Source organism: Bidens hawaiensis, unplaced genomic scaffold, assembly GCF_021521415.1.
Source record: "Bidens hawaiensis isolate Kalapana, Puna unplaced genomic scaffold, B.hawaiensis_p1.1 tig00024294_1, whole genome shotgun sequence".
In the NCBI taxonomy this organism is placed as follows: domain Eukaryota; kingdom Viridiplantae; phylum Streptophyta; class Magnoliopsida; order Asterales; family Asteraceae; genus Bidens; species Bidens hawaiensis.
This window is the reverse complement of record NW_027493831.1, coordinates 55,208-127,296: the sequence shown is the minus strand read 5'-3', so window position 1 is coordinate 127,296 and position 72,089 is coordinate 55,208. Positions and strand designations below refer to the sequence as shown.

Sequence of the window (72,089 nt, the reverse complement as noted above, 5' to 3'; positions counted from 1 at the left end):
AGACCAATTGGTCTTGGATCTATACATCCCGTACTTCTGCTTTCCAAAGTTAGCATTTGGATAATTCCTGTCAGTCCTATTAGGAAATCTCCTTGGAAATTGAGTGTGAGGCCTTCCAAACCTATGTGTATTGACAGTATTATATCTTACGGTTTGGTTATTAGCATTGTAAAACTGAGGTTTGTTTCTGTAAAAACCTGAATTAGTTACATTTCTGAACTTTGAAAGGTTTTCATTTTTAGCAGTATTAAAGTTACCATTAGCCTTATGCTCAGTTTTGATAGGCCGCACGCCTCTGAATTTCGGCGTCAGAGGACAATCTGCAACAAGATGTCCTAACTTATTACACCTAAAACAACACCTATACTCCATTTTCTTTTCAAAGGTTGTTTTGGATGTCGAGGCAGTGTTACCAGCCGTTCGTCTCACATAAGGTGGGACGTACGGGTTGAGTGGAGTACTCTTTTTAGAAGTTTTATCTTTTTCTCCACCAGTGGGTAACACTACCTTCTCTTTTGTCTTACTCGATTCGGATAACTTATCCGAATCCGATGAGACTGGACTCGTAACAGAAATTTTCTCACTTGAAACAGGCGAACTCGTTTCGCCACTACTAACACTTGGTTCTTTACTCGTAACCTTGATTGGAATTGTCTGAGGAACTTCAAAATCAACAGATTTCTGAACACTAGGGTTAAAAGTGTAATTGTGGTTATACGGTGGTGGAACCTCGTGATAACCAATTCCTCCTCTCTTTGTAGAGGTACCTTGATCACTAACAAGGTGATCAAGAATAGCTGAGGAATTTCGGAACTGCTCAAGTTTTCGGTTCAGTTCCACCACTTTCACCTGGTGGTCAGCAATCTGCTTTTCTCGTTCAGCAATCAGTTTAGTCTTTTCTTCTAAAACCTCATAACTTAGATCAATTACTTCAATTTTTTCAGCAAGTTTTGTTTTTAAGCTTTTAACATCTTTTTCACATGCTTTTATTTTAACTTTGTAACTGTTTTCTCTTGCTTTCGTAAAGTGATGATCTTCTTTAAGAGTTTTAAATTCAGCATCTAAACGAACATACTGATCAGTTATGGTAGCAAGTTGCTCAGACAAATTCTCACATTTAGTACAAATAGATTTAGAACTTACCTCGGAGATTTGATCATTGTTATCTGCCATGAAAGCTTTTTCCTTACCAGTAGCTTTCTCTTCTCCGGTAGTCTTCTCACGTTCTTCATTCTCAACCTTAGCCATATTTGCCTGTTCACTAGTTTCATTCGAATGCAGGTTCCAGTTGTATTCACCTGCTTCTCTGGACAGCATGGCATTGACTTCTTTAGTACTCCCAGTGTGCTGTGCAGACTGGCCCTGACCACGTTCAACTCGCTCGTTTCTGCAATCTTTGGCAAAGTGCCCGTTTTGTTGACAGTTATAGCACCTCACCTTAGACTTGTCGAACCCTGGCCTGCCACCAACAAACTTTCTCCCCGTCTTTCTCATAAACTTCTTCACTCTCCTCACTATCATGGCCATCTGCCATTGTAAATCCATTTCCTCCAGATCATCAGCATCGATCTGGTCATAGTCTTCATCTAGCATCGCTGGATCAACCACCTTTCCTTGGATATAGTTTTCATATGAAGCAATAAATGAAGCATAGAGGCCAAACTGCTCTTCAGCAGATTTGACGCTCATTGGCATCTTAGAGTAATTATTGCTTGAGGAACTTGAAGATCCACTACTCTTGCTTGCTGTCTGTTGAGTACCACTTGATCCACCCGCAACAAAGCAAACATCCCCATTTGAGTTTACTGACACATGCCCCTCCTGTGAAGAATTGGCTCCCGACTCACCCTTCGAGTAGTAGGCGGCAGAATCAGTCTTTGAACTTGTATTGGAGTTTACTTTCGCACCGTACATGCCTGGATCTTGAACCTGATCCATAGATGTTTCTTTTCTTACCATATTAAGCTCAAAAGTTCTGAGCTTGTTGACAGCGGTTTCAAGATCATAAGTAGGGAAGTCCTTGTCTTCCCTCATCAGCACAGTATACATCTCCCATTTTGGTGGGAGGGCATCGAGAAGCTTTTCCACAATCTCTTCTTCTCAGTAGGAAATGGAGTAGTTACTCAATTCAGTCATTAGATGATAATATCGAGTGATAATGTCATCCAGAGATTCGTTCTTTAAGTACTTAAAGACTGAAAATTGAGTCTTGAGCAACTTTATCTTTGACGCTCGAATACCTACATTCCCCTCAAATCTGCTTTCAAGAGCTTCCCAAAGCTCTCTAGCTGATGTATACTTTCTGAATGTATGGAGGATCTCCTGTGGAAGAGCCATTGTGATTGCAGCATGAGCCTTGCTTTCGGCTTCATACATCTTCTTCTCCTCCTCCTCCATTTTACTGTATTTCTTGATTTGGTCTCGACCCTCATACTCCATGATTGGTGGAATATATCCATCTTGGATGCATACCCACATTTTCGCATCCTGGTACTTAACGTATTGTATGAACCGATCCTTCCACGCGACAAAATCGGTTCCCTTCAGCAACCCTGGGGCCTTTGTAGCTGACCCCGCTTCAACTTCCATCTTTACAAGCTCCGAAATGTTGATCGACGACATCCTTCTTGAAGACTAAGAAACCCGAAAAATTCTGAGTAGGCGAAGTTAAAAAAATTTCTTCGAAACAGTACTATAGGCGAAGTTAAGGATAACTTCGCTTAAGTAATAACTTCGCTGGATTCTTCTTAAATTCGCGTGACTGGGCGAAGTTGAGAATAACTTCGCTTAGGGTAAGCGAACTTAGAAAGTAGGCGAACTTGATTAGAACTTCGCTGAGCTAGGCGAACTTGAGGATAACTTCGCTGAGTTAGGCGAAGTTAAGGAGGTAGGCGAAGTTGTGAATAACTTCGCTTCTCCTTATATCTTCGCTGAAACCCTACGTATCCTGACGGCAACTTCGCCTGATGAACAGCAACTTCGCCTGACGAACTTGAACTTTCTGCAGATCTGAAAAACGGATTTTAACGACGTTTCTGACGGTTTAATGGCTTGAACACACTGGTAGGAGGCTAGAATGAGCAAAAACACCACAAACTCGTCCCGGTAATACCCGAAATGGAACGAATTCTACACCCGCGTGAATATCCCGAACCACACAATCGAGCAAAAGCTCTGATACCAATTGTAGGTTCCCTGGACGGATCACACGAGATATCCCGATATACACAGGTGCGGAATCCCTGTGTAGATCGTTACGGACGTAGAATATAATCACACGAACACACGAACACGATACGAACAAACTCACGTTATATTAATAACTCGAACCGTGTTACTTACAAACTCTCGACCTCACGTCAATAGACTTACTGAATTACACGTAAATAACCAACTCGATCAACCAAAACTCTAACACGTAAACAGTAAGCCGTACACTATATAAATACACGACAACTTCGCCTCAGGCGAAGTTGTCCTTAACTTCGCTCGTTCAACAAGTTCGCCTAGGCGAACTTGTCAACAACTTCGCTTGGTTAACAAGTTCGCCTAAGCGAACTTGTCAACAACTTCGCTTGTTCAAACAAATACACAAACAATATTACAGACTCGATTACAGACATTAGACATATGAACTACTGACATCTATGCACCAACAATTTATTATATTATTTTATTTACATAATCACAGTTATATTTGTCACGAGATTAGGCAAATTTTTAGTCGGGTGTCACAGTAATCACTTCAGGGACTACTTCAATTCGATCAGGGCGTTTGATGTTGGTATAAGTGACTATCAATCTATTTATGTCTGTGAATGCATCTGGTAATTCATTTGCTATTCTTTGCAAATATATAATATTTTGTACTTCAGATTTTCATTAACCACTTCAGGGTCGAATTTGATAGTTAAGATGCATTCCATGTTATTTCTTATATTACTAGTCTTTTATTAGTAATATCTCCCCCTAAGAACGGGAATATTGTCTCATCAAAATGACAGTCAGCATATCTTGGCGTGAACATGTCTCTGGTTGATGGTTTTAAAAATTTGATAATAGCTGGGGGAGTTAAACCCAACATAAATTCTCAGTCTTCTTTGTGGTACCATTTTGGTTCGTTGAGGAGGCGAATTGGTACATAGATCGTGCAACCAAAAAATTTTAGGTGGGGCAAACTTGGTTCTTTTTCGGAAACTAGTTGAAGTGGAGAGAATTTGTTATCAGCAGTTGGTCTTAATCTAATTAGTGCAGCAGCATGTAAAATGGCATGCCCCCTAGCATAAGATGGTAATTTGCATCTCATTAGGAGTGGTTTAGCGATTAACTGTAATCGCATAATCAAATATTAAGCTAAACCATTTTGTGTGTGAACATAAGCTACTGGATGTTCAGCATTTGTCCAAGTCGACATAGAAAGCTTGGGATGTAAATTATCCTACATTATCCATCCGGATGTTTTTAATTTGATTGTCAGAAAAATTTGCTCTTAATTGTGTAATTTGGTATAATAGTCGGGAAAATGCGACATTTAGGGTGCTAAAAGACTCACGTGTGACCACCGCGATGATGCATCAATTAGAACTAAGAAATAGCGGAAAGGGCCACACAGAGGATGTAAGCGGTCCAAGATAATAGTTCTTCAAGTCTCCAAATCAACCAAGTAATAAACTTGTAACATTGCATAAAATAAACTTTGTCAACACGAATGTTGGTGAGCAATTTTCATAGTTTTGAACCATAAGTATATGATAGATGAAATCCACAACTCGTATATGGAACAATAAATAATAGCAACAATTTAGACATGCAAATAGTAAATAGTTTGAGACACCTTTCTATATGGTAACAACCAAATATACTCGGATAATAGTTGCCCTATGCTACTAGCAATTAAGCTAAAGTAGTTAGGGGAGCGTATGATCATACTTAATAGTTTCATAGAGGCCAACCCGCCAAAAGCAATAAACATATATCATGTAATCATGTAAAGCATATAACACCAAATCAAGCATTTATTTAAGTAACATATACTAAAGATTTTGTGGTTTGAGACACAAGTACAAATCATTTGAATTTGAATAAGTATGCAATGCCACACCCAAAACGTAAGATGGAAAACGGGGGATGAAAAAGTACTCACGTTAATTTAGTAACTTGAAATATTGATTCATGAATAATCGAAGATCGGTTTATCGAGCAAGACCTAGATTAAACGGGTCTTGAGTTAGTAGGTAGTCTTGGAAGGGTTTAAAGTAAAATATATGACAAGTAAAGTAAAGTAAATAAATAAAGTTTAGGTTTAAAATGTAAATATTTGAGAAATTAAAGAAATGTTTCTTGAAAAATAAGTTTACCTGAAACCGGGCCTTGGTATTCTATTCCTTAGAATTACTCAACCTATGTAAAATAATTATGTGGGTTATAATGCACTATTGCAAGACCCTTGGTTATATAAATACCAAAACGAGGTTTTAAACGAGTGTTCGGATTTTTCGGTTCGAGTCTTGATAATTAACCAAACTCAAAGTCAACTTTACAAAGTGATAAATGTTATGAGATAACTCAATAAAAATCAAAATTACTTAACCAAGTATATAGTTCTATTGTGAAAAACCTTAACGTCCGTTAAGCGATTATTTGGTTTTACCGGGCCAAACTTGTTATAAGATCAAGTTGGATTCCGACATGCCAAGTATTTTGATAAAATAATTTAAAATTAGTTCAAAAATATATTCTTGAAGAAAAGATGAGTTTCGGTGGCTCAAAACACACTTGTGTGTCTTAAGCGAGTGAACTCGGTTTAGTTCAGTTTTGGTTGGGTCCTTGACTCGGAATAATACCGAGGATGGTTACCACATACCCAAAGACCATAGAACTATAAAAACGATTTCAGAAGTTATAATATTCAAATCTTACATATAACATGTTTATTTAACTATTTAAACAAAACTTGTAAACAAGAGTTCAGTTTTGGTTTGGTTCTCAACTCGGGATAAAAACTGAGGCTAGTGACTACATACCCAATACCATGGAACTCATTTAACATGAATTAGAAACTAAACTACTAATAATTTAAACAAGACTGGTAAGCATTAAAAGAAATATAGTATAATCAAGGACTGTAATGAGCCCTCCATGTAGCCTTGCCTTGTAGCGTATCACCTCAACCGACCATGGTCGGAGAAGGTGAAAGCCGAAGGAAAACAAGGGGTGCATATTATATATATGTTGTACAACAAGACTCAATCACTGTGCAACAAATTAACTTAAAGAATGGTTCTTGTTTGACTTCAAATAGTTAAACTAGTAAGAACCTTGAAGAGATGAAGTTATGATCTTTATTTGAGAGAGAAAGAAGTGAATGAACAAGTTGTATATGAAGGAGATGAGCTTGTTTATATAGGGTAATGGTCAAGGTTTATTTCTATATTTTATTTCCAAGCTTGCATGTGTTTTAATTGGTTAAATAAGTCAAACAATGTAACAAAAGAACAAAAATCGTCCAAGTTGCTGCATACATCAGAAGGCGTCGCGCGACCAGCCTGGCCTCCCTGGCCGTGCGGCGCGGCGTGGTAGGTGGGTCAGGTTTGGTTGTTTGGCAGATTTGGTCCCTGCAGTTCGTTTCGAAGCGTTTTCGATGCGTTTTAAGCGTTTTAAAAGTGTTTTAAGAGCCGTAAAAGGTGTTTTTTGAAATTCGACAAGTGTGAGGTGATTATGTAACATAAAAACCCATTATTTTTTATTATCGAAAGTCCGGGTTCCAAATCGGGTCGGTTTACCGTTCAATCGTACAAATAAGTTAACCCAAAATTGAAGAATGTCACACACACATATCCCCGTATTAGATTCTTTCAAAAATGAGGGTTTATGTTCAATTTTTTTTTTGATGGTCGAGTAATGAGTTTTCCAAAAGAGCATGTTGCGCATGCTAAATCTTGTGGCAGCAAGATCTTTAAATTTCAAATAGGGTGCGCGTTTGCACTTTTAATTATTCATCTCATTATACTTCCAAAGTGACCTAATCTGTAACATTTCGGGGTTTCCAATTTTTCATTTGTAACCGTTAACCGACCCATTTACGGGTCCGGGCTTCATCATTAATAAACTTCCCGCATTTATCGAGTTACAAATTGTTATTATATTTATATTTAAACTATTTAATTATCACACTTTTAACCCAATGTATAAGTTACAACCGTTTATGTGTCCATCACCAAACTTGAAGGGCCTGTTTGTAAGTTCTGTTATAATACTTTTTGTTTAGTGGATATCCATCACCAAACCCGACCCACCTTCATGTTTTCTTGGACCCAAATTAAAAAAATCAATCACATAGCTGTCCAACTTTGTTTATGATCAAGTTGTATTATTGGAAAACGTTGAATTAACCTTTTCGCGGCTTAACCGACAATCTATATATGCTAATTGCATCTTTTTGTTCCCTTATTCCTTTTACATTGAGCCGACAGTAATTGACAGTCGACGAACGCGTAAACGTTGATTATTTTGCAATTAATTGTGAGGATTCATTCGTTGTTTGATCGCCAACAAAACCCCTATAAATAATTTAGTCCATTGCACCTGTTAATACTCGTTCATCACCATCCTAGCGCTGGCCTGTTCTTCTTCATTTCTCCGTTTCTGTTCATCATATCAGGTAATTAAGGGTAGGGTTGGGATCGCGCCTGCATGGGGAACAAAACCCCTAAACCTGTATTGATCAATTTTAACGTATTGGATCAATTCGCAATTAGGGTTTGTATGCTCAATTTGGGGGTAAACAGCTTGTGTTTAATAATTATTTTGAACCAGTGTTATTACATGTTGTCTGGGCTGGTCTACTGGTTAACTCATGGGTGTTTGGGGGTGGAGGTCACGGGTTCGACCCTCCCACATCCCCCTATTTTTGGAAAAAGATCTTTTAAATCTTTTTAATGTATAAATTCATCTTAATAATAATTAATAATGGTTAAACAGAGTTGTTTAACTAAAAACCGACCTTTTAATGTTCATTTTTCGTTCACATATACTTTTAAGACTCGTTTTCATATATATATATATATATATATATTCATATATATGTATAGATATAAATAAAGATACTTAAAAACTAACGTTTAATAAATACATATCAAGTAACTTTATAAAACTAAAAATAGTATTTTATATTTTCTTAAATCAAAGTAATAGCTTAAAAATATTAAATCCCTAAATAAATATAATATTGGTTATCGTTTAACTAGCGTCGTAATTAAGATCCTTATTTTAATCACATCATTTACTCTCTTAGGCGTTAACGTTCGCCCGTGATCCTTTTTCCTCATTCTCATCATCTTAACCATCCTCGTTCATCTTTGATGTGAGTACCACATTCCCCATTTTTACTCGTTTTCATACTGTTTTGGGGACATTTGCGTAACTTATTATATTTTCACACTTTATCTATACACAAAACTGCAATCGTTGTCTTATGTGTTAACTAATCTCATGCCATACTTGCTATATGTTTATGTGCTCAATGTGAACCGCATTCGGAGAGGTCCAGCATAATTTCAGAAAATATTATGATCATACGCTAGTCGATTTAGCTTTGTGCTTTTCGACATCTCATTTTATTTGCTCATTGGTTGATTTGTTAATCTCATTTGACTCGTTGCAGCTACGTATTTTATTATATATGTAAACTGAACTGGTGTGTTGCTCACTCAACCTCGTGTTGACAAAATATATTATTTTCACGCATATGCAGGTTACCGTTTGATGTGAATTGTGGATTTAGAAGATTTGTTTAAGGACTTATGTTATAAGAGTTTATTTTGAGACTTTAAATGTTCATTTGAATTATTGGATGTTTTGTTTGTTTTGGATTCCTTTTTGTAATGAATAATGGTGTTATTTGAATGAAATAAATAGATATTTGAATTTTATATAATTGCCTGATAGTAACCTTGCCAGCTGTGACAATCAGTCCGCCCCGGCATTTCCGCCGTAGGTTAGGGTGTGACATAATCGATCATGCCACATGGTGAACTTTTTTGTGTCTAGTAACTTCTAGTGACTCACCATGTATGATTCAATAGGATTAATATTAATTAGTACAAAATAATCCAGAAAACAGAGCTTTCAATTTTTCTATGTTAGTTTTGTAACCATTTTGTTGGAAGTTTTAAGTAAAGTGTGTGAATGAAGTCTTAATAAGGAAGTGGTAAACGTCGTGCGTGCCCGCACGTCCCGCGAACACGAATGCAGCTCCAAAATCCCGAGCCCGAGTGAGATAATTTTTGGAATTCGTTTTGAAATTCAAATTATGTTGGCATGGTCAAGATCATTCATTATAATAATGATTATTATTTTCGGTTTTCAATTCTGCACTAATGGCCATTATTTGAATATTATTATTCTTTAATGGTCAGCAATTAGAATTGATTATGTTTAATGGCCATTATTTGAATATTATTATTCTTCAGTGGTCATCAATTGTATATTGATTATGGTTATGATTCATTGGCTATAAAACCATGATGAGTGCATCATTTTGATACACACCAACATACACACATCATCTTTTTCCTCTTTGCTGCAACAATATTATTTACGGTTTCGTTTCCGGCAAGTGATCGAGTCCGGCAGTGCTACGCTTCTGCTTCGAACCAGAGTAACCTAGGAACAGACCGTGAATCTATTTAAGGGAATTGTGTTAAACACAAGCCCGGTTCACTGTTTCGTGTTTAATTCTGTTTTTCTTTTTGCTTTCTGATTTTATTATACAAGATTTCTAACAAACTTAAACAGATTACTTATTATTCTTGTATTTCGTTTCAGAATGGAATCCCAACCCATAAGTATTGCCGTTTCTTCAATCGTGACTTCCGTTGTTGCTGCCACAACCGGTCTGGTTGCTCCGCTGCCTACTGCAGTCACGTCTCATGCTAAGAAACCGGAAAAGTTCACCGGTGTGAATTTCAAACAGTGGCAACAAAAGATGTTCTTTTATTTAACCACTTTGAACCTCACGAGGTTCTTGACTAAAACCGTTCCCCAAGTTAATGAAGGGGCAATAGATGTGCAATCGTTGAGCGCAGTTCAGGCTTGGAATCATTCGGATTTCTTGTGCCGGAATATGTCTTGAATGGCATGGTGGATGCACTCTATAATGTGTATTGTAAGGCCAAGAATGCCAAAGAATTAATGGAGTCGTTGGACCGCAAATACAAAACAGAAGATGCCGGTACTAAGAAGTTCGTGGTGGCTAAGTTCTTGAACTTTAAAATGATAGACTCAAAAACTGTTATGAGTCAAGTACAAGATTTGCAAGTTATTCTTCATGATATTCATACAGAAGGAATGTCGCTTAGCGAGACATTCCAAGTTGCTTGTACTATTGAAAAGATACCATGATTGCAAGAATTATCTCAAGCATAAGGAAAGGAGATGACCATTGAATATCTTGTTGTTCATCTTCGTATTGAAGTAGATAATAAAATTGCACTAAAAAGAATTGACGCCCCGGTAACAACAAAGCCCAATGTTGTTGAACATGGCCAATCTTCAAAGGGTACTAAAAACGGTTGAAAGAAAAATCGAGGGAAAAGCTTCAACCTTGGTCCTAAGGGGGGAGTTGGGAAGAAAAATAAGTTCCATGGAACATGCTATAATTGTGGAAAGCAAGGCCATATGGCCAATGAATGCAAGCTTCCAAAGAAAGAAAATGCTCGACAAGTGAACATGGTTCGTGAGATTGAGAACCTTGTTGTTGTGGTCACGGACCACTCGATAATGGTCACCGAAGGTAACTTGGTTGGGCAAAATAACAAAGATTGGTGGGTCGATACGGAGGATATCCGTCATGTGTGCTTTGACAAAAGTCTCTTTAGCACCTTCAAGGAGGTGACTAATGGAGAAAAGGTGTTTATGGGAAACTCCGCTACGGCCGAAGTTAAAGGTGAGGGGAATGTGGTTTTGAAGATGACTTCGGGAAAGGAACTCACTTTGTCAAATGTGTTGTATGTTCCCGAAATTTGTAAGAATCTTGTGTCAGTGTGGCAGTTGAACAAGTTTGGTTTCAAAATGGTGATTGAATCCGATAAGGTCGTGTTGACCAAAAATGAAGTTGCTGCTATTGGTAAGGGCTATGCCCTTAATGGTATGTTCAAATTGAATGTAAACGTGTTTAATGAAATGAATGAAAACACTACTATATCTGTTTATATGCTTGAGTCTTCTGATGTTTGCATGGTAGACTAGGTCATGTTAATTTTAATTCCATTCGGCTTTGATTAAACTTAATTGTATACCAACATTCGATATCGACTCAAATAATAAATGTGAAAGTTGCGTCGAAGCAAAACAAACGAGATCGTCATTCAAAAAGATTGAACGATTCACCAAACCCCTCGAGATGATTCACACTTATGTGTGTAATCTAAAAGCAATTCCTACTCGTGGTGGGAACAAGTACTTCATCACGTTCATTGATGATAGTGCAAGGTATTGCTATGTTTACTAACTTAAGAGTAAGGACGAGGCTATTGATAAGTTTATCTTATTTAAAGCCGAAGTTGAGAATCAACTAAATCGGAAAATCAAAAGAGTAAGGAGTGACCGAGGAGGTGAATATGCTTCACCTTATGTGACTTGTGTGAAAAAAAAAAAGGAATCATACATGAATTCACGCCTACTTACTCCCCTCAATCAAATGGCATAGCGGAATGTAAAAACCGAACCTTGAAATAAATGATGAATGCCATGATGATAAGTTCTGGGGTAAGCCCGGACATGTGGGGGAAGCAATCTTATCGGCGAATTATGTCTTGAACATGATACCCAATAAGAAGAAATATTTAACGCCATGTGAATTATGGACGGGAAATAAACCATCATATAAATACTTGTGAGTGTGGGGGTGCCTAGCCAAGGTAGTGGTGACTCCACCAAAATGCCTACTAATAGGACCCGAACCGTAGATTATGTATTTATAGGATATGCCCGTCCTTGTGGTGCATTTCGATTTCTTGTGCATGATTCCAAGAACCCTGGAATAAACAATGGCACCATAATAGAATCAAAGGATGCATCATGGTTTGAACATATGTTCCCATGTTTGGATAAAGGAAAATCGAGCTATTCTAGACCGGTTGAGGAAAGTATTCAAGACGAGGGTACTAGAGATGAATCTCGGGAACAATCTGAGACAGAGAAGGTTGAAATCCGAAAGAGTAAACGGCAAAGGACTGAAAAATCCTTCGGCCCTGATTTCCTTACCTACATGGTAGACGAGGAACCTCAAATATACCAACAAGCGGTGAATTCCGCAGAAGGACCTCAGTGGAGGGAGACCATCAAATGTGAGATGGACTTTATCTTATAAAATCATATGTGGGAACTAGTGGATCTTCCTCAAGGGTGTAAACCACTAGGATATCGATGGATCTTCAAGATGAAGATGAAACCTGATGGCACAATCGATAAGTATAAGGCAAGGTTAGTGATCAAAGGATATAAAAAACGAGAAGGTTTATATTACTTTGATACGTATTCGCCAGTTACGCGAATAACCTCTATCAGGTTGGTGCTTGCCATTGCCGCCATTAGAAACTTGGAAGTTCATCAAATGGATGTAAAAACAGCTTTCTTGAATGGAAATCTGGAAGAAGAGATTTACATGGAACAACCTGAAGGCTTCATAGCCATTGGGCAAGAAAAGAAAGTGTGTAAATTGTGAAATCCTTGTATGGATTGAAACAAGCTCCCAAACAATGGCACCAAAAGTTTGATCATGTCATGCTTGTTGATGGGTTCAAAATCAATGAATGTGACAAATGTGTATACGTGAAGGACACATCTGATGGATATGTCATCTTGTGTCTATACGTGGATGATATGCTCATTGCTGGAAGTGATGACAAAATCATAACATCCACAAAGAACATGTTAAAAGCAAGATTTGTCCTGAAGGACATGGGTTTTGCGGATGTGATTCTGGAAGTTAAAATCACACAAACCCAAAATGGACTTGTTTTAAGTCAATCCCACTACATGAGCAAAATTCTTGAGAAGTTTAATGCGAATGACTCTAATGTAGATAGAACTCCCATTGACACAAGTCAACATCTAGCTAAGAATAGAGGTGAACCCGTTAAACAGTTGGAATACTCAAGAATTATTGGCAAGTTGATGTATCTTATGAGTTGCACTAGACCCGACTTAGAATATAATGTGAGCAAGCTAAGTAGATACACAAGCAACCCAATTTTAAGTCATTGGAACTTTGTGATTCGGTTGCTTAGGTACCTAAGATACACTAGGGAATGCGGGTTACATTATGACAGATATCCAGCAGTTGTCGAAGGACACTGTGATGCAAATTGGAGATCTGACACGAATGATTCCAGAGCAACAAGTGGGTATGTATTCACACTTGGAGGTGCTGCTATATTGTGGAAATCATCTAAGCAAACAGTTATAGCTAGATCTATGATGGAATCAGTATTCATCGCCCTAGATAAAGCGGGCGAAGAGGCAGAATGGTTACGTCAATTTGTTGAGGATATACCAAAATGACCTAAGCCGGCATCGGCCATCTGCATACATTGTGATAGCCAATCGGCAATTGGCAGAGCTCATAGCACAATGTATAATGGTAAGAATAGACATTAGACGTATACATAATACGGTACGACAACTAATATCTACTGGAATTATCATTGCTAACTACGTAAAGTCAAAGGATAATATTGCGGATCTGCTAACAAAAGGCCTAAGTAGAGAGTTAGTTTAGAAGTCATTCATGGGAATGGGACTGAAGCCCTTGAAAAATTAAAGTTCATACGAAGGAAACCTAACTCAACGAATTGGAGATCCCAAGAGTTGAGTTCAATAGGAAAACCTAATTGTATGAATTAGTGCGGTCACTGTGGGGGGTAACCTTACAATTTAAGAGGGAGTTTACTACATAGCTAGGTAACCTTCCTGGTCCATTCCAAAAATGACAAGTGTGAGGCTAAGCTTATGGCTTTTAATGATTCGACCAAGTAAGTTATACTTGGTGAATCACCTATGTGAGAGATAAGTTGGGTCGCTTCGAAGGGTGTTGTTGGGCACAATACTTAATAGCTCTTGCAGAACCAGGCTCATGTTCATGACCATAACGAACATAGCGATGAGGACTTAACTTTGTCAAGGAGAGTCTTGTGTGAAGTGTATTGTCGTCTACACAAACGGCAGACGAGTTCAAAGACATCACTGTCTACTGAGAGCCAGTGGGCTAAGTATGCTTCATAAGAAAGGTTAAAAGGATAACACCTACCTATTGTATGCAAGATTCAACTGCTGAAATCTAATTGGAATGATGTTGTTTTGACCTCCATTCATGTGGGGGATTGTTGGAAGTTTTAAGTAAGTGTGTGAATGAAGTATTATTAAGGAAGTGGTAAAAGTCGTGCGTGCCCGCACGTCACGCGAACACGAATGCAACTCCAAAAACCCAAGCCCGGGTGAGACAATTTTTGGAATTCGTTTTGAAATTCAAAATCTGTAAGCCTGGTCAAGATCATTAATAATCATTATGATAATGATTATTATTTTCGGTTTTCAATTTTGCACTAATGGCCATTTTTTGAATATTATTATTCTTTAATGGTCATCAGTTAGAATTGATTATGTTTAATGGCCATTATTTTAATATTATTATTCTTTAATGGTCATCAATTGGAAACTGATTATGGTTATGATTCCTTGTCTATAAAACAATGATGAGTACATCATTTTGATACACACAAACATACCCACTTCATCTTCTTCCTCTTTGTTGTAACAATATTATTTATGGTTTCGTTTCAGGAAAGTGATCGAGTCCGACAATGCTACGCTTATGCTTCGAACCGGAGTACCCAGGGAACAGACCATGAATCTTTTTAAGGGAATTGTGTTAAACACAAGCCCGGTTCACTGTTTCGTGTTTAATTATGTTTTTCCTTCTTCTCTGATTTTATCGTACAAGATTTCTAACACATTTTTGTTAGAGGTAATTTGTACATATTCGGTATTATTTTCAGAAATTGTTTCAAGGTGGTAATCGTTTTCTCAAATATCTTTAAAACTAATCAAATTACGTCTAGATTTATTAAAGTATAATGCATTATTGATGATTAATCTATTATCCAAAGGTAAAATTATGCAAGCTCTTCCGGAGCCTTCAATAAGGTTACTCACACCTAAATTGTGCGAACAAGTATCTCTTCGGGAGATAACTCAAAGTAAAAAAATCATTAGTTTAAGAATGATGTTGGTTATACCACTATCTGCCATACATTCATCACCAATAACTTATTGGAATTCTCAGCATATATGTTCTGGATCACTGAATCAAGATTGGTAGTAGATATCCAAATGTAATTATAAAGAGCTAGGGTGCTGATAGCGTGATAAGAAACAAAAGACTATAGAGAGAAGATTTGTGTATATTAATCATGGACGTGTTTACATTATATAGGGACAACAAGATGAAACTTATAAATTGTAGTAAATACATTGCCAATGTAATCATTAATGGTAATAAACATCTTGGTTAAGGTAATCATCAATAGTAGTATACACCTAATAAAATGGAGTTAAAGGTAGTAATAGGATGTTTCATAACAAGGGTAAGGTTTGTAAGAGGACAATTTGAAATTGAAAACCATGAGAATCAATGCTCACTCACTATCTCTAAGTATTTATATATATATATATTTGAAAAATTGGATTTAAATAATTCAAACTATTAACTATTGGCAAATAACAGTCTCAACCAACAAATTACATGTTCACGAAATCATCTTTTAACATATTTACTCCTATCGATCCGCAACTTACGGAATCCTAACGACATTAATCATCGATTGCCAGAAAAATCAATATTTTTTTGTTGAAAGTTGTATTATAATATAGTGTATGTGTGTTTGTGTAAATACACTCACACTATATTATATTATAATACATATAAAATAAAAAAAAGTAGTTTTACATAAAATTCAAGAGTTTAAGTAATTAAAAGTGTTAAAATGCATTTTACAATTCTACAAGACGTGCAACAATAACCTTTTTATTTAAAGTTCAAAACATAACTATATATGATACTAGTTGTTATTCATTTATGACGAGGTTATAACATTTATAAATATTATAAATATTATAAACATTACTCGTTTATAATATTTATATATTGTTTTGAATTTTAATTTATTTATTGTAAGAAAGTTAATAATATACTCAGAGTTGATAATGAAACGATACCACAAATAAATAAAATGTTATAACACGGTTTTAAAGGCTATCTGGGTTTGGTGAGACCCATGATCCACTTATTTTTTTACTACAAAATTGCTTATTAGTTATAAATAATATATTTTTTTAAAAAAATCAGATATTATTTTTTAGTATATCCATATTTTATAGGATTTTCATATCAAATATTTGGTGAAATTAATTTTTATTATGGGGTTGTTTTACATTATTCGTTTATAATATTTATATATTGTTTTGGATTTTAATTTAATTATTGTAAAAAAGTTAAGAATATACTTAGAATTTTATAATTAAAGTGTTTCACAAATAAATGAGATGTTATAACCCGGTTTAAAGGCTATCTGGGTTTGGTGAGACCCGTGACCCGCTTATTGTTTTACTATAAAATTGCTTATTAATTATAAATAATATTTTTTTAAAATAATATATTAATTTTTAGTATATCCTATTTTATAGGATTTTCATACCTAACATTTAGTGAAATTAATTTTTAATTTAATGAGATGTTATAATCCGTATAAGGGCTATCTGGGTTTGGTGAGACTCATACCCGTGAATTCGGGTCAAATGCATGAGAATTCTTCATTTACAAATAAATCAATCTGGTGGCTTAAGAAAAAATGGGGAGCAACAAGAGAGCTTTAAAAGGTTTCGTTTATATATATTACTAGCTTTTATCCCCTCGTATTACGGGTTTGTTTTACATTATTCGTTTATAATTATATTTTTTAGATTTTATATTTATTTATTGTAAGGAAGTTAATAATGTAATTAGGATTTAATAATAAAAGGATTTCACAAATAAATGAAATGTTATAACTCGTTTTAAAAACTATCTTGGTTTGGTGAGACTCATGACCCGCTTATTTTTTTTTTTACTATAAAATTGTTTCTTAATTATAAATATATTTTTTTAAAATACGATATTAGTTTTTAATATATCTCTACTTTATAGGAATTTTAATATCAAATATTTTGTGAGATTAGTTTTAATTTCATGAGATGTTATAACCCGTTTAGGGCTATCTGGATTTGGTGAGACCCATACTCGTGAATTCAGGTCAAGTGCATAAGAAACATTCATTTACAAATAAAGCAATATGATGGTTTGAGAAAAAGCGAGGAGCAACCAGAGAGTTTTTAAATGTTTCTTTTATATATATTATAGATGGATAGATTTTGTTCAGGTTGATTATCTCCGTCTTCGAGATTCATAACTGTGAAATTTATTTGACAAAACAAAATCAAAACTGTATTTGGAAGTTTACTCGAAATTTGAATTTAGTATGATTTTTCTTTTTTTGAGTTTTTTTTAAGTCTGATTTAAATAATTAACACTTATAATGCTTTTTTTAAGGGAAAATTTTATATACATCTCTAGAAAATTTAATGAAGAAATATAAACCATAAAGCTCGTATTTTAGAGACAACAAAGGCCATGTTATAGTCTATATTTCTGTGATGGGGCTTATGGCACAACCAAACAAGCGCTACTTTAAAATTTAGCAAAACGGCAAATAATAAAAAAAACCAACATATTTTATGGTTTTGCTTATAAAATGTCCTCAACTCAACTTTTGTCTATAAAAGTCCTTCCACTTGTTGAATTTGAACATACATGTGAAATACTAAGAATGCATGAGGAAACCATATTACCACCATTAATAATATTAACTGAATACTAGAAACGCCATAACACTAAATAATTAACAATTATAAGATGTGGATGATATTGTTTGTCAAATAAACTTACGTGGATGACGACATTAAACTCAATAACTATAAAACTTAGCGTGTGGATCTTATCACGGTGTAATTTCACAATGAAAAACATGTATAAGAATGAAACACAAATAGGTGATATCAAACAACAATAAATTGCGATATAAGTTCATTCTAGCGGTTCGATTTCAAGTTTATTTATTGATTTATTTTCCAATTGCATACCTCGTGCCGATTTCTAGTCTCCTCTTTCTTTTCGATTATGCTTTGTAGCATGCATCTTACTACTGTGATATATTCTGATCGTTCCTATCCTTCCCTTATTATTTTCTTTTTTTTTAAACAAAAAAACGTAAGTGAAACAACCGATTCAACAGGTGGCAAATCTCATTTTATTTTTTTATTAAAAAAATCATATTTACGTTCAAAATTAGCAAATGAAATGACTCTTATATGCAAAAGTTGAGTTGATAGACTTTTATAAGAAAAACCATAAAATATGTTTGTTTTTATTTTTGAAGTTAACCTTAGCAAAAACATGTTACCACAACACGTCATAATTCTCTTGAACAGCTGTTAAACCACGTGTAATTAGTTTTTAAACATAATAAAAACATGAATAATTATGTCAAGTAGAAACTTACAAAGATGCACAACCATTACCTCCACAATAATAGTGTTGTTACAATAACTGTTACTTCCATTGTCACTGCTACAAGCTATTCCACAAACAAATCCAAACATCAAACATAAAACATAAAATATATGCATCGCCATCAGTTTAAGAACCGCAGCAAGCCGATTTCTGTGCAGGTTCACCGCTCCCGCCAGCTGCATCTGGTTGATTAATTTTAATTGTAGATGGCTGCAATGATTAAGAGTGTTATGTTTTATCATTACCAGGAGGGAAATTACATACTATAACTTAAAAACAAGCAAGTCATATGAGCGGAAAGATCAAGTGGACCCAATGTGTATCTCCAATCCATAAAACTAGGTGTGTAAACGAGCCAAGCTGAAACAAGCTCGAGCCTTGAAATAAGCTTGCTTGATAAGCAAGCTCAAGCTCGAGTAGGCATCTGATCTATTATATATACTAGACGGGTGCCCGCGCGATGCAGCGGGTGTTTGAACTTGTTAATCACGTAACAAATATAAGTGCTTATGGTTCGGTTAAAACCTTAAAAGCGTTTTAAACCGGTCATTGGTTTGACTTCTTTTTTCTTTTTCTTTTTTTACTTTCGGTTTGTTGGTAGGTTTCAAAATTTTCAAAACGTAGTGAACGGTTGGTTCGCGGTTTATACTGGCAACCGGCCATATGAAACCAGACCAGACTGTAAATGTTGAATGCATTTTAATGTTTTTTATTATTAGATATAGTTAAAATTAAATTGAACATAATATTTTTATTACAAATAACTTGGCTATACAACTTCAAATTAACCTAATTGCAGTATGATTCATTTTGTGATCTTTTTTTGTTATTATTTCATGTCCTAGATATTACATTAATATTTACCATTTATGTGGCTAAAATTATCATTATTTATGATCCTCTCAAGTATCATATTATGTTGATGTTTAGTTAAATTTGATGGTACATTTAAATTAATAATTATTTTAAACTAAATTTATTATTATAGTTCAAACTGTGAAACCAAACTGGAACCAGGCCGTTAGTAACTATTCGGTTTCAACTTTCAATGGTTGAGTTTGGTTTTGGACGACAAAAAAATCAGTATTAACGGTTTGACTCACAAGTTTAACTTAAAAATCATCAAAACCGACATTGAACACTCCTACGTAGCATATTAATTTATTTAAAATTAAAAAAATTATAACAATATCATATCCAAATTAAAGAGAATAAAATGCTCGTTTTTATGGTGTAATTTTTTTATAAAAATATTAACGTTTGAAAAGGCTATAGTCGTTTAAAAAGCATGGGTGGGAAGTTAGTTTACAACTTAAATTAAAAACATAATATGGTTAAAGATGAGGGACCAAACTTGTAAGTTGAATAAATTGTGTTTAAAAGACAAGTTTACCCTTACTATCACATGTACATCATGCTTTAAGTGTTGTAAATTACTTAAAAATGAGTGTCTTAATTTACCCTTGTTTGGTGTATTATATATAGTATAACTTTTACAAAATATAGACATAACAATTATTATTGACACCATACCTCAGCCTTAGTGTCGGTCTCTGAAAGCCTTTGCTTGATATCCTTTGCTATCAAAAAGAAAACTTCTTCAACGTTTAGGTTTGTTTTTGCACTCTGCCACCAACATAAATCATATAAGATTTTCTTTAAAATCGTCTCATAAAAGTAACTAGAACATTAATATGTATGTGGATTTACTTACAGTTTCAAAAAACTTAATGCCATATTCATCAGCAAGTGCTTGCCCCTTTGCGGTTGGTACAGCCTACAGTAAAATATGATAAAAAGTTTTTATCTTTTTAGTTTTCTTGGCAAATAAAAATCTTATTCGCATCATAAAAAAGAACAAATATGAAATACCCTTTTGCTTTCATCCATATCAGCCTTGTTCCCGACCAGGATCTTGTTAACATTATCAGAAGCATGTTGTTCAATGTTGCGAATCCAGTTTCTTATGTCTTATCAGGAAGCAAGATGAAATACATAAGTGGCGGTTTCGTAATATTAGGGTTGAGGGGAGGAAACCTTACTGTTGAAAGATGATTCATCTGTAACATCATACACCAGCAAAATGCCCATAGCTCCCCTGTAGTAAGCTGGAGTTTGGAGGGTAAAAGTGTAAATTACATGGCATTACGACAAGAAATAAGAAAAAAAAAGAACATTTAGAAACTTTACCGGTTGTGATTGTTCGGAACCGTTCCTGACCAGCTGTATCCCAGATTTGGAGTTTGATACGCTTGCCATCAAGTTCAATGGTTCTTATCTTAAAATCAATACTGTATCACAAGCTTAGTATATAAAATGTTACAAAAAATAAAACAACTGTTCGTGTAGTAGTTATGAAGTTAACTCACCCAATGGTAGTGATAAAACTAGTAGTGAAAGAACCATCAGAAAAACGCAAAAGAAGGCAACTCTTCCCGACACCTGCCAATGAAGGAAAGAATTGGAAATATTCACATGTGATGCAAATAATGATACCTAAGCTCAGGTGTTTATATTATCATGCAGTGTCACATCAAAGCTACAAAAATTTGTTCCAAAAAATGAAGAATAAGAGTGACTATAACAATTTTCCCAATGTTCTCAGAAGTCAGATGGTAGAATACAGTCCATATGAAGCATATTATAGAATTTATGTATAACATAGGCATGGAAAACGATATCAGGGAATTATGGCAAAATTAACGAAACTCTAGTACAAATTGCTATAATAAAAAAATGGACTTCATTTATTAAAGGTTGAAATTATTCTTACTTTCCACATGTAGTTAGGATTGTTTGTAATTTTGTATCAAGTACATGTGATGGTTGGTAACTTGGTATTTATAGTGATAATATAAATGGTGTGGTCCACATACTTTATAGATAATGTTGGGGTAAAAAAAAAGATAGAGTCAACAAAAACAATCTTTATTATAGTGGGGTCTTTGATCTACATTTTATAAGAAAATAATGAAAAAAATAGAAAGAAAATAAATCCTTCATCAGGATACATAATTGCAAGAAAAGGAAAGGATAAGTGAGAAAAGGACAGACATTAAAAAAATTCTAAAAAATAACATTCAGAAATTATGAAATATACCAATTATAGATCTCAACTGTTATCACCATCAAGTCATCAACAATCATTAACAGTTGAAAGTTACCACCTTGATGAACAGAATGTTAACATCTCAATCGTTATTGTTTGTTGATGGTAAACGATTTGAACAAAATTGAAAGACAAAAAATGTGCCATTAATATGATTTTAAGATGATCAATCTGTAACTATGTATTTCCAAGTGTGTAACATAAAGAAATGTAAAGATACGTTGCCATTATATTTACTTTGCTTCCTAATTCCTATGATATGCCAAGGGGTATCAGAGTCAAAAAGAATCTTCAAACATCATGCTTACATTAACTGACAGCTCCATAAGGACCATAACCCACTGACTTTCATGACAAACCCTAACGACCTTGCACTCTATATGCATTACTTCCTCATAACACTTATTTCTCCCAAGGTATTCTAACCAGTTTTATAAAAAGAGAAGAATAACATTTTCACTATGCGAACCCAAGCAATATTGAAAAATATCCCTTGCGATAAGTTATGAGAGTAAAGAAACTAGCTTTCTCCCTTGTAGTTATTGAGATGGCCAAATTACTAAGAGAAAAAAATACAATTTATAAAGCAAGTATTATACTTTCGGGTAAAATTATATTCGTTTGTTTGGTAGGACTAACATGGACAACTCAGGTAACTATCATCAATGCAATTATTTCCAGCAATTATTTGGTTATTATTTAGAATAACATTATTGTTTTCTTAATCTAGTATGTCCAAGATTCCACAACGTATAAAGTCTTACAATATATTAATGTTATCTATCAAATCTATCGTCATAATTAGAAAACTTCATGACTATTTTGTGTGATTTTCATGGCCAACAACGTAATGCCCCGTCCTCTATTGTAGTTCTTGCTAAACCCCTCAATTACATCTCTCGAACACATTACGCATCCGTGGGCTCTAAATTATTACTTCACACAACATCATATTAGGAGTGTTCCAACTAATTCAAAAGTTCAATGAAAGTATCTATAGACTTAATCTGAACTTTAAATTCACGTAAAGTGCATTTTTAACATGGAAACTGTTCCCCATATATTGCCTTTCATATATACTACTGTACGTGTTCGTGACAACTGCGTCAAACCAAACCAACAATGTTATATTTATTATAATACATCCTACGGCCTGTGTCTCTACATCTCTTGCAAAACCAGCAGCATTAGCAAGAAACTGTCTACAACGCACTCTCTCACAGACGCACATCATGCATAACAACATACCAATTGGAAAACTAAGTTTACAGTAGATTTCCCGCCACAAACGCGACATCAACAATCATCAAGCAACTGCTTTTGACCCAACAAGCTGATTTTACAGCTAGTAAAAACACTAGTGAACTCAACATTAGCATATTACACAAACAACAATTCAATGATCAAGACAACAAACAATCCAAAGAACGCGCCATCTTATAAAAAAAACGCACCAAATCGACCTAGATCCGTACAAATACCACATTCAAAATACCTAAAATCATTAAATCCACCACAATCACAAGCTACCAATTTCATTAGCATACAAATTGCAACCACCTAAACTATTCACATATGAAACTAAACCGGTTAATAAATTAACGTAAACTTACCGCTATCGCCGATCAAAAGAAGCTTAATAAGGTAATCATAATCTGCTCGTGCCCTGACAGGTGGAGCGGCCATCGTATAATAATCAAATTAAAGTCAAACAAAAATAGCCCTAAAAATCGAGTAGTATTTACAGGTGGCTCTGTTTTCCGGTCAATGAAGGAAAAATGAGGATGGATGAATCGATCCAAAGAAGAGAAGGTGTTGTTTGCTGGGTTGACGTTAACAAGATTAGATTAGTAAGTGGACACCTGTCGGTTTTTGTTTTTTAACGGAAACAAACCAAGTGACTGTCACCAAAGCTCGCAACTTCCGGCCCCACCCGAATATAATATGTATTTTTTTATAACAATGATTGTATTTACGATGTTGTATTGTTTAAATTTATCGAGCCCTAGTGTCCCACTCTGGCTAAACTATGTTGTCGCTAACTTCAAAGTTTGGTTTTGGCGTTTCCCCGGGTGATGTGGGCTCAAGTATTGAAGACCGGGCTATTATTTATTTGGAGGCTCAAGATCGCGCAGCAAAAGGTGGCCCACGAAAACGGGCATAACTTGGCCCACGAAGCTCCGTTTCAGGCCTATTACCAGTCAAATCGAAGCTTGAGACGAGGAGCACATTGTGGCAAATAGCCCACGGCGGTTTGGCCCTTGTCTGAAGCCCTGAAACGACTCCTAAATAAAGTTATGGGTCATTTTATGTTTTTTTTGTCAGCTTTTATGTTTTTGTTTTTGGGTTTGTGTTTGGCCCATGGCCCATTTCATATTTGAAACTCTATTTATATTATGTTGATGTAATCTGAATGGTCAGAATTGAATTTGATAATAATTTCTTTTTTTTTCTTCATTTTCTCCTAGACCTTTGGGTGGGATTTGGAAGTTTTGTGAAGTTCTTCACGGTTATTCTTAGAATCAACGTGAATCGATCTTCGTTATCGTTTCACCGCTGCATCACCGGGAAACCATACCATCAACTGTCATCACGAGAGCAGAAATCTCTAACGTAACACACGGTGTGACGAAAACTCGGGTGGACGCAGAGTTTGAACTGACAACCTTTACACAATGCCTAGTTTAAATCTTTCATTGTCAATATCCACTAAAAGTTATATAAGTGGGATTCATGGACTTATGTTAATAAACGGGGAAAATTCCTTAGGGCAAGGTCGTTATGCGAAGGTTCGCATAGTGAAAATGGTATTCTTCTCTTTTCTAAAACTTGAAATTCGTTTTTGTAAATGTTTATTTTTGGAATTTTATCTAATAAAAGAGTTTAAAAATATGAATAATCAATCATTGTAAAAGCATGTTTGCATGCCTATAAAAGCACAAATATATAAACATTATGCTTATAAAAGGGAGGATACATGCATGCTTATAAAAGGAAAGATTCTGCTCAAACTGAATATCCCCACCAGGCTGTTATGTGAATGTGATCACTTTTATTTATTTTCCCTTTCTGATGAGAATAAAAGTGTTGGTTGTACATCTTTTTTTGGTATTTGATAGTTTTAGTTTAATAAAAGAAAAAAGAAAAAAGAAAAAAGAAAAAAAATTGACCTTTTTATTAGGTTTGATCGGGTTTTTTGAAAACCGGGCGGCATAATTTAATCTACGCAAACAACATGGAGGCCGGTCCAACTCTATTTTAAAGGCGTTGGTTATAGTTCTTAGGATAATTTTATATGAATCGTGCAAACACTTGTATATTAAAATATTTTGATGGGATATATGCAATCTCGATCAGATGATTTAGAAAATGAAATGTGAGTATGCAAATTCTTATTTTTTTTTTGTTAAGTGACCCAAAATAGAATAGACCAAAGAAAGTTTTTATATATATTGATCCATTGCATCCTTATTAAGGAGCGACACAACTCTTTACGAAACAATGTTTACATTTGGATAGTAACACGATTAGCAGGAACCAATGCTTGGGGCACTGACCAAGTAAACAATTTTTGGTTGATATAGGGATCAAATGGTACGATTTTCATAAAAAAAACAGAGACCATTTTATTGAAGCAAGTATTCATCTCCGGTAGATTAAAGAAGGGAAGTATTAAGGTCACGACACTTGTAACTGTTTCACGCCCCATGATCAAATGGCATGAACTCATTACTTTTATCCATCAAAAGTTGCACCTTGTCCATGCATTTTAAAGTTGTCATCGTTTTCGCATGCTCCGGTGCAAAATGAGATGGTTTGCCACTTAGCCATTCATCCAGGAGCGTACCCACTATAAGAGAAAGGTGGGCAACCACCCTCCATATAAAAAATAGTGTTATATATCCTTTAAAACTCGATCGTCCCTACAAATTTTTGATCAATGAAAATTTGAAACCGGCTTCTAAAATATCTAATAAATTTTCAAATATAAGTTTTGTATAAGTAATTATATATATATATTAAAAGGTAAGTTGCGGTTAACTCACAAAAAAGCACTTCCAACACACCAACTTCAGAAAAAAAAATATCTAACAATCCATCTCAGTAATCAATTTCAAGATATTTCCGACGTCGGCGTACGAAATCTTCCGCTCTTCGGCTTCTTCAATATACGATGCAACTTTCCTCTCTGTTTCACTAAGCAACAACTCCGCCATAGCATACGCTCATATGAAGATTGTGTTAATTAGGTTCTCTCCGCACCTCAAACCCTATATGTCCTAACTATGATATTGAATTTGCAACTGTCGCATTGTTATTTACGACTTCGTAAGATAAGTAGTTATTGCATTTTATAGTAATTATGTGTCGCTAAATTGCTTATTTTGTTACTCTTTAGTATATTATGATCAGTTGGTCTTAACTTAAGCACTATTAAGACAGATTTGTTCGACATTCATAGCTAATTACGTGGCTTTTGTTTACCTTTTTAGGCAAAGAGAAACATAGATAATTAGGTTGGCATAAAACTTTTAGAAGATTGGTCTTTTCTAAAACTAAGTACAGTACGCTTATTACAATATGAATGTTAAGCACAATTATATAAACATTTTAAGGATTTTGGATGTGAACTTTGATAAGAAAGTATTGGTATCGGTAGAGTAGTAATGTTTGTGAACAATGTTAGCATTAATGATAGTTTTTGGTATGCGCAGAGTAATATTGTTTTTAAACTATGATGAGAAATTGATGGATGGGTTTTATGATGTATATGGGATTGCTTCTAACATAAAATCATTTATGATAATGTTGATTACAAAGTAGTTTAGTGGACAAAAGAATTCATACGGAACTACAACATCTTGAGGAAAGAGTTTCAAATATTTCACTGGAATGTCAGGCTTCAAAGATGAGCGAGATTATTAGTAGGTTGATTCATGATGATATTGTTGTTGCCCAAATGGTTGGTCCTGTTAGTCATGCAGATGAAATGTTGAAGTGGACTATTTGAATTTATGAACACTCTAAAAGTCATTGCAGTTCATCTTGATTCTATTGATTGTGGACTATCCTATTATAGGGCATTGCACTGCTCTTTAAGGTTTAAGATTAATGCATTATATATTTAAGATTTAGGTTTCTTTTGTATTATAAGTTATTTTACTGGTGTGTCTATGTTTCCTTCTGTTCAAAATTGGTCCGCCCCCGCCGCGAAGCGCGGGTGTAAAATCCTAGTTAATCTTAATTTAACAATAAACACTAATATAGTTTATATAATTTAGTATGAGTTTCTGTTGGGTCGCGTTTAACTCGTTTGGTGGCTCTTGTTTGATGTTGTAACTTCAGATGTTTGGGCCTCTTCAGTGTCTAGCTAGAGGGTTTTATCTTTGTGTCTTAATATATGTTATCTTTATGTTGTTTAAAAAAAACGATCAATTATGCCCGATATTTGTATGTCTTAACTTTTAAGCCCATCTTTAAAAAAATTAGGCCCAATTTTGAAATGTCTAATGATTTATGATTTATTTAAGCGCATATTTTTAATTTTGAACCTTATAATAAAAATAATAATAATAATAATAATAATAATAATAATAATAATGGGCCAGAGTAATGGAATTAGTGAATTACGATTTACGTACAACGGGTAGCACAACTGCACAAGCCATGAACAGCCCATGCAAACTCTTATGATTTCTGACTGTTGACGATCATCATCACTCCGGCAACGTCGTCTGATTTTTGATCGCTTGCGGCTTGACACAGTGACAGGGCCGGCTTCGAAAAGATAAAAAAAATTTTGGGCCAAAGGCGAACTTTTTTTTTAGCCTTAAGTAAAAGAAACATTTTGTTGGGTTTAAACAATTTAATTATAAATGGGCTTATTTGATTATAATTTAAGTTGTGTAAAAAAACTTCTGTATAAAAGTAAGCTTAAAATTGTCTCAAATAAGATTAGAACCCACAACCTTTTGGTTAGATGCATACCCCTTTACCATTAGACCAAGCTAGTGGTTATGTAATTGTGTTGAAACATTGATTATACACATGTTTTTGATAAAAATATATATAATTTTTTTTTGAAAAAAAAAATTCAGGCCTAGCGGAGTGTCGGGCCTGTGGCCGTCGACCACCCTGCCATGCCTCAAAGACGGCCCTGCACAGTGACTCCTCGCCCCCGAAACCACAGCCAAGGGAACGGGCTTGGCAGAATCAGCGGGAAAGAAGACCCTGTTGAGCTTGACTCTAGTCCGACTTTGTGAAATGACTTGAGAGGTGGACCGGGCTCGCTCGACATCAACGTTCCAGGTTTCTTTACAGAATGGGTCGACGTTAACGGGCTTTGAGCACTCTAATTTCTTCAAAGTAACAACGCCGGAGGCACGACTAGGCCAACTAAGGCTAGGAGCGCATCGCCGACAGAATGGACGAGTAAACCGGTGCACACCTGAAGGCGGACCGGCTCTCGCGACGTCGCCGGTAGCGAACTGTCCACGTCGCCACGATGCTAACACATTTTATATGATTAAAACTCCTAGAAAACAACATTAGTTATATTTATATTGTATTTTCATTTTGGATTTATAATGATATTTCATGTACTTTTTTCAATTATGTGAAGTTAGTTTAATTATCCTCTTTTAAATAAGAGCCAATCAAATCAAATCTGAACTTAATAAAAAAGAAAAAAAGTTAAATATAGTCAACCAACCTCAAAAGTATAAAAGTAGCTCGATGAATTATGAGTCCGCATTTAGAAATAAGATGTGCTTGCTGTTTGCAATTTATCATTCAAAATTTTCAACAGTCCATGCATTTCAAATTTGTTCACATGTTTCACGTAGTAATATTTGGCATAAGGGAAAAATCTATGAATTGAGAAAGTTTGTGTTATTCTTATGATATGACGTGGTGTACCTTGGAAGCTTCCAGATCGCGTAACTCACCGTATAAAAAAAAAGGAATAGTCCAGAAATCCCCAACACTATCTCTATCTATGTATCCATATAACCCCAACAATCCTTTTATCAACCAACAAGCTGAAATCCATAGATCACACAGTCGCAGTAATATTACTCACATACATACATACATTCAAACAACCAAAAATGGCGATAAAGACGAGCATTCTCTTCGTTTTAACAGCATTCAAAAACAGACGCTCTAGTCCCAGACCACCTCTATGGGACATTATTCCATCCGAGCCATTAGCTGACCCATTCAAGATCCTCGAACAAAGCCCACTCAACAACATCGCTGCCAAAGACCTCGACACTATCAACCTGACAGAGGTGGCACCGGGCGGAGAGGGCGAGTGGCAAGTTCTGGAGGCAATTTAGGCTTCCGGCGAACTCGGATATGGAGAAGGTAATGGCGCACCTTGAAGATGGCGTGTTGAAGATCAAGGTGCCTAAGTTGGCTCAGGTCAAGAAACAGCCCAAGGTTATTGATATTATGGAGCAAGGTACCACCTCAGGTGGTGAGGATATTAAACCAACCAAGGCTGCTGCTTGAGTTTAACTATAACATGTTTGTTGATCATGAATAATTTGTGGTTGTTTGTTTTTATGTTGCATTATAGAACGTGAATAATGATATGTGATTACTATCGTAATCCAAAATAAATGTACAAGTTATTGAAATAAATTTACTAAAAGATTTTGTAATAATAAAGATTAGTGTTTTGCTTACCTTAACCATCCGTAATGGGCGGATTGTTTGGGCGATGATGGGCTACAACACCACCACCCTCGGGGCGATAAGGGGGCGGGTTTTTCTCGCCCTCTCTTCCTTTACTTATATTATTATTATATTTTTATGTGAGTGCTATATATATGCATATATAGGTGTTACAACACCACTATATCCATAAAATAAAAATCCACTCTTTGTTGACCGGGCATCACATAACTTAAAACGTCTCATTTTGTAGCCTCTCAACTACACATAGTTTTATGGTTTATTAATCTAGATTGTGGTTATGGATGGTTTTTGGTTTGATTGGTTTTGATTAAAATCAATTGGCTTGGTAGGCTGGTACGCTTATTACCAACTCAAGTCTCCATTTAGCATATAGTTTTTTAAAAGCTTGAGATCTGTAAATTATTGGAAATTAGTTTGCACTTGTCCACCAATTTGTTGTTTAGCACTTGAGGACACAACACATGTATTTATTTTTCTGACAGTTTCAAAGAGAGCACTAACGTAATGCTTGACTTCAAATACATTGACCAATGACCACTACATTAGATTTGTATTCTCCCGGAAGTTCTTCGGTTTTTCTTTTTTGCTCAATATTGTCACACAACTACGTACTTAGTAACCGCAAAGCTATCCTCTACCAACTTTCAGCCTCGATTTATTTACACAACATAAATCAATGATGGAAACTTCACATAGTTCTTTGCTTCATAAATTTTTTCCAAAAAAATTATATTCTTTAAGGGTGTTTGGGATTTCTTATTTTATCTTCGTATAGCTTATAACTTATATGTTGTAAGTTATAAGATGTTTAGAAAAGTTTGGTTTTATAAGTGTATAAGTCAATAAGTTACAACTTATAACTTATGACTTATATAAGTCACAAGGAGGTAAATAAGGAAACCCAAACCCCCCCTTAAGACTACTCTCATTCACAATCCAACTCAACCAAACTTTTTATTAAAAAAATAAAATTAATTTCTCTCTTTTTCACATACACAACCAATTAAACCTAACTTTTTCACTATAATTCACAACCCAACCAATATTAAATAAAAATAGTTTATGATAAATGTTTATTATATTAAAAACTAACCAAAAACATAAAAACAATCTTTATCACCACCAGTCCACCACCATCAACGTTGGTTCTTGGAATCAAAGTATCAAACCTTTTCAACCTCTTCAACCCAAAACCCAACAAATACAAACATTATACCACCACTTCTCTGCCTCCACCTCCACCTCCACCTCCACCTCGTGAAAAATTGCCGCCTCAACCACCACTCGATCAACTGCAAACAAATTCTCACCAGATATGAAGTGAGAAGCTTGAGTCGGTCAAGAGTTTGAGAGAAAGAGATTTACAGCAAACAAATTCCAATAAATCATATGTGGATTTTTAGGATTAGATGTTGTGATAGAGCTAAGAGATTTACAAATGAATCAAAATAAAAGTAAAAGAAAATAATAATAATAATAATAATAATAATAATAATAATAATAATAATAATAATAATTGTTTGTTGGGTTGTTGCTTATTTCCCACGATCGACTAGGCGTCGGTCTACCGAACAAGTCGCCCCTTTTTATTGAGTTTCTATTTTTTTTAATCACAAAACACCCAGCCGATCAACTGAAAGACTCCCAATGGGAGTAGTCTAACAAAAATCACTGAGTTCATATCACATGTAACCATAAAGGTTGTCACCTCAAAAGGATAATTTTTTGCCACATATTTGCGTCATTATTAGACCTTACTGTAAGGAGGTGGAAATTTATTGTGGAGGTCTGGGTATCAAACATCTGCATCATCTGATTTACTCTGAGACACGTGATTTACCTCTCTGTTGTCGTGGAACCGGTCGGCGAGGGACACTTGTAGTACAACATTTTTATTAGACCTTATTGTAACATATCTAACCAAGTACAGTAGAAACTCTATAAAATAATACACTTGAGACCAACAAAATTTATTAATTAAAAGAGTTATTAATTAATCGATAAATTTAATTAATTATTAATTTATATATTAATTAATATTTTTTTAATTTATAGTAGAATACTTAGTTTACAAACACCTTTCAAGCTTCCACTTAATTATTGCATACAATGCATGTATATCAAATGAATGGCCCAATTTGAAAGAAACCTTCATTCTTCCACCTTATTATGTTTCTTGTGTTAAATGTATCACTTTATGGACATTAAAAATATTTTCTATATAAATACAAGATCAAAATATGTTAACACAAACAAATCATACACACAACATGGCTTCTCATCTTAAAGGTGTGAAAAAAACATGGCTCCCCTTGACGAGATTCAAGGGGAAATTGATTTCAACAAAAAACAAAAGACAATTGAGTCATTTTTCAAGAAACTTTCATAAATCATTTATGTAATATGCTATATATAAAGAATTATTAATTTATATTTTATATGGGGTCTAAAGAAATTATCAAAAATGTATTATCTTATAATTTTAACGAATTATTAATTTAGCATCTTATCCCCGAGTCGGGACCGGCAAAAAATATTATCTTAGAGAGTTTATTAAATAATCGAGTATTAATTTATCGAGTTTCTACTGTATAACTTAATTAGTGGTTGTGGTGACATTACATTTGGCATTGAACTTAATTCTACTATCTTGGCTTAAGCTAGATATCCCCAAAAATGATAGCATGTTGCATATGTTCATATATCAATTGCAAAAATTTAAGTTGATGCTAAAGGAAGGGGTGACGCATAAAAGACATAAAACTTACAGAAAATAAGATAGACTCTCAAATTAAAGGTGTAGAAAACAGATTATTGGTCTCGGCGGGGCTCGAACCCGCGACCTTCGGCTAATAAGACGAAACGCTCTAACCAACTGAGTTACGAGACCACTGATATCTTTTACAATGTGAGTAACATTATTAACCACATTTAATAATTAACATTTAACACTAAGGATAACCAACTCCATAATTCCAGGATAAAAGTATAAATAATTTCCTGAATATCATGAAACGATTACACAATGATGTCATTTTTTTAATGATCCACTTTTGCAGAAACATATATCTATTATGATTTATGCCTTTACACATTGAATATATTATAACAATATAATAAAAAGCAATATATTCTAAAGTTAATGCTCAAAGAATATGCCTCACATATATGCTCTACCATTAACTCAAAAGCTCATTTTTTATGTACAAACAATTCATGATCACTTTTAGACTCTTTTTATTCACATATTCTAGTTTTATGATTGTCACATACATGAAGCTCCAATGAAGTGCAACACAAGGACCACCATCTGTGTTGCAGAGGAAGGTGGTGGTAATGACGATGGCGGTGGTTGAGAAGTAGTGAAACTATTTTGAATAGTGGGCGGGCAACTACACAAGCTTTGGCAAGATACAAGAAAAGCTGTTTTCTGTTTCTTTTGAAAATAAGTTAAGAAATGTATTGGTATGAATATTTTGGTGTAAGTGGTGTGATCGAAACCTAATGTAACGGCTTTTAGAAGTTTGTCATGTGTTGTTATACGATCATTTTTTTTGTATTGCATACAACTGTTGTTTTATATTGCACTTTTATGTAACACACTTGTCAGTTGTCACATAGAAAATACGAAAGAAGACAACAAAACAAAGCAGCTCTCGAAAATCATATAATTCGTTTCATCTAGTGATTTTTCAATAAAGTGTATGAAATGTAGTAATACAATGATAAGTTGTTGATATTTTTTTAAAAATTAATACAATTATAATTATTAGGTAGTTCATTTGGCGGGCTGTTATCAACAAAGTGCCAACAAGAGAAACATTAGTAAAACAGGTGTGCAGGTGTATATCATGCGGTAATTGTCGTGTGGTATTGGAGTCATTAAAACATTTGCTTGCGGATTGTAGAATAGCAAAAGAAACTTGGGTATTGATCTCCAAATGTTGCCATTTATCATTGATCTAATCATCTTCAATCACTGAATTGGTCCACATTATGCTCAATGTCGGCTAGGAGAGTAACGCAGTGTGTTAATGCCAACAAAATGGGTTCCCAGGAATACACGAAACGAGAAAAATTAACAGGAAATGCCAATCCCTAGAGGTAACCATGGAAGCAGTGAAGGGGAATACATATCTTGTAGTGCAAATGTAGAGTAAAAATGCAATTGTTAGAACCTAGAACAGAACACTATTGTGCAATTTTGATTTTTGATTTCTCGTGCTTAGTGCATTGCTCGTTCTTCCCGGATGTCATATATATATTTGACTCTTGTCGTTTCGTTCAAAAAACAATCTAATCTAACAAAAAACTATATTGTCAGATCTACTTGCTTTAAATATAGGGCATTGGCGTCTTGTTTGTATGTTTTCTGGTCATTTAATTTGTATAAGTATATTTGATTTAGAGAGCGCAAATACGCAATTGCCTCTAGAATGGTGATATCTATCAACAAATCAGCTAAATATAATGAATTATACGACTTTGAGAGATGCTCCGTCCCATTATCTTAATACAGAACGAAAAAAACATAACATCTTAAATTAAACACACCTCAGGTAAAAAAAACATATAATAAACCATAATCCAGAAACCTAATCACAAAAAGGCAACAAAAACATATTGAATCAATAAAAAACCATGATCGCCATTAGCATAACAATAAACTGTTTACCAAAAAAAATTCAAAAATCTCAGTAGAAGAAACCGAGCACTTTGCCACCAACATTCTTCCTCCTTGCTTCTTCATGATCCATGATTCCAGCGGATGTTGTTAACACAATGTAACCTAACTGCAAATGTTCATATCAGTTAGAAACGCACCTTGACACCAGCATCAAATGTTATCGTTATCGTTATTATTATTATTTTGTAAATATTATTTTTCTAAACATTACTAACCTGTCTTGAAGGAAGAAGCCTTGCGGTCCAAGGTTCAACTTCCTTGACACCGACATCAAAACGAGGACTGATGACCCCACATTTGTTCAAACGCCCATTCAACTCGACCACAATCTTACCGGACCTGTGGTCATCAACATACTCAAACTCACCAATATAACCTGCAGAGTTGAGTTCAGAAACACATATCATTTAGCAGTTTGCTCTGAATGAGTGTCTATATAGAGAATAATCATACCGTGCTTTTGCATAACCATAAGAAACTTGATGATAACTTTCGAGGATGGCCTAATCATGACTTGTCGTTTCCCCCTCTTTTCAGCATTGTACATGCTCTTGAGAGCATCGTTTAGGACGCTAACTCTCCCCATGTTTACAAATTCAAAATACTGCAAGAAAACAAACAGAAAAAATGTCACAAACATTTAGTTTAGTTGTTTAATCCTACACTTTAAAATGCTTTAGTCCTTAGCAGGCTTCACAGCTCTCACAGATTATAAATGCCAAGTTGTATATCTTAAAGTTGTAACCCCAAAGAAAAACAGAGGTATAAAACATGCATCTAATGGAAGCATAATGAATCACTAAATCATATTGCAATCTTCTTAACAACCACATCAATTGTTGTTCTAATAGATCATCAATCATAACAGCAGCCAAAATGAGTTTATTATTCATAGAATTGAAACACAATACAGTAATATTAGGGTTTACCTCGAAGCAACGGCGTTTGTGTTTGCAGTACGATGATAGTTGATGAGTCAAGTTACATGAACCCCCTATACTATATATGGGCCTTTCTTTCTTTTACCTTGAAGAAATAATAACGCTTATAAAATTTGTTTTTAATCTACTTTACCATTTTATTCATTTAAATTTCATTAATCGAATTTATTTGTTTTATTTTGGTAGATTGAGAACTTGTTATATAAAAAACATACGAGACTCTATTAGTACCTTACTAACCAACAGGATCAGGCGTTGGATGTCTCTTATAAAATAAAGGAATCAGGTGCTTACCACTTCATCATCTCTTGATTGGATTTATTTGTTTGTCATTTAAACATGGGGTTAAAGCCTCTTGTGGTGAATTCTTGCCTTGATCACATGTTAGCACGGTTTTAGATTGAGCATCTTCATAGACTTGGATGAACTTCATAGTTCTTTTATGAAAAAATTGATTTGGGACGTTTGTACAAATAGTTATGAAAATTGTTTGGTAAGGAACTTGTGAGGCTAGGGATTTACAATAATAAGATATTCATATTGTAAATTGTATATGTGTGCTACTTTTTGCAAACTTCTTATTACAAAGTTTTGGTTTAGTTTATCAGTTAACATAAACATAGCCCATAAAACTTCTAAATACATCATGTGGTAGAATATTTAGATGCCACCCATTTTGAAACACTTGAAACATTATTCACAAACCAATACCATGGGCATATCAGCTTTAGACATATGTTTGGGCCTACGGGTGCAGGAACAAGTAGATTGTAATTTCCGAGAACTTTAGGCTGGTTCGCACGTTTCAAGAGAAGGATCACCTACCCATTTGAATCTGGATGAACGCTTCAGCCAATTAGTTATAAGAGAGCAGTAATAGATGGGATTAAATGTGTCATTTAGGGTTTGTGATTTCAGTGACTGAAACATTTAGGAACTTTGGTTAGTAAGATAAAATTTTCAGACTAATATCAATTTGCAGTATGTTTTATGCATAGAAATGAAACAAAATGCATAATACCTATCAAATCATTTTGTAAAATAACTAACACAAACAATATTACTAACTAATTATAATTAACATTCTATTCATGCATCAAAAAGTATACAAAGCGCTTCTACCGAACAAAACATCAAAAGCTTTGATCTATCTATTACCCAATCTGAGACCTCAAACGCCATTCAAAAGGCCATGAACTGCATCAGAGATAAGAGAAGCTAAACTCTCATCTCCAGTGCTGATAACAGTACTTGTTTTTTTCACGTGTATCAAAGCCTTATTAGGCTCAGATACATTCAACACCACACATTCATCTTCAGATTTGACTTTTTCCACTGACCCTTTGACCCCTATCTTCTCCAGTGCCAAAACCAGATTTTGCAAATCAACCTTACCCCAATGCACCAAAGGCGTCGTTTTTAAAGACAATGCCGGTTTTTCGTCAACTAAATAGTGTTTCCCTTGATCCACAAAGAGTTTGCCTTTTAACCTTGAAATGGTCAACTCTTGAGATTTCAACCTTGATAAAGTCAACTGTGAAGCCAAGTTTGTTGCAATATTTAGCTCTACAAGATTCTTAGTGCTTGGCACACGAACTGTTTCGTCTTCAGTGAAAAATAGACACGATAATGACTCGTTCAAAGAATTGAAGTATGGTTTTGTGCAATCTGGAAGCTGTTAACAAAGCAAATGTTAGAAAGTTTGCAAATTACAATGAAAATCCAAATTTGCTAAAAATAAATGTTACCAATATCAGTTTTGGCTGAAGCATTTTAAGCAATTGTGGAACCTTCTCCAACCTACAAGGCAAAGAGTGATATGATAACCTATAACAATAATTTCTTTGCTAAAAAACTATAAATGTTATTTGTTTCTTTGGGTCTTGAGTGCTGTACATAAGATAATTATAATATAAAAATGTGTTTTAATCGGAAAAAAATGCAAATGGAAAATTGACATATGACTTACTTTATACTAGAAACGAAAGAACACTCCAAAACCTTCATTGCTATAGGCTTAAAAGGCGAGAGTGCAAAATCAGTGTCAACTCCTTCCTGGGCATAGTTAAATAACCATATTACCCTCCCACACAGGTGGTATGCTATATATTCAAAAGTTAAAAGAGATGAATAATACCTCGAGAACTAAAAGTGCATTTGGATCCGCATGCCAACGTTGAAGTAAATGTACAGCAGGTCCAAGCCTCAAGCTCCAATGAGAACAGAATACTATACATGGCTCTTGCCACATCATTCTGTGTACATAAAATGAAACTAGAAATTAAAATAAGCATAAACATGGTAAATAATCTCCAACGAAATCAAGCAATATACGAGTACATGACTATTGAAATTCCAGAAGCACACAACGTATCTTACAGTAATTGATGTGTGTGAAGTGTTGGAAATACATGAATCTTCTTCTCTTTCATGAGCTCTTCATGACCAAATACAGATTTCCCAGAGTACAGCTGTAAAATCCAGAGAAACAATTATAACACATAAAACAATCAACTGCCTTAAGTTTGAACTTTGAACATATGATTTATTGAGCACTATTACCTTCTCTTGCCTATCTTTGCATAACCATTCTGGTAAAATATTAGTGTATGCCAGCAACTCCTCTGCCACACTCGAGATGATAAATATCGGAACCTACAAAAATAAAAATACCAATATTTTATATTCTTATTAAAACAAACTCTATTTGTAATAACTTATATATAATCCTTATTGTTAGGTACAGCATCCTTGACAATATACACATATAATGCCTTAACTAATTTATAAAAACAGAATGACAGCAATAAAAATCCAAACCTTTAGGAAAAAAAATACTATATGCAGAGAGCAATAATTAACATTAACAAATGAAATAAAACACCTTGATGTCAGATGACTTAATGTGTGAATCAAACAACTCCAGAAGCTGCAACATGATGCTAAGCCTTCCAATGGGAATTAGAACAGAGCCACCAGCCTTCACAGAGTCCATACAACAAGAGCATATGAAGTTTAATTTCTCCATTTCTTCTGAACTCTCATCAAAACCGAGTGACTCCCACGTCCATGAATTCTCACTGCCACAAGTTTCTTCCAAATTAACATAAAAACTTTTCACAACATATAAAGAAAATCTTAAAATAAATTGATATTAATAGCACATTAATTAAATAAAAGAACCATTACCTGTTCGTTGAGCAATTATTGGGGACAATAGATGACCAATTATTCTCATTCCATGAAGCAAAATCAGAAAATATAAGTACATCACTTCCTTGGAGAGCACTGAAATCAAAATTCATTGCAGTTCCAGATGAAAATACAGAGCTCGAAATATATGAAATGTTCCGTTTTGGACTTTTAAGACTCCAATTGCATGAACCTATTTCTAAACCAGAGCTCAAAGCCTTAACCATCAAAGTGCCATTATAGCAAGCTTCTTCTGCATATCGAAGACACTCAACTTTCTGCAAACAGTCCTTCACATCAGCTGCACTGAGAAGAATCTTATATTATTCCTTGTACATAAGTATATATATAAATAATCTTCAGTCGAAAACTTGATGATGCAACCGTTACCTGTACAATGGCAACCAACTACCAAGCTCCGTCCCATCTTTACCAAGAACTACATCTTTCAGTGCAAGTGGAAGAGCTTCAATCTCTTCCCACTTGAACAACTGAAATAAATTAGTCTCATTGGGTCCATAAAAATGCTTATATTCCTTATGCATTGCAATAAGATCTTCCATCAAAAGCTGACCGAGCCTTGCAGTCACCTCGGTTGCATATATCTAGTTATAATTTAAAACAAAAACGAAAAAACATTAACTTTACAATAAATGATAGCAAACTGTTTTTAGAGGTGATAATTTCAACCCATTTACTTGAAATGAGCCAATCACTCACATGGTATTTAAACACATAGATATTCTTGAAAAATAAATCATTTTTAGATACCTTTGCCGAAAAACCTTCAGTGCGAGTAAGAAATGGCAACCCCAGCATCCCCATTGGGCTAGATATCAGTACAACATCAATCAGGGAAACATTCCATAGGTGCAATTTTTCAACAGTTTTATAGTAGGGCTCTGCGGATATTAAATTGTTCTTGTCAAGCAGCTTCTTGGTTTCATATAGAGCAGTAGATATTGGGGAAAAGATTGTTAGTGCAGATAGATCAAGAGGGCAATCAAGTAATATATGGAAACCACATAACTTGACAATGTGGCATGGTGGAAGATTGTAACCACCAGTTTGTTTCAAACTCGTCTGCACATAAATAAAAACAGAAGACAAATATATTGAGATGAAGATTTGAACATATATGCACTCACACACACGAAATGCGTAGGTGCAAGTATCTACATTTGATAGTAATCATAAACACAAACAAACTCATGGGTGGAGATAGAAGTAACGTACAAACTTCATAGGATTGGATATCTATGAATCAACTGGGATACTGCTACAAGTTGCTGCTAATGACCGGTTTATTATAAAACCAATCAACCAAGTAGCATAATTTTCCTGCCAAAACAAAACTGGCTAGTAAAAGGCAGCAAACAAGTGTTGGGATTATTATTATTATTATTATACGTTTATTAAGAGACAAGTTTTGAATCTAATTTACATAATAGTATTATGAAATATTATAAAGCATTTATAAATATAACCGATTAATGTTACTTAGAGCATTCACATTAGCTTCACTATCTTAATTTCTAAAGAACACCTTTTACCTCTATATTTTGTTGACTTACAAAAAACAGCCCACATCTCATTCTCTCTCTCTCTTTTATTATATAATATTTATCTCTTCTTTTTTTATTTGTCTTTCTCTTTATTCAATTGCAAATTTAACTGCTAACTATTTTGTCTTATTATCTCTTTTTTTCCTTTCAATATATATTTTTAACAAAAGAGAGACTTTAATCATATGAAGCATTCCAAATATGGTTTTTAAGTCCGTATCTATGATCAAATTGTTGAAGATGATTCACATGAGGAGTACAAAACATGCATGGGATTCCATCTAGAAGGTTGTTATGACCGGATTAGTAGGTTTAGTCAGTCTTTGTTTGTTCCAGTTTTATATTTTGTTTACATTATATTCCAGGGCTATAAATGCCCCTTTGTTTCTTTGTTTATGTACACGTAAATTATTGTTGTCAATATTAATGAAAGTAAATCCCCTTTGATATAACTGTGTTATCTTATCAATTGTGCTCTTGATTACCAACATTGTGGCATCAGAGCACAGGAGTGAGCGAACATACCTTCTTCCTTGATCTTTCATGAGTGCCTTCTGGTTCAAGCAGGAGTGAACCAACCAATAACTCGCACATCCCAGTCTTATGGGGGAGGATATGAGTATTGGAATATTCGCATAAAGATGATTCTTAAGTTGAAGGATCTATGGGACCTGGTAAAACGGATACTGCTGAACTAAACATTAGTGCACAGGCTCTCAGAGATGCAATGAAGAAAGATGCTAAGGCCATGGCCTTGATCCAACAGACATTTCATGATAAACTGTTTTCAAGATAGCCTCAGCATCGTCTGCCAAAAAACACGGGTCACCCTGAAGATCGAGTTTCAGGTGACTCACAAGTTCAAGCCGTAAAGTTACAAGGGATGAGAAGGGATTCTGAAAATCTACTTATGAAGAGTGGAGGGTTGATTGGTGACTACTTCTCTAGAGTAATGGCTATTGTGAGCCAGCAACGTGCATATGGAGAAGAAGTAACAGACCAAAAGATGGTTAAAAAAGTTCTGAGAAGCAATACCAGTTACCCCTAAGTTCAACTATGTGGTGCCATCCATAGAGGGCCTTTGATCTGACTCAACTGTCCCAAGTTAACCTGATGGGGTTAAGAAGGTTCTGAGAAGCCTTACCCCTAATTTACTTCCTAGATATTAAATCCAAGGCAGGCCTTCACTAAATTTAAATATTTAAAGCCTTAGTTGAAAAGCAAAGTGAGCACCAACTTAAGGTCTTAAGAACAGATAGGGGTGGGGAATATTGTTCAAATGAGTTCAATTCGTTTTGTGAACTCAATGGTATCAAAAGAGAGTTAACTGCGCCATACTCCCGTGAACAAAATGGGGTCTTAGAAAGAAGAAACAGAACACTCCTAAAGGCTAACTCTAACTAGAGGCATGCTTAAAGCAAAAGAGCTACCTAATTATGTTTGGGCAGAGACTGCTGCCACAGCCGCACATGTACTAAATATGTCACCAGCTAAGTTCGTAGTAACCAAGACTCCTTTGAAGTTTGGATGAACAGAAAACCAGTTGTGACTAATATGAGGGTGTTTGGGTGTATTGCATATGATTCGATTCCTTCCCAACACAGAAGAAAATTAGATGACAAATCTGTCAAGCGTATTTTCATAGCATACTCTAGCCAGACAAAAGGGTACGGGTTGTATAATCCTATTACTAAGCAAATCAGTACAACAAGAGATGTTAAATGCATTGAAGATGCACAGTGAGATTAGAAGGGCAAAACTGTCAATGAATCATATCAGTTGGTTGAAGATGATTCAGAAGACTTGTCAGATGAAGATGCACCTTATGATCACTCCTCAACAACTGAACCAGGCCAAAGCTCTAATCAAGGTGAGTGCCCTCACCTTCATTTGTTACTCCTACTGATGACAGGTCTCAGATTGCTCCAACAGATACTAGTACCTTTCTAATGAATATCAGGAACCTTGAGACAGGTCTTGTCAATTAGCACTATCCACTACTGATCCCCCAAACCTACAATGAAGCTTGTAAAAGAATGGAATGGCAGGCTACAATGAAAGAGGAATTGGATGCAATTAATCACAACAATACCTGGAAACTTGTTAACCACCAGTTGACAGGAACTTGACAGGAACTTAACTGGTGCATACAAGACCAAGTTGAACCCTCAAGGAGAAGTGATCAAGTACAAAGCTAGACTGGTGGCCATAGGCTATTCTCAAATAAAAAAGGAGGGGGGGGTCGATTTTCAAGAGACATTTGCCCCAGTGGCAAGGTTTGAAAGAATAATAATCATTTTGTCTATTGCAGCCTATTTAGGTTGGTCGGATGTGAAGTCAGCTTTCCTTAATGGAAATGGAATGAGGTGAAAGGAAAGGAGGATCACGTATATGTTCTCTACAAAGCGTTGTATGGGTTGAAGCAGGCTCCAAGGGCCTGGTATGCTAAGATTGATGCATACTTTGTTGAAATACATTATACATCAAACAAACTGGTATCAATGAAAGTATTTATGTATGCATCTATGTAGATGATATTGTATATACCAATTCATGCAGATCCCTTGCAGATTAGCTTAAACAAGGAATGATGACTAACTTTGAAATGACTGGCCTTGGATTACTCAATTTATTTTTTGGTATTGAAGTGAAGCAATCATCCCAAGGGGTATTTGTGTCTCAAGTTAAATATGCAACTGAACTTCTCAAAAAACATGGTATGTTGAATTGCACTTTTAAACCTACTCCTATGAATTCAGATGAGAAGTTACAGATTGAAGATGAAGCAGACAAGGTAGACCCTACTATTAATAGAAACATTGTGGAAGGATTGATACCTTACACGTCCTAGACCTGATGTTGCTTTCTCAGTTAGCTATGTGTCAAGATTCATGCAATCTCCCTCCAAACTTCATTTTGGGGCAGTACAAAGAATCCTGAAGTATCCGGCTGGTACACTAAAATTTAGACTATAATCCAAGAAAGGTAAAGGTGACAAACAGATCGTATTATCAGGTTACACTGATAGTGACTGGGCAGGTTGCATGGATGGTAGAAAGAGTGTATCAGCTCAAGTGTTCACTATAGAAATTGGTATAATTACCTGGAATTCAAAGAAGCAACCAACTGTTGCTTTATCATTATCAAATACAGAAGCGGAATCTGTGGCAGCTACTGGTGCTACTTGTCAAGTAATTTGGTTAAGAAGGGTGTTAGATGATTTGGGGTGGAGTCAAGAAGGTGCTACAACCATTCACTGTGGCAATCGATCTGCCATTTGTCTCTCAATGAATCATGTCCTTCACAGCAAATCAAACCATATTGAACTGAAGTTCCATTTCATCCGTGACGTGGTAGAACTCAAGTTGAAGTATCATTACACAAGAAATCAGTTAGCGAACAATTTGATTAAGGCACTTCCTCAAGACAAGTTTGTCTATTTCAGACATGAACTGGGGGTCATGGACTGTGAATTATGGGGTTTGCTGAAGATAATTCACGAGTAAAACACGTGCATGGGATTCCATCTAGAAGATTGTTTGAGTTTTAAATAAGCTAACCGTTGGTCAGCCTATGACCAGGTTATTAGGTTTAGTCAGTCTTTGTTGGTTCCACTTATTTAGTCTGTTTACGTTATGTTCCAGGGCTATAGATGCCTCGTTTGTTTCTTTGTTTATGTACGCAGAAATTCTTGTTTTCAATACTAAGGAGAGAGAATCCCCTTTGATATAGCTGTGTTATCTTATCAATTGTGTTCCTGATTACCAACGCATCTTAGGGGCATTCTTTGGTTTACGTAATCGAGGTTTGGGTTGTTAAACGGCTCGGGTTATTGGGGCATTGAGTTTCGAAAAAAAACTACCCAGTTCCCAACCTAATAAGGTTTGGTTTAATAGGCGATCGGGTTTCGATTAACAGGTTGGGTTCGGGTATGTTTATTTGGGTATCTTGACATTATATAGACTATAATATAGTTGCTATGAACTATAACATTGAGAAAGACAACCATTTGAAGTTCTAGTTTAAACAAATCCTACTCTAATCCCAAACACAAATAATCTGCAGCAAAATTAATATAACATAGTGAGAAATGCAGACGCCACAACCAATGCGATCTGTTTGACCTACATGACGTGTTTTCTTTAAAGCCAGTTCCTTGGGCACACATGTTCGGTCATTCCAACTTAATTTGTTTCATAATTATCATCAATCTAATGAAACCTAAGAAGGGCGTCAACACAGTCAATAGCTTGTTTGGCAACTCAAGCATAAAATAGCAGCAATATAAAGTTTAACATGTATGAGTTGTTGGGTTATGAAGGCCTTTGGGCCGGTTTTATTAGAAGGCCCGGTTTTGGCTCCTAATTATGTTTAACCCTAATCTTGTTTATTATATATATCCCATCATGTAATTGTAATCTTGGTTCTGAGCTAATAAGAAAACCTAGTTGCAGCCCGTGGACGTAGGTCCCCTCGCGGGGACCGAACCACGTTAAATTCTTGTGTCGTTTATATTTTCGTTTATGTGTGTTTATCGTTGTGCATGTGTGTGCTGTTTCGCTTCCGCGCGCCGCTTTGTTCCTAACAAGTGGCATCAGAGCTTTGGCTCGTTGTTTACACACGGTTTTGCACGGGTATCGATCGAAAAAAAAAAAAAAAGGTAGAAGAGGCTGGTTTGAGAAGGGCTGCTACAGTGCCGCCGCTACAGTGCCGCGGTGAACAGTATCCGGCATGAACAGTGTTTCCGGCCGTGAACAGTGATTCCGGCGGTGAACAGTATTGTCAGAGATCTTCGTTTTTCTGGTTAACAGGGCTGTTCGGGGCTGTTTTTCAGGGCTGTTTGGGACGGTTTTCCGGGTGATTTTGCAATTAGAATTCCTGTTTTGGACTTCTTGGAGTTGCAGGTTTCACTCGGGCGTTGCAGGTGAAGCACCGGGTCGGGTGTTTCGGGTTTTAGGGTTTTTCTTTGGAGGTTGCTCGGCTTCAGGGAACCGGGTTTTGTGAAGACCATTTAGGTTCGGGTTCAGATTTGTTTGCAAGAGATTAGTCTGAGTACTGGTGATGGATAAACTTGGAGAAAATGGAACCAGCGGGTGTGCTGGTGACGGCATAAGTGAAAAAAAAAAAAATGAGGTTAGTGGCAAGTCATGTTAACTATTGCTCGTTTGGATGATCTTTCGGTTAGGGTTTGAGTTAACTGATCGTGTGTACGGTCATAGAACCCTTGGTACCGCTTGATTTCATGAAAGTTCTACTGTTGTTATAACTGTTTGCCTGTTAGCTGGTTCGAAACTGTGATTATTACTTCTTGTTCGTTTGGAATTGTGAAGTTATATCTTGTTTGGTGGTGATCAGTGGTACACCATTTGAGAGGTTCATAATCTCGTGTTGGGTAAAGTTATTTGCCGGGATAGTACGAGTGGGGTTCATCTCATGGAGTGTTGGTGTGGCATGGATTGGGATAACAGAGACAGTGGGAGCTGGGCATAGTCGACTTGGTAGGTTGCGTAGAGGTGAGACATTTTAAGAGTCGATGTCGAAAGGTTTGGAATTCTGCTTTTGAGAATGTATCTGGGGTTGATGCATTGAGACTCAGTGAAGGCGGTGAAGACTCTTGGGTTCAAGATTCTAGTTTGCTTTATTTCTTGTTACTCACTTCAATGAAGCATTTGTTGAATCTTTTAGTTAAAGACTTTTGGAAGATACGGTCTCTGTATCGTCGGAAGAAGTGAACCAACTTCCGAGTTATAAGGTCTTGGCTCGCTGAATCGGGTAGAGCTAAGGGGTTTCAGTTTGCAGACATGAAGCCTGGAGCCACAGTGATGTTAGCTTGAGCGTATTCGGAGGTCTGAACATGTTCGGGGTTTTGGTAACAGTGGGAGCACGCGGTGTGTTCTAGGTTTGTTTCCAAAGGGACGTTGAGTTCGGAAGACTGGGAAATCCGAATGTGAAAATCTCTCCTGGTATAGTCTGCTGATTTTTGGAGAGTGATTATCCTCTGGAAGTCTTTGGAGCCGGTAGTGTGAGTAAGTGAGGGCCGGTTAAGATTGAGGATGAGCCATTGGCGGGTTTTGTCATGGCTGGGTCTGTGATGACCGGATTGGAGCTCTCGGGAGCTTCAATGGGCCTTTCAGGTAACTGATGGGAAGGGGCGCTGCAACTGGTGTGGATTGGTAGAAATCTTAGTTTGTTCCTAGAGAACTGGAGGCTTGGAGAACTTCTTTTGTTGAAGTTTTAGCTTGTTCTTGGAACTGGAGGCTTGGTTGATTTCTATTACTGAAGATTACTAGAGTTACTGGATGAATGAGATTGTTATATTTACTTGGATGGCAGGCTGGAATTTATCGCAAGGCCTTCAAGTGGGAGATTGTTGGGTTATGAAGGCCTTTGGGCCGGTTTTATTAGAAGGCCCGGTTTTGGCTCCTAATTATGTTTAACCCTAATCTTGTTTATTATATATATCCCATCATGTAATTGTAATCTTGGTTCTGAGCTAATAAGAAAACCTAGTTGCAGCCCGTGGACGTAGGTCCCCTCGCGGGGACCGAACCACGTTAAATTCTTGTGTCGTTTATATTTTCGTTTATGTGTGTTTATCGTTGTGCATGTGTGTGCTGTTTCGCTTCCGCGCGCCGCTTTGTTCCTAACATGAGTGTCAAAAAACGAAGAAGGGATACTGAGGCATTTTCAGTAACAGTTGGGGTGCATAGAATATAGTAACATAATAAAATATAACAAAGAGATTTTACGGAAACTAACCTTGGGAAAATGCCAATGGAGTTACGGGTCGGGCATTTGTACCTTAAAGAGGAATGGATAAGTAGAAGAGAGAAGTGTGGCACCTGTTCTTTTCTTGATACTAGCTTGGGCTTGCTGTGTTCAAATTCTCAAATCCAATATTGCACTTGCATCGGTTCCCTGTATTACACATTGATGTTTGTTGGGTAGATTGCCCAGGGGAGAAGAAGCAAAGGTTAGAAAAATATAATAGAAAAAGATATAAAGATGGACAGGAATACCCTACACCATCTATATATTTATTCTCTAAAATAGAGAACTGGTCAAGTGATGATGATTTGTGTGTTTTCTCTGAATTTTTCTTTGGAATGTGCAGAGAATGTAAGTATAGAGAAACCCATGAAATGCTCATTCAGCATTCACATCCCATTCTCCATTTCTATTTATATAATTTAATAAAAAACATGTTTTTTTATAAAAAGAAACTGTTTAATCTTCAAAAACTTCTTAGAGCATTCACGGCAACTTCACTATTTCTATCTCTATAATTTAACTTAAAAACACATATATCTCTAAAGTTTGTTTGCTTTCAAAAATCATACCACAACTCATTCTCTCTTTTTATCTCTATTCTAATATATAATATTTTTCTCTTCTTTTTTTATTATTTCTAATATAGTTCTATCATTATCTTGCGGTGCCATCGAGTAGTAACTTACAACAAGCCATGCATATTGCAGCAACAAAAACTTAGCAAAGGAAACATTATTACATCTTAACCAAAAAAAAAAAACTTGTGGAATTGCTACTTGTAATGGTGCAAATGAGCCAAACTGCTCGCAAGCTACTCAATATCAGCTAGTGAAAAAGCTCGACCAAGCCCGGGCTCAAGCCTAAAAGTAAGCTTGTTTAATAAACGAGCCCGAGCTTCTCTTATCGAGCTCAAGCCAGCTCACGAGCCTGTTATTTGTATAATTTTTATAATGTGTGTGTGTCACAAACAAAATAAAATTTATGTAGTATATATGATGTTATGAAAAAATAACTAAATGATATACATTATGTTATATATAAAATTATAACTGAAAAAATATAGATAAAAAAATAATTATAACTATATAAAAATTAATTAATAAACAAAAAATGAGCCAAGATCGAGCTTTCGAAATAAAGATCAAAACGAGCGGAGCTCCGTGTAAGTTAAACGAGCCTAGTCGAGCTCATTTTCACCCCTAGTACTAAAGTTAGGGACTGATATATAGCAACTGTTATCCAAAATCCATGTTAAACAAATGAATACAATAAATATTGACAGTAGAAGTCTTGAAGGGTTCATATGTAATAGAAGAGTGGTCTGAATAGCTAAATTGTGCAACTTGGGATTGTATTAGACATTCTAAACAACTTGGGTGCAAAGTTTACTCGAAGTGAAATGGAAGCCCTAAATTAAATTAGTTATGAACAAGATTAAATAGGAGTAAAATAAAAAGAAAGAAACCTGATAAAAGAAGAAGAATTATAGAAAGAAAGCGGTTGTAAAACCCTAATCGATGAAGTTCAAAATCCTCAACACATTGAAACTGATTTCGTCGCCGTCATTTACGTTTGTGAATCTTGGAGGGAACAAAAGGCGGGAGGTCACAGAGGGTTTTTTTTATGGAGAAAGAGGCGCCAGGAAGGTTATGTAAAGGGTGATACAGGGGACATAACTAAGTCAAGTGTATGTTTCATGTCCCTATAAAATCCTTATATAAACTCTAAAATCTGAAGTTTGAGAATTAGTGTGACGATAATAAAATTGATCTCGTAGACAATAGATAATGACGAGGGTATTGGATTATAATAATTAAATTTTTGTTGTGAAACCACCGACGATTTTATAAGTTGTATGTCACCTTTTTACTTTTGTCAAACCAATAATATGAGTTCGTCTGCTCAATTAGTCTTTCTAAATAGTTATTTTGGTATTATAAATACCATGTATTGTAATGATTAATTTGCATCATCTTTCTTTATTCTCTTGTTTCTTTGTTATATTCAAGTTTCAATATTACTTCAATAATCTTGATATAATCATGGCTAATATCATAATAAATTTGTTATTGCTATGTTCAACTTTAAAAAATGTATCGCAATAGTTTCAACCAACCTACTTTTTCTATGAGGTTAGACTCCGTTAGTTTTTTGCTAACGTAAGCCATGAAATGGACGCTTATGTGGAAAAAAAATATGTTGCGTCGTTATGTGGAATATAAAAAAAAATCTTTAAAATGTTCTTTTATAAACACACGTCATACCAAACCACCACTACACCAACCGCTACCACCCATGTTTCATTCAAAACACCACCACCATCACTGTCGTCGTCACTCCCTCGACCACCACGTATCCACCATCCCACCAACAAAAAACCTCCGTATCCACCAAAACTTCCACCCTCAACCTGCAACCACCTAACACCGCAAACCTCCACCCCAAACAATCCTCTTCGTCGTCGACATCTTTACTAAACCCTTACCCACCATTTTATACCCGCCTACGCCACACTATCACCATTGAGTCAGGACCAAGTGTCACGTCCCAACCTACGACGGAATATGTCTGGGCACGACTGATTGCACAATAGCTCACAAGACACAATAAATAATAATGACAATAATTAGTTAATTTATTTCAAAAATCGATGTACATCATGGTCCAAACAAAACAATCTGTAATACAAAACAAACTAAACTATACACATGTCTTTTATGTGGTGAATATCCTAATGTCTAAAACTACTAGTTTCAAATACAATCGTCCAATAAGTACATGCAACATATGCAAAAATAAATATATTTGTCAACACAAATATTGAAGCAAAATGCAAGATTTGATATATAACAGCTGTAAAAGACAATTAATATACGGATGCGGAATCACAACAATTAATTATAACAACAAATAAAAAATTGTTCAGCATGACATTGGTTCGGTCAAGCTACTAAAAAGGGTGTGAGATCTTTACTAATGAGGATGAGAATGAGGCCACAAACAATAAAGCAACAAACAATAATTCATATAACATGTAACAACTAATCGAGCAATACACGTAAATGCATAAATTAGAATTGTGGTTAAGGGTGATAAATAGTTTTAAAGGTTTTTGTGGTACACATGTTGCCCCAAAAATAACAAAAGTAAAATGAGGTGTAAATTACTCACCTTAGAAAGTTGGCGAGCGAGGGGAAATTTTAAAATATAAGAAAGATTGACTTAAGCGAACTGATCAAACCAAACTTGTGATTCTAACCCTAAAATCAAACAATAACAACAAATAAATAAAAATAGTAAATTTTGACCAAAATAACTTATAACTTGAGGTCTTTAAATAAAAAAAGTAAAACAAAATGAGTTTAAGCGAGTGTTCGGTTCGTAATCGGTCCGAATGTCGATATGAGATCGGATTCGGTCCAACATACCCAAAACATAATTACAAACATAAAAGGCTCAGAAGCTAATTCAAGTTAGTTCATGGTGTAACTGAAAAACCCCAAATTTGTTATTAACATAACCCCTAAATTGAATTTGATTCAGTTGAACATTGAAATCCCCAAATCTATTGAGGTTAGATGAGGGATTTCATTCAAGGGTTGATAACTAACAGTAAAACAAAAACTTACCCGATAATTGATGAAAGAACCAGAAGAAATTGAACTGGAATACCCGTTTGACCTTTGAAAGTCAAACTTTGAAGAACACTTTGATTGAGCTTGAATTCGAAAGAGAAAGTCAAAACTGACGGGTGAGTGGAAATTATGCAGATGCTAATAAGGGTTTATATATAGACGAAAGAGCTTGATGATCACAAAATCGTTTAAATTTAAAAGACTAGGTCTATCAGCAAATTTATGGTTATCCAAGGAGTTAAAACGAATTAAAGGATGATTTAGAGATAACGGATAGATTTAAAACATGGAATAAATCCATGTCTATCAATTACATAAGAAGATTCGTGAAACAAGATAAAAAAAAGGATTAAACGAGTCAAAAATGAAAAACACGCTGCAACTCGGTCCCCCAAGCGTTGTGGCGCACAGAGGCGTGTCCTCCGATACTCATGGTTAGGTGCGGGTGGGTACAAGGTGGTGGTGAGGCAAATTTTATTTATTATTACTTTTTTAAATTATTTATTTGAAAATAGGCGAATGCTACACTAAGGTTGAGTTCATTTATGATTTTAGGGGTTAGGTTCATATGTTATAACAAACCATAAAAACAAATAAATGAACAAAAGAATGAAAAAGTAAGAAAATGAAAGAAGGAAAATTTCATCTCACATTGGTGGAGGAAAGAAAAGGAGAGGCTCCCACCTTAGTATAAATAGGTTTGTAAATTTCTTGTCCCACATCGTTAGATGATAAAACTAGTAAGCACTTTATAAGGAAGAAAATTCCTATGTTAATGTTCTTATAAGACATATCAAACCCAGTGGTCCTAGCGGAGGGTGCGAAGCACTCGAACGCGAACGGGCTCGGGCGAAGTGCGATGGGCGCAATGTGGCGCTTTGATGGGTGCGACGTGGAGGTTACGCAGAGGACACGTGGCGTGCCACGTAGCAGGCCTAGGACTGGCTCGACACATAGATATATGCTTATTCGCGATACGCGATGGCTTTCTATTTATGCCCACCGCGTACCGTGATGGGGTCCGAAACTTGCTATAAATAGAAAGGAAATGGGACCTTCAGAATTCGCTCAAAACTTTCTTTTCTCTATGAGTTCTCACACACAAACATATTATTAAGATTTTAGTATAATACCCGAGTGTCGTAACGATATCCTATCCGATCGAAAGAAGCTTATATACACGAATCCGAAAGTTCTGCCTGTTAAGGTAAGACATTGTGACATCGTGTAAAGTTTATACTCTCGTGATTATCGTTATGATTATTGGTTTTATACTAATCTAGTTATACTACATTGTGTTTATCATAGGTACTTAATACCAGGAAGTGTTCTTTAATTATAAACCTGCAAGGTGAGACATTCGAGTTTTTATACCACTCACATTTACGTGAGACAAATGTTTTTCCGACACTGTCATGATGATTTCAAAACCTATAAAACTCATGGCAGATGATCAAAATGTTTTCAAGTATATTTTTAAAGTATTTTAAATACATTACAGTGATTAAGTCTCTGTAGACTTACGGGATGGTTACTACTGGTATTGTGTGGTTTTGTATACAAGGCTTGCCTACTGGGCTATTACACGTTACTTATTGGACAAGTGTTAGCCAATAAGTAATATGACCACAGTCACAGATACGGTCGAGTGACAAGTACCTTTCGGTAATTTGTAAGCAGGCAGGTGTAAAAACATCTTAATGTTGTAACTGTAAAATGTGTCACTTACAAATGAATGTACTCACCGGTATTTCTTGTTGATCAAATATTTTAAACATGTTTCAGGTGACTTGTTAGAGACAAAGGAATGATGCATGCGGGTTTCCAGCTTAAATAAGTGGCTTGTCACCAGAATAAAGAAACGTGTTTTGTAAATTAGGGTTTAACCCTATAAAACTTATGTTTGTATCAAAAGGGATTAAATTCCCGTTTTATCATAATAATAATTATGGTGTTTTTATAACTCTGATCATTTTTCCTAACTACGGTTCTGATGAAAATTTCCGCTGCAAAATAATTTAATAAACACCGATACCACCAATCAATGTTCACGGCTTCCCATCCCGGGGTATAGGGGCCGGGGGCTGTGACATATGTGATTTTGGGGGTTAGGGTTGATGGCGGTGATTTATGATGGCAGATGATGATTCATGGTTAGCTGGGGGAGGGGTACGAGGTGGTGCACGGCGGTGTGACTGTGAGAGGCAGGCGGCTGTGGTGGTGGTTAACACATAGGCAACCACATAAGCAATCCATATCATTGTTTTTTTTTTCTACACCATGATCCACGTCAGCAATAACTAATGGAGTTTAACCTCGTTGCTGAAAAGCTGATTAGAGGAAAGTAGGTTGAAAATTAAGACTGTTATGGTTCATTTTTTAAAAAGTTTGGATTAGCGTTAGCCAATTGGTCAATCAATCAATTATACTTAGTAAAAATCTCACTAATGTCACAATCCAATCGTTGGTTCACAGCTCAAAAGGTATTATCATACAATTTAAATATGACATATCTAATTTATTTATTAAAGTCATAATTTCAATCAAGTACACCATGTTCAAACAAATTACAAAACAATTCCAAATAAACTAAATATCTCAAAATAATAAAATCAAGCACAATAGTATATTAATTAAATTAACTTAGGGTAACTCTAAATGATATTTCACCTTAGCTTCAAACCAACTGATAACCTACATATACGTACAAAATAATATAGGTTGGTAACACGATGTTGAGTGAGAACATCACCAGTTTTGATATAATGGTAATAATATGTGAATAAAAGAGCAAAATTGATACAGTGAGCATAAATCAATCAAACCATGAGAAAATAGTTGGTGTCAGTTGACCATTGCCTAGCGAATCGGGCTTTGGCTACTATGACAAAATAAATGCAAATAAGGGTGTCGGTTGACCATTGCCTAGTGAATCAGACTTTAGCTACTAAGACAGGTATGATCATACTTTAATGTGATTATGATTGACATCTCCGAATGCGATAAAGTAAAATAATCAGACAAATAACAATTAATCATTTAATCTATCAACACACAATATTCACATTTTGCTAGTGTGTATAATATACAATATGTGAAAAAGGTAAAATCAGGGGAGTAACTGCTTACATTATAACTTAGGCGAGTTTAGAGATAATAAAAAATAAACAAGAAACCAAACGTTAACGTGCTGACTGAGATAACCCGAGCGAACCTGAGGCTTGGAGATAATGAACTATAATTAAAATCGAGAACAACGCAACTGGAATCAGGTTAATTGAATGTGTAAAACTCAAGTTATAAGATTTTAAAGATTTAAGCGAGTTGGTACTGTTCAAAATCCGAACTTCAAGTCGGGAGTCGGGTTCTGACCAATACACTCAAAAGATAATGGTGAACAAAAAGATTTCTGGCCTAAAAGCTAGTTTTGACCCAAAGATAGAGAAATTGATAAGTCAAATGAGTTTGACTGAAAAACCCTTAACGGACCGAGATCAAATTGACCACCGAGATTTTCTCAATCAGAGAAATTGATTGAGGGCTTTTGTATTTGAGACACAAACCTTCAAAAATGCATAAGACAACTTACCCTGAAAGTGATTGGAACTAGGAGAAAACCGTGGTCAAACATTTCTTGATTAATTCTCATCCACTATATCCCTATCATCTTAAAAATTTAGAAAATTGAACAAAAACATCACTACATTTCATCCACTATATGTATTCCTACCCACTAAAATTTAACAAAAACCCACATATTTCCCCAAATAAAAAAAGTTAATATTCGCTCCTATGTCATCTCGCTCACACTCACCTACATACATACATCCCCTCACAATATAAAAGATGAAATTAATTTAAAAAAAATGATATATATATATATATGATGGATGAACTGTGAGAGTTTCTTGTGAGAGTTTCTTTTTTAGTTACAAATATATTTTAAAAATATGTCTTTTTATGGGAAAATTCCCATAATAGCCCTTTTAAGAGAGAGAAAACCTAAAATAGCCCAAAAATCCTAAATATTTCAAAAATAACCCACTAAATTTGGACTGAGGCGACATATAGGGAAAAGATAGACGAGATCTTTAAACCAATAGAAATTTGACGTGTGTAAAGTTTTATGAAAATCCGACGATTTATTTGAAAATATTGGGGGACCAGTCCATATTTTCCACTAAATCTTCTTTTGGTAAAGCAGTCTTACCCGACGGTTTAATAATGTTTCCTACCATATCCCTTCAAATTCCAAAAACATGAGAAATTGTGCCTTTAAACTCATTCTTTCAAGCGCATTTGTGGTGAATTTGTACCAAGGAGACCATAATTTTAAATATTGAGGGACCCGTCCATATTTTTTCACTAAGTCTTATTCTTAAAAGTTGTCTTGCCATACAGTTTATTAAGGTTTCCCGCCTGACTCGTACAACTTTTAAACACATGAAAAAATGTGTCTTTCAACTTAGTCTTTCAAGACGCATATTTGGTAAATTTGTTCTAAGAAGACGGGATTTTAGGTAAGTTCTTCCAGGTCCGTCCATAATTTAAATTATATGTAGTATCTCATATTCCTCAATCATTCACCTTCTCTTCCACAATCATCTCACTAACACTTGTTCTTGAATCCAAACCATGAAGTTTAAGAGGGGAACATAATCATAGCTTCCATTATTGGTTTGCCATTCACCACCATAACAAACAACAACATTATTAAATTCCATGGAAGATTAAGGTTTATGGTTGTATGAGCCGGTTTATTTAATGGATGAAGGAGGAGTATGAAGATGAAACACATGTATATGAAAATAATGAAAGTTATATTCATTGGATAATCATGTCAGAGTAGACGGAATTACCTAAAATCCTTTTGGTGTAGACGAAATTAAAATTAATTTTGTAGGTGTGGATTAGATTTCAACTCATAAGAAATAAACCACTAGCTCGTCTCCTTGGTACAAATTCACCACAAATGTGTCTTGAAAAACTGAGTTTAAAGGCACAATTTCTCATGTTTTTGAAATGTGAAGGGATCTGGTAGGAAAAATTATTAAACTGTTGGGCAATACTGTTTTATTAGAAGAAGATTTAGTGAAAATATGGACCGGCCCCCAATATTTTCATATAACTCGTTGGATTTTCAGAAATCTTGACACATGTCAAATTTCTATTATTTTAAAGATCTCGACGGATCTTTTCCTAGGCGTTGCCTTAGCCCAGCTTTAATGGGTTATATTGGGAATATTTAGGGACTTTGGGCTATTTTAGGCTTTCTCTCTAAAAAAAAAGGCTATTATGGAAATTTCCCTCCTTTTGTTTTTGGGTTAAATATAGGGTGGATGATATGGAGGGATGTGCATGCTCTAAAACACCACTACATGGAAAAACAAAGTACACATGTATATTTAGATGCTCACATTCAACCTTTATATTTTGTTGTGAGTATATAAAAAGAGAAAAAAAAACAATAAAATAAATGCTTGCGAGTAAAATAGAGAGTTATATGTGAAAAATAAACAAAATTTAGAGAAACACATGTTTTTTTAATTAATTACAGAGATAAAGATATAAGCTTGGATATGAATGATCTAAAAGATTTTGGCAATTTTCTCACTAAATCTGTAGATTAATGTTTCCACTTTCATATCGGTGTCTCCAAAGGTTTATGTTCCTATTTTCACATCGATTTCTCCACAAAGTTGTAGTTCCCAGTTGGTTTTTGTTGTCAATCTTTGAGATTCATACATGTTTACATCTTTTATCATATTTCACTGCGAGCCTCTTTTAATACACGACCACCAATTATTTAAGGTATATATACATATCTATCACACACGGATGGATTGAACGTTTTGATTTGTGTGATTTCAAGAATAATAATTCGACTTTACAACAAAAGAGGAACCATGTCTAACATATCTTGTCTTTAATCCATATGACTCTTCATTATGTTACGTATATGCCAAGTAAACCTAATGTTTCCTTTGAGCTTTGTCAATAACATGCTATCATTTTTTATCATTCCTCAACCTCTTTTAAGTGTTCATGTGTGCTTTGTTGTGTTGATTGAAAAAGTTGTTAATTCTAACTCAACATATTGTGAATTAAACTGGAGTGTTAGTAAGTTCTAATAGCAATTTCAAGCCTCAATCATCTTTAAATTGGTTCTGGTAAGTAACTTAAAGCCCGAGTTCTAATTATTGATTTAGTTATGATTGGTATATTGATTTTTGTTAGATCATGAATTTTTAGACTTTTTTAGGCAAATAAAGAAGATAAGAGGACAATTAGTGTTATAAAACGTGTGTGTTACCCGGGAATCAATAATTAAATTTTTAGACTTTTTTAGACAAACAGTTATGTCTAAGGCAAGAGTTACATAAATAATCCTATTGGACTCGTGACTCTTACCCGGGAATCAACTTGCTGGAGGTCATGTTCTTGGTTTAAGACATTCTCGTATGTGACACTCTAACTGATTTTAAAATCCAAACTTAATCCATGGCATCCCGTGATCAGTTCAACAAGTTACTGTGTGTACTCTTGTTCATCCAACAAACGATGTCAGTTCATAACCCCTTTTTAAATACTTTTATTCATGGGGTGGAAAACATAAGAAAATCAAAACCAGATCAACCCAAGTTGATTGAGAACTCTTGTTAGAAAATCATTGAAATCTCAACATCAACAAGCATCGTCTTTACAACCTTAGTTAGATATCATAACCTTTGAAGGGATATATTTTAGTATATTAAAAGATTTATAAATAATGAACAATCTATACAAAAGTTATAAAAACATGATTAAACTTAATATAAATCTAATCGTTTATATTTTTATAATATTTGAGAACATAAATCACCTCCAATTTAATCCACATGTATACTATTTATTTTCAAACTCTTTAAAAACATGAACACAACCATCCGGCGGGAAAAGCCAAAAACTTTTAACACAAATTAAAATTTTCACCAACCTCTCTCATTGGCTACTTACCCAACACACGGATCCAACATAAACAAATCTCCACCGTTGATGAATCCCAAATCCAACCGCCAAAAACAAATCCACCCAAACACTCCCGATCCTCGTCATCAATCACACCACTATATAAACAACTCACCAGCAACAAACCCAAAATATCAATCAAACCATTAAGTCACTAATTAATTAACTTACTAAGAGCTAGTAATCGAAATGGAAACCACCGGAAAAGCCAAGAAGGGTGCTGCAGGTCGCAAAGCCGGCGGTCCAAGGAAGAAGTCCGTCACCCGGTCCGTCAAAGCCGGTCTCCAGTTCCCGGTCGGCAGAGTTGGCCGGTTCCTCAAGAACGGCCGATACGCTAAACGGGTCGGTACCGGAGCTCCGGTTTACCTAGCCGCTGTTCTCGAATACCTTGCTGCTGAAGTAAGCAATTTTTTATATTTAGTAATTTTATTATTAATTAACAATTAGGGTTTTGTTTAAAATTGGTTGATTTGAATTGGGTATTAATTTGAATTTAATTTTGAATCAGGTTTTGGAGTTGGCGGGAAATGCTGCAAGAGATAACAAGAAGAGTAGGATCATTCCTAGGCATGTGTTGTTGGCAATCAGGAATGATGATGAGCTTGGGAAACTGTTGTCGGGTGTGACGATTGCTCATGGTGGTGTGCTTCCCAACATTAACCCTGTCTTGTTGCCCAAGAAGTCTGCGGCGGCTGTGAAAGAGCCCAAGTCGCCTGCTAAGGCTGCCAAGTCTCCAAAGAAAGCTTAGATTTGGTTGTTGTTGGTGTAGCTATGTTGGAAATGGGATGTAGGTTTTTAATAGTGGTGTTATTTTGGTGTTCATGAATGGAATGAAATGAAAGAAACCCCTTGTTTCGATTATATCTGTTGATTCTGTGTAATTCTGTTTTTAACAATAATATACAAGCTACTTGTTAGGTGTGTTGTTAAACCAAATTCAATCCAGGTTTATTTTAATCATTTCATTAATGTGATTATGTGAGACATCATAAACTAATCTTTATGCAGAATTTGTGAAGTTGTTTAATAATCTTATCCTACTATATTTATCAAACATTGCATCTTCTTTCATAACAGATTATTCAGAATAAGTTAATTGTGTTAAAACACTTAGCAGTCTTCATTTACATTCCTTATGTACAATGTTTAACTCGTTCTGAGATTTAATAATTTCAATATGAATCGTTACATTCAGCTTCAATCTTTTTTACCTTAAACATCCTATTATATTATATAAATTGATTTCTATTGATAGTTAATGTTTCAACTAGTATTCTTTCACCAAGAACACTTGTTGATTAACACCTATCATGTTTAATTTATGGCAACACTAACTTAGTTCATTATCCTAAAATACTACAGAAACATAGTAATGTTAATAATACTTAATTCGTATAAGTTTCACCCATTAAGATCTTATGTGGTTGATATCACCTACATTTGATACATGGGGAGTTTTTTGAACTTGTCTTGACATCTAGAACTCCTTGACCACGAGCTTCAAATGACCTTAACAAATTTATACATCTTTCAAATTATTTCATTAGTTGGTAGAGCATACCAATTTTTACTCCTAACCAAACTATATTAAATCATTCTCGACCCCTTTGATGTACACTTGCAACATTTGCCAATTAGACAGGTGCGAATGATCTCAATTTGTCATTCAAATAAAAAATAAAAAGATAGGTGCAAATTTAAACCAATCTTTGTCAAATAGAATAGTCACTAGGGATGATCACGGTACCGTACCGGTACCAAAAATACCGATCCCAAAAATCCCCAATTCTTGTTACCGTTACCGGTACCGAAATATTCGGTTTGGTACCGGGATACTACCGGTACCGAAGGTAAAAAATCAGGAAATACCGGTAGCATACCGATCCCGAAACTCAAAACTTTGGTACCGATTAGGTACCAAATTTGGTGCATCCACTACCCAACATACTCTTTTAAGAATATTTTGACATATAACACCATTTTCACCTATTTTCAAGTTTCGATTAGTTCTAATGATTTAAGCACACTTTGGTTGAGTCCCATCGGTTGTTAACGATCAAGACATCCTTTCTATACAAATTCACCATTTACGTCAAAAGTTGGTTATTTTCACAAAGAACACATACTCATTTCTTGACTTACCAATGGATTAACTTACTCCACACATTATGTTATGTTCATATAGCAAATTTGGTTCAAAACACATCAAAAACCAAATTTGCTATTTGGTGATTTTAACTCAATAGAATTTTGATGAATCCTAGTATATCTAAATCATACATAGTGATCTAATATATTAGATATTAAATTATTTATTGAAATCCATGAATTCGCTTAGATAGTTAAAAATGGAAATTTTAGATAGTTAAAACTTCAAATCTTACCAAGATCAAGGATTGGAAGTTCTAATCAATAAGACAGATTAGAATAATTATTTGCTATCCATTTGAGGCTATGATCTTTGAGTCGATTTGAGGTGGGCAGTGTTGGAAATTTTAGAGACAGTTGAATATTAGCGTGTGTTACTAATTAATTAGCTGTTTAACGTGTCCAAGTTGAAGTAACGATGAATGAGAAAGCGATACTCTAAGTTGTATGTTTGAGAATGTGAAATATGGAAAGTGAGTGTGTGTCCCAAATTGTTAGAATAATAAACTTGTGACCTCCATATAAGAATGAAGACTCCCAAGATTAATTTTTTGTGACAGACACACTTAGTGGCGTTAGCAAGGCTGCAGAGCACTCGACGCGCACGCGCACGGGCGATGAGTGCAATGCAGCACTTTGCACTTCGCAAGCCGCTTGAGAGCCGTCTTACTATTTTTGGCGGTGGCGTCGGGCCGTGAGTCATCATGCCATGTGTCGTCTCCTGGTCAGTTGCACGATGAGTCAAAGGCTAGGTGTCATCTCTTGGTTGATTGCGCTCCACATGCTGCCACATGTTTGGTGAGTCACCTCCTTCAACATGATATAAATAGATATGGCCGTGAAGGATTCCAAGCAGATTGATCATCATCAACTCAGTCTTACGCTCGGATACAACACACAACCGGGTCACGCACCATAAATAGTTCAGTTTGAGAACTGTTCAAAGGGTATAACCTGACCGTTTTATAAAGACCTAGCCAAGACCATTTACCCTTTTAGGAAGAAACATTGACCCGAGACCCTTCCTTTTAAACCATAAAAAAGTCGAGTATAAATAAGAGTTTCAAAAGTCCAAACCTTTACCCTTTAAAGGCAATAATAACATCTCTTTCAACATCTAGCAGTTGAATATCTTATACATGACTTCTAGAACAACTATACGTTCATTTAATAACGTTAATAAAGTTTAACTTTGAAAGTTTATCAACCATTTTAATAAGGGTCGAACACTTGAAACCTTTTACCCTTTAAGACGAAATTTAAAGACCATTAACCCGACCCATATTATATACCCGGGTCTAATTAAAGGTTTTGTGAGTCGGGTAACCAGGTTTTAAGGGTTCGACACTTATCTTGTTCACCTTATTAAGTTCTTTTCCAACTTTCGTGATCCCGAACTTGCATTGCAAATATGGTTTGGTGATAGGGTAATTTCGACAGTACATACTTTTCCGGCTGTTGTACCATGGGAAACAGACGGGCTCGTAGAGGTGACCGAAATCTGTTTTAAGGGACCTATGTTTAACAGAAATCCTCAGCCACAACTGGAAACTTCAATTTGTCCAGTCTTGCAGCAAGAGGGCAGATGGCAAAAAGTGGGAAACCTTGATAGTCCATATGCAAAAAAACAAACTTTTTGGATGAAAGTCGCAAAAACAACCAAACCTTAGGGACGATTTTGACACTTTACTCTATTACTAAAGATAAACTGGTGGAAATGACCAAAATGCTCCAAAATGCTCTCATGTGCCTGGCAGTGGCACATGAGGAGACTTAACTAAGAAAGTGGATGGCCGTTAGCGTAAAGGACTAAAACAGCGGTGAAAATCCATATAAAGGATAATAAGTAAAAGTCATTTTCGTAAAGGACTCATTTCATAATTTTGAATACTCAAAAGGAAGAAAATTGTAATTTTTTCTTAGAAGTTGGCATGTGAATATGCTAAGATATAACATTTTTTAAGCGATGAGATTAACAACATTTTGCTTTATAGATTCACTTATCTAGATTAATTAAAAAGTTTTCGTTCATTCTCACGATCCAACTAGTATTAACATTCTAACAGGGATTTGATACTTTTTCATTTAGTCATTGTTAGTACTAGTATACTCACAAATTTTAGCCAGAATTATATATATAAAAAAAGAATATTTATATCATTGTCAATATTTTTATTATCTAATAGAAGTAAAACACAAAGTCGGTGTCACAAGAAGAGATTTCAGTTTTTTTATTGTTTTTTTGTTGTTTTCTGCAATTTGATTTTTTATTAGATATATTTGTGCAACAACAATAACTTGATTCTGGTCTGTTGGCTCTGGTGTTGTTATTAAGGTAGTGTTTCTTCAGTTTACCCAGGTTTGATACTTGGTAGAATAAGATATTTTGTCCTCCTTTATATTCCCCATAAATATTACACTCATCCAACCATTTCATTTGGTTTTGTTATCTTAGGTTTTGGTACATACATAATGGTAAACTGACAACATCGATTTTATATTTCTGTATCTATTTTTTTTAACCAATCGAGTTCGTGTAGTGTCACATTCTCAACTCCGGGACTGACAACGCTCGGAACGACGCCCAGAGTTAGACACGATGCTACCCCATTAGTCCACCTCAATTTTTATATATTTTTCACCTTGGTTATGATATTGTGACGAATGTAAAGAACAATTTCTTTTTGGTCCCGACACCGTAACGAGCATGACGTAAGCCGACCAAATTTCTGTAGCTCACCACCTCAACAACCGCGACCGCTCGGGTTTTACCAATGCCCGATGCCACCCATTGGTCCACCTCAATTTTGATTTTATCTTTTGTTTTAGTTTTCATACCGTAATGAACGCAATAGAAACCATAACATACATGACGAAAACTGACCGAATTCACGTGGACGTACCACCACAACATCCAAGACATAACGCTCGGGTTTTACTAACGTTGCTTATACCTTAACGAACGTAACTAACACTGGCCGAATTCAGGTCAACACGCTATCATAACCAGGGCCGTCTCCGAGGATTTAAATACCAGGGCCGTCTCCGAGGATTTAAATACCTCAGCCGAGCCAAAATAAAAAGGCCCATAGCCTTAACAAGTAACGAAATATATAAACTAATTTTTTTAAGTGACGCTGAATGTTATAACAATAAACATAAAAAAATATATTATTAAAATCAAATATCGTAATAACTAACGATTAACCAATAATTCGTGAAACTCTCCTAATATTAGATAAAAATATAGCTTGGTCCTTGGTTCAACCGCAGAGGAGCGTAGTGGTCAACAATGAACCAATAGTAGTGGTCGGCTGGGTTAGTCATTGTTCAAGTTTTGTTCAACATTCGCAAAGAATGAATGAAACAAAAAAGGAATTTCAATCGACAACTATTTCTTTTATTTTACATTGGGAGTTTATTTAATTTTTTTAGTTTTTAATTTTAGTTTGGGCCCAATAATTTAAACTATTTAAATGGAATATGAATAAAAAAGAATTTTTGGCCCAATAATTATAAGATGGTAAAGATCAAATCATGTTTTACAAGTTTTATATTTTTAAATGTATATATAAAAATATAGATATAAAAAAATTTGGCTCCAAAAAATTACGTGCCCCGACCTACGGTCCGACCGGCACTACCCTCTAGCCGGCCCTGATCATAACACTCGGGTTTTACCAACGTATAGGTACCAATAGCCGGGTTTTGACGCTACTTTTTTTGGTTATTTATTTAAACATGTTAGCTTAACAAACCTTTTTTGGTTTTGTTCTAACGCTGTAACAAAAGTAGCAAATATTCACCGAATTCGTGTTAACTCTCCGCTTCTTATAATTACATATAGGCTCATCATCAAACCCTAACTTCAAACGCGATTCTACAAAATCCAAACATGACTCCGCACCGATTAATCTTCAAAAGCCCCAATTACTCAATTTTCAATTTATTTCACAAGTATTTATCTTATAATTACATATAGGCTTGTCAACGGGCCTAACGGACATGAACAAAGGCATGCCCGTGTTTGTTCGTTTAACTTTAAACGAATATGATCCGGACACTTAATCAAACAAATATTTGTGGTCATGTTCGTTCGTTAAAAAATGAACATGTTTGTTATTTTATGATCGTTCATTTAAACTCTAAACGAAAAGGTTGGTTCACGAACATAAATGAACACGATTAAACAAAGATAAACGAACTTGAATGAACATATACATACATTAACGAACGCAAACATACATAAACGAACATAATTGAAAGTATTTAAATGAACTAAAATATAAACATATTATGGTGATATAATTTCTAAATGCAAATAATATTTAATAATTTTCTATTAATATGCGAACGAACATGAAAGAATGTAAACAAGCTTAAATGAATGATCATATATGAGTGATCACGAACATAGATGAACGAGTAAAACATTTGTTCATGTTCGTTCGTTTATTTTAAAAGAACTTTCAGTCTAACGGTTCATGAACAAGTAGATGAATAATTAACTCCTCTATAAAACTTTCAATATTGACTTTGTAGTGCTTATTTCACACTTTTATTATTGTATTTGAAGTAAAGTATCATAACTAATCAGGTTATTCGGGTTAACCCGAAACCCGATTATTTTTCAAAAAGAAACCCTAAACTCGACCCTATTAGAAATTCGGGTTATTCGGGCCGATTAATAAATTTTGACCCTATTAACTGACCCTAATTAGTTTATTCGGGTTCGGGTCAGGTCGGGTTAATCGGGTTCGGGCATTTTGGACACCCCCAGTTCCATTTAGATGTAAACAAACAGCCCCTTACTGTCTCAATGTCTAGGACCGACAACGATCGGGTTTACCAACGCCCGAGTTTCACTGTATAAGGCCCACTCATTGGTCCACCTCAACCTTTATATATATATTTTTTGTTTTTATTTTGTTTTAGCTCCGGGACCTTAACGAACATGACTGAAACCAACCGAATTCCCGTTGACTCACCATCTCATCGCTTGGGTTATATCGACGGAATATATGCCGTTTAAAAACATTTAATTTTTATATGTTAATTTAACGAATTTATTTGATGAGTTTTAGCGTTTGGGTTTTACCAATAAATGCGTTTCAACAACCGAGTTTGACAGATTGTAACGTGTGGTCTATACCAACCAAGTTCGCCACGCAACAACAAACGGGTAAATAACTAGTTTATAGTAAAGGCACTTATCTAGTTATCTATGGTTATTCACTTATTCGTTAACCAAATAAGAAAAATACAAAGGGCGGTGAATTCAAATTCAACCAAATTAACACAGACAGAAAACCCCCGCCTAATCTCCCAATCCAAAAACAACTAAACTTCAAATCACAACCATCGATTACCTTTCCTTCTTTAAAACCCTCATCCTACGCTTAAAACCACCGCCACGTCACCGATCCGTGTAATCACAACCCAACCAATAACAACCCATCTCCATCTCCTATATATTAACAACTCCCAAATAACCCCAACTCATCATTTCAAATCAATTCAATTCATCCCCAATTCCCAAACCCTAATCTCAAATTCAATGGCTCCCAAGGCAGAGAAGAAGCCCGCCGAGAAGAAGCCGGCAGAGGAGAAGAAAACATCGGCTGCCGAGAAAGCTCCGGCGGAGAAGAAGCCAAAGGCCGGGAAGAAGCTACCCAAGGACGCATCAGCTGCAGCGGATAAGAAGAAGAAGAGGCACAAGAAGTCGGTTGAAACCTACAAGATCTACATCTTCAAGGTGTTGAAGCAGGTGCATCCAGATATCGGTATCTCCAGCAAAGCCATGGGGATTATGAACAGTTTCATTAACGATATCTTTGAGAAGCTTGCTCAAGAGAGTTCAAGGCTGGCTAGGTACAACAAGAAGCCCACCATCACCTCTCGGGAGATTCAGACGGCTGTCAGGTTGGTGCTTCCTGGGGAGTTGGCTAAGCATGCTGTGTCGGAGGGTACTAAGGCTGTCACCAAGTTTACAAGCTCTTAGATTGGTTGGTTTGCTGTTGTGATGTGAGGCAGGGTTAGGTCATCATATCTCATGATGATTTGTTTCGAATTAGCTGTGTTTAGTGTCTCTTTTAAGTTTTTATGTTTTTAGGGTTTGTAGTGAATGGTAATGGATCTGTGTTAATCGTTTCAAGTTGTGACTCATGAATCATATAAGATATATTATCTTTAGTTGTGTTATTTCTGTTTATGGATTTTGATTTTGTTATTCAAGGCATACATTATAGCATTATTCAATATTAAAATTAGTAGAGGTTAAGTGATATTTGTATTCTTAATTTTTTTTTTGGAAATTCTTTTGTGTCTATTGCTGTATAGTTTTGCTAAGAAACAAGCCAGATGGAAATCATGATTTCTGACCCATATTTAACTTTGGTATGTTGAAATTGTCAGAGTAATTTTGGGGTTTTGGTGGGTTTTAAACCAAGCATGCCTTTCTCTAAATAAGTGTGTAAGTTGATATGGTTATTAGTGTAAATAATAAAATATGGACATAAATGTTAATTTGCAGAGAAGGATGTGTAGATTGTTACCACTTTATTTGTGTATAATTGCTCAAAACTTGAAAGTGGTTTATTATGGTAATACGGACTAGTATACCAAATTGATTTGTTGGCAAATATTGAAATGATCATTTTGCGTGATGTTAGCTGGTGGAATTTACATGAATGTGGTGGTATTATTTGCATAAATATGTTTATATAAGGTTAACATGTAGATATGGTGAAGCATGTCTTGTTTAGAACTGACTTTTTGTCCCTAGTAATCTGCTATAAACATCTTCAACTTGTTCCTTTGTGTTTATCCATGGGTTGTATGTGCTTAGATTTATTTCTTTGACGAAACAACAATCCATTTCAACGTGTTTCACCTGCTCGTAAAATAACTGGGTTGGTAGCAATGTGTGTAACAACCTGGTTGTCACAAAAAAGGTTGTGCAGGCCCTATGCATGACATTTCAAGTTCTTGCAACAATCATCTTCTCCACAAAATTTCACTGACAGCGAATGTAATAACACGATACTCGGCTGAAGCCGAAGAGTGAACCAGCTAATTGTTTATTTAATTTCCAGGATACAGGAGCTCCCAACTAGAAGTAGTAGATACCCAATGGGACAACTAACCCACGTGAAGTCACAATAGGCCGTGAAATTTGTTGCTCCACTTTCGGTAAGAAGGATGTCTTATCCTGGTGTGGCTTTTAGGTATCGAAGGACACAATGGGTAGCTTCAAGAAGACTTTCACGCGGGTCATTGACGAATTGGCTAAGGACATTGACAGAATAAGCGGTATTAGGTCTTGTGGCTCGCAAATTGAGAAGTCTTCAAACGAGTCACCTATATTGGTTCGCAACAACATGAGCTTCTCTCTCCCGTTTGTCTAGTTTTATATTTTGTTCTCTCGATTGCAGACTAGGCCGCCAAACCCAACATACATGCGTCTTCATGAATATCCATCGTGTACTTTCGTTGACTAAGGACCATGATACTTAGGGTTGTAAGCGGACCTAACCGAACCGTACGAGACCTTGTCCGTGTACGTCCGTTAAGCTTTTGTCGGACAAGAACACCCTACCAAACGAAAATTCGAGTGTGTCCGTTCATTAAGGAATTGAATTTGTCAGTGTCCGTTTGTTAGTATTGTAAACGGACACTAATGGACATGAACATTAACGACATTAATGAACATTAATTGACAACCATACATAAACAGCTATAATGAACAAACCAACATCAACGATTACATATTATATAAAAAAGAATAACCATAAATCCACATAAGTTCACCAACAAATTCAGAATTACACCACATGCTATCCAAAGACTACACTTAACATATGATGGTTTGTTTTATTTTACACCTGGTTTATATACTAGGGTAATTAGGTAGAAAAAAAAATAAAAACATATTAATTACAAAATACTACACATTAACGGGCAGACGGACGTTACCGGACATTCACAGACACTATTGAACGAATGTGGCTTTTGTCTGTGTTAGTTCGTTAAGATTATTAAACAACATGTTTCCTTTTTTGTTCATGTGCGGTTCGTTTATTAAACGGACGAACATAAACAAACTTCTCGCCGAATGGACGGACTGACATCCGTCGGACGTTCAGTTCGCTTACAACCCTAATGCTAGTTGTTCGAGCAACTTCTGTTGGAAATTTAAGTGTGTGAATGAAGGAAGTGGTAACATGTTTGTCCCACATCGGACTGGGAACAAAATAATGAATGGTTTATAAGGTGGAGCCCTTACACCCATTTGAATTCTTTGTGACATGTTTTACCACAATTCTACGCGCGCGCAGGTGGGGGGGTGTGCAAATTTGGGTTTCTGGACTAGAAATTCATCGAACTCGTGCGGCGTGAGACGATTTTTTGAATTTGTTTTTGAAATTCAAAACTGGTCTAGTCAATATAATTAATAATCATTAAGAGAATGATTATGATTTGCAGTTTTATAATCTGCACTAATGGCAATTATTTGATATTGTTATTATTTAATGGTCATTAACAAATATTGATTGCTTAGTGTAATTGTATGGCTATATAAACATGACCAGTCTTCATTTGTAGACACACCAAACAAACACACTTCATCTTCTTCCTACTGCAACAGTATTATTTTCGACTTCGTTTCAGGCAAGTGTCCGAGTCCGGCAGAGCACCGATTCTGTTTCGAACCGGAGTACCTTGGGAACAGACCGAGAATCTGTTTAAGGGAATTGTGTTAAACACAAGCCCGGTTACTGTGTTGATTGTTTCGTTTATTTTAGTTTCATTTTCTTGAATTTATAATACAAGTTTTCCAACAAACTTAAACAGAGTACTTATTATTATTCTTGTATTTCGTTTCAGAATGGAATCCCAACCCATGAGCGCTACTGTTTCTGCCATCGTGACTACCGCTGATGCTGTAACAACCGGTTTGGTTGCTCCGCTGCCGAGTGCAGTCACGTCTCATGCTGAGAAACCGGAGAAGTTCACCGGTGTGAATTTCAAACAGTGGCAACAAAATATGTTATTTTATTTGACCACTTTGAACCTCGCGAGGTTCTTGACTGAAACCGTTCCTCATGTTGATGAAGGGGCAACGGATGCGCTGTCGGTGAGCGCGGTTCACGCTTGGAATCATTCGGATTTCTTGTGCCGGAACTATGTCTTGAATGGCATGGTTGATGCACTTTATAACGTGTATTGTAAGGCCAAGACTGCCAAAGAATTATGAGATTCATTGGACCGCAAATACAAAACCGAAGATGCCGGTACTAAGAAATTCGTGGTGGCTAAATTCTTGGACTTTAAAATGATAGACTCAAAAACTGTTATGAGTCAAGTTCAAGATTTGCAAGTTATTCTTCATGATATTCATGCGGAAGGGATGTCACTTAGTGAGACATTCCAAGTTGCTTGTATTATTGAAAAGCTACCACCAAGTTAGGTCGATTTCAAGAACTATCTCAAGCATAAGCGAAAGGAGATGACCATTGAAGATCTTGTTGTTCGTCTTCGTATTGAAGAAGATAATAAAATTGCTCTTAAAAGAATTGAAGGTCCCGGAACAACAAAGGCCAATGTTGTTGAACATGGCCAATCTTCAAAGGTAAAAATGGTGGAAAGAAAAATCATGGGAAAGGCTTCAACCTTAATTCTAAGGGGGGAGTTGGGAAGAAAAAGAAGTTCCAAGGAACTTGTTACAATTGTGGAAAGCAAAGCCATAGGGCCAATGAATGCAAGCTTCCAAAGAAAGAAAATGCTCAACAAGTTAACATGGTTCGTGAGGTTGAGAACCTTGTTGCGGTGGTCACGGACCTCTCGATTATGGTCACCGAAGTTAACTTGGTTGGACAAAATAACAAAAATTGGTGGGTCGATACGGGGGCTACCCGTCATGTGTGCTTTGACAAAATTCTCTTTAGCACTTTCAAAGAGGTGACTAATGGAGAAAAGGTGTGTAAGGCCTCGTTACTGGTAGCCCTACTTTGGTGTTGGATTTACTCATAAACACAGTTCAACAAATCAGAGTTAATTAAAACATTCGCGGAACATTAAACGCTCATAAAACATTACATATAAATCCATGACTTGTCTTAAAATAAACATTCTTGTCTTTCAAAATATCATAACATTAAACATAAACGTCTTAAGTCTTCAGACGCAGACTCTTATTCTTCCGCCATGTGCCCTCGCTCAAGCCAGCTGTCTCATTCTACTCACCTGCGTGCATACTAAAAGTCAGCTACGCTGAGTGAGTTCTAGTTAATCAGGTAATATACAATACTTTCACCAACTTATACATACGCATCCGAAGATACATATTATATATTCTTAACATGTACATCTTTCTTTCGTACATATATAAATATATACATTCTTTCTTTCATTCTCCCTTTTATTCTTTCTATACATACTTTACATCTATCAATACTTTACATACTTATACGTTTGAAAGAGCATTACGCCCTACTGCCTCGGGTATTATTAGGGCTCGGTCCCTTTTTCTGCCTTGAGTATTATTAGGGCTCAGTCCCTTTTTGCCTTGAGTATTATTAGGGCTCAGTCCCTTTCTGACTTGCGTATTATTAGGGCTCAGCCCCTTTCTTCTATACCTGGCTATCTCTTACATTCGTTCATAACATACGCACATATCATTCATACATTATACACAACATTATATCCATAATCATAACTTGCCAATACGTGCAATATCCGAAGATCGTTCACGCACAGACAAGCAATCATTCAAATCTTTCACATAATACATATATGGCATACACTTATCTCTTAGGATAAGGGTATTAACTAATCATATCGAGTATGCATACAACCCCGAAAACATAACAAGGAATGGGGCTAGAACTCACCTGAATGCGGTTACGTTCGCCGTTTATAGTTATTCCTTTCTTGAGCTGTGCACGGCTAACTGTGCAATAATTACATGTATTAATTAACTATTACTACGTATAACGTATTTCTATCTTTATATAACCCACAACAAACGGGGTCCGGGGGCAGCGCCCCTGGCAGCGGGGTCTAGGGCAGCAGCCCCTAGCAGGGTCCAAAGGGCAGAGCCCCTGGCTGGGGTCGAGCTGCCAGGTCAGCTTGGAAAAAATTTATTTCCATTAACTGTCTTAACACATTTTCCATTCAAATTTTAAATCATAATTAATTTGCTAACTTAAAATATCAAGGGCTTATTTGTAATTAATTCATTCTTTTATAATTCCAGGGACTATTCTGTCATTTATCAAACTTCTAGTTCGTCACTTGGTTCTTAATGAATTGGTTTGTCTTAACGAACTGGTCATTGTAGCGAATTGAACCCTTTAACGAACTGGTCCTTTGGCGAATCAGTTCATGTAGCGAATTGGACATTCTAATTCGTTATCCCTTTTAACGAATGACTATAACGAATTAAGGGTAATTCGTTATCTTCTTCCCTTAACGAATCAACTAGCGAATTACCTCTAGTTCGTCAGACCGCCGCTAACGAATCACTTGATAATTCGTTAGTTTTCCATCACGAATTAGGGTTAGGTCAGATTTGTCAGAACATTCCCTGACAACCTCGTACACGTTTTTTCGGCCCCGTCATCGCCGGAAAACCGAGTTTTCACCGGAAAAAACTAGATCTCACTCGTTTTTCCACCGTTTTTCGTCCCGTTCGATCCAGATCTGAGCTAGGGTGATCCCTAAACTCATCTTAGGTTCGGTTAATACCTGATTCCACCCGGATCTCGTGACTTAAACGGTTTAAAGGTGTCGGCTCGTCATTTCGTGACCATATCTAACGGGTTTAAGCTCATACAACATTACCTCGGGTCGGTGCTCGGTTTCCTTCTTGGTTTCGGCTAGAGAGAGATCTTAAGTGTGTGTTTTGGGTGGTGTAAGGGATATATGTAAATGAGGAATTAAATGGTGATTATGGTTTATATATTTATGGATCATGGGCTTAACCCATATCCATTTTACCCGACACTAGCCTAAGTCGTATTCTATTTATCTAAACCGATAACGACCCACTATAAAATAGACGAAATTTATTTTATTAATATAACCGAAAGTAGGATGTTATAAGGTGTTTATGGGAAACTCCGGTATGGCCGAAGTCAAAGGTGAGGGGAATGTGGTTTTGAAGATGACTTCGGGTAAGGAACTTACTTTTTCAAATGTGTTGTATGTTCCCGAAATTCGTAAGAATCCTGTGTCGGGGTGGCAGTTGAACAAGTTTGGGTTCAAAATGGTGATTGAGTCTGATAAGGTCGTGTTGACAAAAAATGGTGTGTATGTTGATAAGGGATATGCCCTTAATGGTATGTTCAAGTTGAATGTAACCGTGTTTAACAATATGAATGAGAATGCTACTAGTTCTGCTTATATGCTTGAGTCTTCTAATGTTTGGCATGGTAGACTAGGTCATGTTAATTTTAATTCCATTCGACGTTTGATTAAACTTAAATGCATACCAACATTCGATATCGACTCAAATAATAAATGTGAAACTGGCGTCGAAGCAAAACAAACGAGATCGTCATTCAAAAAGATTGAACGATTTACCGAACCCCTCGAGATGATTCACACCGATGTGTGTAATCTAAAAGCAATTCCTACTCGTGGTGGGAACAAGTACTTCATCA

General features: G+C 35.5%; 5 protein-coding genes and 1 non-coding gene across 6 annotated transcripts; 2 read left to right on the top strand and 4 right to left on the bottom strand.

The window, feature by feature from the left end:
* Positions 1–18,619: 18,619 nt before the first annotated feature.
* On the bottom strand, positions 18,620–23,509 carry LOC143569050 (ras-related protein RABE1c-like). Its single transcript, XM_077055052.1, has 8 exons — positions 23,387–23,509; positions 21,034–21,106; positions 20,855–20,955; positions 20,707–20,772; positions 20,537–20,634; positions 20,379–20,441; positions 20,198–20,290; positions 18,620–18,874 (listed from the first exon to the last, which is right to left on the bottom strand). Exons 1-8 carry the CDS (start codon positions 23,457–23,459, stop codon positions 18,791–18,793), a joined length of 651 nt encoding a protein of 216 aa, XP_076911167.1. The 5' UTR covers positions 23,460–23,509; the 3' UTR covers positions 18,620–18,790.
* Positions 23,510–32,292: 8,783 nt separating this feature from the next.
* Positions 32,293–32,367, bottom strand: TRNAI-UAU (transfer RNA isoleucine (anticodon UAU)). The gene has a single exon. It is a non-coding gene; the product is annotated as a tRNA-Ile (tRNA).
* A 1,613-nt stretch (positions 32,368–33,980) lies between these two features.
* Positions 33,981–34,773, bottom strand: LOC143569043 (small ribosomal subunit protein uS8-like). Its single transcript, XM_077055048.1, has 3 exons — positions 34,618–34,773; positions 34,380–34,540; positions 33,981–34,270 (listed from the first exon to the last, which is right to left on the bottom strand). Exons 1-3 carry the CDS (start codon positions 34,748–34,750, stop codon positions 34,172–34,174), a joined length of 393 nt encoding a protein of 130 aa, XP_076911163.1. The 5' UTR covers positions 34,751–34,773; the 3' UTR covers positions 33,981–34,171.
* Positions 34,774–36,135: 1,362 nt separating this feature from the next.
* LOC143569053 (uncharacterized) lies at positions 36,136–47,040 on the bottom strand. The gene is made up of 12 exons (XM_077055057.1): positions 46,622–47,040; positions 39,534–39,638; positions 39,069–39,380; positions 38,688–38,902; positions 38,295–38,603; positions 37,990–38,185; positions 37,668–37,760; positions 37,485–37,576; positions 37,243–37,360; positions 37,075–37,160; positions 36,854–36,905; positions 36,136–36,780 (listed from the first exon to the last, which is right to left on the bottom strand). Exons 2-12 carry the CDS (start codon positions 39,540–39,542, stop codon positions 36,277–36,279), a joined length of 1,986 nt encoding a protein of 661 aa, XP_076911172.1. The 5' UTR covers positions 39,543–39,638; positions 46,622–47,040; the 3' UTR covers positions 36,136–36,276.
* A 10,380-nt stretch (positions 47,041–57,420) lies between these two features.
* Positions 57,421–58,137, top strand: LOC143569042 (histone H2A-like). Its single transcript, XM_077055047.1, has 2 exons — positions 57,421–57,675; positions 57,785–58,137. The coding sequence occupies exons 1-2, from the start codon at positions 57,466–57,468 to the stop codon at positions 58,022–58,024; spliced, it is 450 nt and encodes a 149-aa protein (XP_076911162.1). The 5' UTR covers positions 57,421–57,465; the 3' UTR covers positions 58,025–58,137.
* Positions 58,138–64,941: 6,804 nt separating this feature from the next.
* Positions 64,942–65,440, top strand: LOC143569052 (putative histone H2B.1). The gene has a single exon (XM_077055056.1). The coding sequence runs from the start codon at positions 64,982–64,984 to the stop codon at positions 65,423–65,425; it is 444 nt and encodes a 147-aa protein (XP_076911171.1). The 5' UTR covers positions 64,942–64,981; the 3' UTR covers positions 65,426–65,440.
* Positions 65,441–72,089: the final 6,649 nt, after the last annotated feature.

Coding starts and splice junctions, on each gene's coding strand:
- LOC143569052 (XM_077055056.1), top strand. CDS start 64,982: ATGGCTCCCAAGGCAGAGAAGAAGCCCGCCGAGAAGAAGCCGGCAGAG.
- LOC143569050 (XM_077055052.1), bottom strand. CDS start 23,459: ATGGCCGCTCCACCTGTCAGGGCACGAGCAGATTATGATTACCTTATT. Junction 21,107..23,386: donor TCTTTTGATCGGCGATAGCG/GTAAGTTTACGT, acceptor CTTCATTGGCAG/GTGTCGGGAAGAGTTGCCTT. Junction 20,442..20,536: donor ATATGGATGAAAGCAAAAGG/GTATTTCATATT, acceptor ATTTTACTGTAG/GCTGTACCAACCGCAAAGGG.
- LOC143569053 (XM_077055057.1), bottom strand. Junction 37,761..37,989: donor TTAAGTCATCTGACATCAAG/GTGTTTTATTTC, acceptor TTATTTTTGTAG/GTTCCGATATTTATCATCTC. Junction 36,781..36,853: donor TTCAGCCAAAACTGATATTG/GTAACATTTATT, acceptor CTTTGTTAACAG/CTTCCAGATTGCACAAAACC.
- LOC143569043 (XM_077055048.1), bottom strand. CDS start 34,750: ATGGGGAGAGTTAGCGTCCTAAACGATGCTCTCAAGAGCATGTACAAT. Junction 34,541..34,617: donor TATGGTTATGCAAAAGCACG/GTATGATTATTC, acceptor TCAACTCTGCAG/GTTATATTGGTGAGTTTGAG. Junction 34,271..34,379: donor GGCTTCTTCCTTCAAGACAG/GTTAGTAATGTT, acceptor GAACATTTGCAG/TTAGGTTACATTGTGTTAAC.
- LOC143569042 (XM_077055047.1), top strand. CDS start 57,466: ATGGAAACCACCGGAAAAGCCAAGAAGGGTGCTGCAGGTCGCAAAGCC. Junction 57,676..57,784: donor TCGAATACCTTGCTGCTGAA/GTAAGCAATTTT, acceptor ATTTTGAATCAG/GTTTTGGAGTTGGCGGGAAA.